Raw genomic sequence first — 72089 nt, 5'->3', positions numbered from 1 at the left:
ACTCCTTCACAATCATGCTCTCCTGCTTGAGGTTCACAAATTCCTCAACTTTTGCTTTCCGTAGCTCTTGGGGAAAGAAGTGGTCAAGGAAAACGCTTTCAAACTCATCCCAAACTGTAGGTCCATCATCCTCGCCGCGACTCTGCTCCCACTAGTCATACCATATGTTCGCCACATACTTGAGTTGGTAGGAAACCAACTCAAACACCCTGAACCTCGGTAGTATGCATCTCTTTCAAGATCTTCCGCATCTCATCAATGAAATTTTGAGGATCCTCCTCAACCTTAGACCCTGTGAATACTAACGGGTTCATCTTTAGAAAATCTCTAATTTTTATATTGGAAGATGACTCTTGAGAGCTAATACTAGGAGTTGGTGAACTATGGTTACCCATTTGGGTAGCTACCAGTAGAGTGAGCATGGCAATAGCTCCTCTGAATTCCACCTCTAAAGTAGGAGTGGTCTGAATAGTAGGAATTTAAGGTACCTTAGTAGAACTTGTAGGTCAGCCCCTAGTTTTTGGTGGAGGCATCTCTGACTGTGGAACCTCAGTGTTGGCAGCGTTCCTCTAACTGGTTGTACATTTAGGAGGCATGGTCTATAATGTGTTAACGCACGAATTATAAAAGAGGTTTTATAGAGTTAAACTCTATCGTACGAACTCAGATTATGAAAGAAGTTATATAATTCTTAATGTCCTATAGCCTCCTAATTATACGTGTGGTGCACGACACACCCAAAGCAAGAATCTACTAGACACAACTTCATAGACACCCTAGGACTCTTGAACTCTGTGATCTGATATCAAGTTTGTCACGCCTCGAGAGGGTACCCTAGACGTGACCGACATTTAAAAATTATCTCTGGCCTCTGAGAGAACCACTTGGTCTCATCACTCATTCGTTCATCAACAGAAGACTTAAGTGAAAATAAGAATACTTATGTGGGCTCGCCATCATCAACATCAAATGAATGAAATAATCCTTAGAAGAAGTAGTTTCAAATGAGAACTACTCCAATTACACAATCAAACTCTGTCTACGAAGCCTCTAATACTATCAGACGGTGTCAATGACATGTCCATAGCTATCTCAAAAGAAACATAATACTCTATAATAATAAAAGGATAAAGAGTTTCTCCGAATATAAAAAGGCCTCACTAAATAGTTGGAAAATAATGATGTTCAACGATGCACCTGTTGAGGATTTCTAACATCTATATCTGTATCATAAAATGATACAGTTTGAATAAAGTTAGTACATGGAATGTACGAGTGTGTAAAATGATAGAAAAGTAGATATCAAGAAACTCCTTTCAGAAAGGCTCAGCTTAGAACTCAACATCATCTCAACATCAATACGTAATATAAGTTTAAAAATAATAATAACCAATACTTACTCAGTTGGGAGTTTTTCTAACCGATAACCATCACTTATGAGCTAGTGATGATACAACGAAGCGATGTCGTTGCCACATCCATCCAATACCTTGCTAGGGTTATTAAGGTAGATATTTATAGGTGTGGAGGAGAGACCTAACAATAAATAAAAATAATTACAAAGGATGATCTTGAAATTTTAATGGATGATGTTAAATGGAGGATTATTGATGTCATAGGTGATGTCAAATGGATTTAAATCTTTTCATGATTGGTTAGATGAACCTTCGTTTAATGGAATACCCTTTTTCGTAGCTACGTTTGAGCAAGATAACTTCCTCATTAGGATTTGGTGTCTCCATATGAATTGTAGCTCTAGTAATCTATTTTCATGTCGTTCAAGAATCAGCTGATTTGGAGCAACCTACAGTGAGATATGATTTTTCTTCTACAAATACTCCATTTTGTCACAACACCATGTCTTGCAAAATTTAATATATTTGACCTACTTAGCCTTCGAATCTTAAGATATTGTCTTCATTAAAGTTGTAGGTAATGATGTTGGAGTTATTCAAAATTTGAATCACCTAATTTGGAACAGCCTTTGAAAAGTTATGCCTAAAATACATAAATAGTATCATTTTCGTCGAGAATTAAAATACCACATACAATATTTTAGAGGTGTTACATGATATACAAATCATCCAAATGAGATGATGCAATTTGTTACATTTGTTTTTAAATAAAAATTTAGAATCAAATATAGAAACGTCCAAATTACAAGACGTAAAGCCAAGACACTTGAAGACATTATCATCATCCATTTCTTTTTTCTCTACTTTCATCACACATTTTGTCCCCCTTTTTTCTGCAAAATCAAGAAAAGAAATTAGAATACTCGATCTCTAATATTTTTCATATTCAATCATGAACTTTGGTAGATTTTAAAAGTAAAATTTATAAGTTTTAAATAAAATTATCCAAGGGGATCCAGACCTTCATTGAAAAGGGCAACAAAATTTAACCATTTTTCCCCCACAATCGGATCAAAAGCTTGCTTTGTTACTAGATTTTCAATAAATAGTTTTTATATATTTAATCAATTCCTCTGTATAAATACAAGATTTACGCAATAATTAATAATTCTAAAAACTCGCGCCCAATATTCTAAATTTACCCCTAATTTAAAGTAAATTATTCATATATATTAATTAATTCTTTAAATACAAATGCATAATTTCAGCAAAAAAATACTGGATACATAATTTAAATACAAATACTACAAGATTTTAACCTTAATATTTGGCATACAAAAGACATATAATTTCTTCTGATCCGTCTAATTTTTATGAATAAAAATACTTGATAAGCGTGTACTAATCGAAGGTAATTGATACAATATGAAGTAAAATATACACAAAATGGTCCGACCACATCAATCATGAAAAAAAAAAGCAATTTACAACAAAAAACTAACTTAATGAAAAAGTAAAATGAAAACCAAGGAAAACATTGGAACAATAATAGTGATCATGATGATCATCATGTTTCTTGATTCTTGAATTGAGTTTGATGAAGAGAATTGATCAGGACGATTTCTATAACGATATGGCCACCAAGGCAATATTGGATCGGGGGGTGGTGGCACTAATCCATTTACAAAGCCATTATTAGGTGGAGGATTATATGGGTAATTATTATAACTACCACCACCACCACTTGATGGTGGTGGAAAATTATTATAATTAGACCCTTGTGGTGGAGATGGTGGAGTTATGGCCAAAGGAGGGTTGTTTACGGGGCCGGTCGGAGGGGGGTAACATGGATATGGACACACTTGGCCGGATGTTGGTGCCATGAAGTTGAGAAACAGTGAGAAGAATAGTAGTAGGAGTGGGAGATGTTTAGTGAACATTTTTTTTTTTTGATGTAGAAAGAAGAAAGAATGAGGAGAAAAAAGGTAGTGAGGAAATAGTGTTAGGTAGTTGGGGGTAGGGGAGGGGGAGGAGGAGGGGGGGGGGGGGCTCTTAAGGATGTGAACTATTGAGGGTGTTTGTGTCAGGATGGAAAAAAGAAGGGTAGAGATGTAGAAAAGTATGCAGCAAATGCAAGTGCAATGTCTTAGGTGATTTTTGTATGTTAGGTAACTTAGGTGAAAGAGTTGTGTCTACCATGAACTCATTTTATTCAGTTTCAATTTATACTTTCTTTGTAGTCTCTTTAAAATAACAACATATACTTTTAAATTTAGAGAATCAAATTTACACTTTCAATTTAGCCCTAATTTTATCAATATTAATTGTATTACTCAAGTCTAACATTTTCGCTTTCGCTTTATCCATCTCTGCTTGCGCGAATGTTTCTCTCTAAGGCAAAACACACCTCTATTAATATATTTTACATCCCATAGCTTTGATCGATCGCTTAGCTTCCTTTATATTCTGCATAAGAACACCAGTAAGTTATTATACACATGTTTAAAGTTATATATTTCTGTTAAAATTGACAAGATTCTACGTGAAAGTTAAGTGAAAGTTTGGTAAATTTTGACATCTTAACACATTGTGCTGTCATGGATGACATTAAGAACAAGAATGTAATGTCATGGATGACATCAAGAAAAAGAATGTGATATCATGTCATCAAAATCAAGAATTTATTTCTATAAATAGGTAACTCTTAATTCATTTGAAACACACCTCTCATCACATCTCTCACTTGTCTTCTCATATTCTAAGACATTTGTAAAATACATTAGAAGAGTAGAGAATTGATAGAACAATTCTATTAGATATATTTAAGATCTCCCCCCTTTCTTTGTTAATATAAAGACAATTGTTCTCTGGTGGACGTAGGATCATTCTGATCCGAACCACATTAAATATTGTTCTTCTTCTTTGTTCTTTATATTTTCACATTTCCGCTAACAATTTCAAAAATATTATAACCCAAATAGATGTCATGACATGTTTTAATCCATAAATTTTCAAAAATTTCTTTTAAGTGTTTGTGTTTAGAAATAGCAATAGAGCAGAGGGGGGCGAGTTAATTTTTCTACCGCTAAAGTTTTATCATGTCCTTTAGGGGTGTACATGGACCGGGTTGGTTCGGATTTTTTACAAACCAAACCAAATCATTTGTGTCGGGTTATTAAATCTATAAACCAAACCAAACCAAACCAATAAAGTCGGGTTTTTCGATATCAATTTTTCTTGGGTTTTTCGGATTTTTCTCGGGTTTTTTGGGTTTTTTCGGGTTTTTCGGTTTTTTCATAGTATCTAATAAAAAGCACAAAGCAGTGCTTATTAAAAAGAGTTCTAGTACAAAATATCAACGTATAAGATGGAGGCAGAACATTGTTTGAAGTTTTAACTTTATAATATAACTTTATAAGATGGGTTTTTTTGTATATTATTTAGATGAGCTTCTCAAGTCCAAATCTAAATGTAAGAAAGAAAATAAAAATTATGAAAATTTTTTAAAAAATATTTATAAATTATATTTTAATAAATATTTTTATGTATAACATAATTTAAAAGTAGTATATCTATAATCGGGTCGGTTTGGGTTCAGTTTGATTTTTTTTAGTTAAAACCAAACCAACCCTATAATGGTCGGGTTTTTTTTCCAAACACTAAATCACTAGTCGGATTTTTTTTCCGGTTTGATTCGGTTTGTCGATTTGGTACGGTTTATCGGTTTGCCCTTAACAACCCTAATGTCCTTTCCTACCTAATTTCATATATTATATTCTTTTCTTTTCTCATTGAGTCCTTAAAATTTTCAAATATTGCATTGACCAAGAGGCCATAACCCTTATTATTACCTAACTATTGTAAAGAAGATTTTCCACTACTTATTGTAGTACACATTTTAGCTTCATCGTGACATTTAAATGGCTAATTAAAAATATCATTGCTTCACTTGAAATTTAAAATTAATACCAGTGTTTAAACTACAGATAATCAATAATTATATCATATTCCTAGTTATAATTGTAACTCTCATAACTCTTTTAAAAAATAAGGCTTTTATCTTACTTATGATGTACTCCATCTCATAATTTGCACTAATTTCAAGTTAAGAATTTAAGGTACTACTCAATTTGCACTGATTTTTGTCTTAACTAATTTGCACTATTTTTGTCTAACTAATAGTATCATTTCTTGCTTTTGAAAACTACAACCTTTTTGTTTGCTTTGTCTATGTGCAAAATCATTAGATAAATAAAAAAAAAATTGTTTCTTTCTTTATGAGATAGAGGACTCAAATTTCTGAATCTACTACTAGAAAATATGGAATTAGCTACATAATTTATTGGTAATTTCTAAATAATTCAACACTAAAAGATTCCTAGCTAATTGAATTTTCTCTAATCCATGCTAAATAGAATTAGCTTTAGATTTTTGTTGTTTAGCTATAATATTTTAATCATAGCTAATTTCAACTGAATATGTCATCAGATCATACTATAATAATTTTTTTGGGTATAATAGAAAATATCAAAATACTAAAAAAGATACTATATTCTTTTATAAGTTACACTACTTAAATCCACAAAGAGCATGACTTCCATCTCTTTAAGTGCATCTTACCTTTCTTGATCAATCCCTTTGCCAAGATAACCTTTGAGGTACCTCAAGATCCTTTTCAAGTTTGAATTTGTTCATTTGGAATCTGGCATCGCTAGTTGACTCTTCCTCGTCGACAGCCAGCAGCAACTAGAGCATAGTGAGGGTTACTCTCTTGTGTGGTTTGCGAGCTATTACATAGGAATGGAGAATTTCTACTGTGCTCATCCAAAAAATAACGATTGCGAATTTTTCTTGTCGTCAATTTTGTTTTATAATCACTTAAATATTAAATAAGTATTCTTGTTACTCAATCAAATTACATTTTCTCTTCAATTTTATTCACCACCGCTTTTGCAAATATTTCTCTCTAAGGCGGAATGAGCTCCTATCGATGTACTTTTATATCCCACAATTTTGACAAAGCACTTAGTTTCATTCATATTCGGTATAAGAATAGTCGATCTATAAGGCTATTATACACATGTTAAAAGCTATAAATCTCAAAAGTTTTACAATCAAACAAATGTTATATATCGACTTATTTATTTCATAAATATTTAAAAAGAAAAATAACTTTCTTATAATTCGTGTTAATTTAAATTATGTCAGATAAATTTTTAAAAATAACAAATAATATGATTATTTATATTTTATTGGGCAAGACATCAACTGCCTAGAAATAAATACAAAAGGATTTGTCAAAAAAAGATGATGGGTTTCATTTTCATATTAACTCAATTTTTTTGAGTTTTTTTCATAGTTTAAAGTTCATGGTAAATGTTTAAATTTTTTATTTTTTATTTATATTTTTTATTTACATTTTTTAGGTGATAAATTCAAGAGAGTTAATTGCTCATTTTTATAATTTTACTTTGAATTATTTCTATTTTCAAGAATAGTTAGACAATTACTAAAAGGATAAAAGTAAAAAAATAATATTTAATTTATGTCCTAAATTTTTTCTTAATAAGTGTACATTGCCTCACAAATTAAGTTAATATAGAATAGAGGGAGTAGTATGCTACATAAATACTATATAATTTTTTTAGATCACAAATTTCTAAAATATTTCTTTTTCTCTTTAACTTTATACCTAGTTAAATAATATCATATAAATTAAAATAGAAAAATACTATTTAAATCGTAGCATTACGAGTTTAAATTTTAGATACCATTCGTAAAATGCAGTGACAAATCCATAATATTTGAGATTTGAACTTGAAACCTCAAAGTGAATTTTGAAAATTCACTCGACCATCTGAGTCAGTCAACCTCTAACCTTATGTTTAGGAGATTCAAATTCTCTCTCTACACTTGTGTAGTTATGGAGGTTCGGTTGAAAATGATTCGGTGTCATGACCCAAATCCGGGTGTGATGGCACCTGTCCTTTCCCCACCCGATAAGTCAGCCTAAAACCTAATATTTGTGGAAAATAAAGAGAAAATAGTTTAAATAGGTACATAAATAAATAAAAGCGGAAGTCTTTCAAGGTTACATAACCCCCAATGACTGGTTGTCATATGTACAAGCCACTAAAATTGAAGTGAAATGAAAATACAAGTCTCAAGTATGTTTTTGACTCTCAAGTAGAGTAAAGCATAAAATACAAGAATAAGAGATTCCGCCAAATGTCAATAGCTACCTCTCTCAATCTCTTGGAAGCTTGTAATGATCAGAAAAGTGAATACTCACTGTCCGGGCTCAGAACCTACACAAGTGTAGAAGCAAGGAGTGAGTACCGAACAACAAGGTACCTAGCAAGCCAAATCTAATAGGATACATAAACTCCTTTCCAACCCAACCTCCATAACTACAACTTGCACAGAAAAGCAGTCCAACCTAATAATTCATACAAAATAGCTCAAATAGTGTCCACAATCGATATCAAAACGTGAAATACCAGATGAATAGCGGCTAACTTAGAAGGTAACTCCACTTCATAAGTGACACTCCCAATCCTCCTCACAATATGGTAAGAAACAATATATTAGGGACTAAGATTTCTCTTCTTTCTAAACCTCATGACCCCCTTCATGGGTGACACTTACAAGCATACCAGTCTTTCACCTCAAACTCTAAGTCTCTCCTTCTCACATCAATATAAGATTTTTGGCTGTTTTTTGCTATCTTCAGCCTCTCTTGAATAATTGTCACGCCCCGGGAGGGTACCCTAGACGTGGCCGGCACTCAGAAACCATTACTGGCTCCCAAGCGAACCACTTGACCTGATTACACATCCGTTCATTCATTCAATCAACGGAAGACTTAAAATAAAGAGGTAATTAAGTGGGAAATTCCAATCAACAATCTAGCTCAAAGAAGAAAGATCATGGGCCAACAAATCGAACTCCAATCTATGTCGTTAAATAGTCTGACAAGAACAATTCAAGAAAGTAAAATACCCAATTGACCCATCACTCTCTAGTCTATGAAGCCTCTATCACTACTATCTAATTGGTGCCAATGACAAATTCAAGGCTACCTCAAATCAGAATGAAAAGACTAAACTCAACGCAAGAATAACATAAGTGGTATCCTCCGAATGTAGTGGAGGTCTCACCAATAAGCTGAGTGTGAACAGATCCTCAACGGTGCGCCTATTAAAGATCTCTTAAACGTGTCTCTACATCATGAAATGATGCAGGTCCAAATGGACGTCAGTATGTGGTGAGTATATAATATGGCAGAATGATACATACATCAAGGTAGAATAATATAAGTCCAAATATCTCAAATAAGAAAGATAAGAGAAACTTAATCAAGGTGTCATAAGTCTAAAGTAAGAATGCGGTTTAGACAGAATACTTATGTGGGCTCGCCATTATCAACATCAAATGATAGAAATAATTCTTAGAAGAAGTAGTTTCAAAGGAGAACTACTCCAATTACATCATCAAACTCCAATTACAGCATCACACTCTCATCGAAAATGATCTCGATATGACAATCTCCCATCAGAAATGACCTCGACATTCCAATCTCCCACCGGAAATCACCTCGGCCTCACAATCATATCCATCTCATCACATTGTTCCAGAATAAAATGCAATCAACATGCTCACACATGTAATGAGGAAAATGACAAGTTCAAACATTCTACAATCACAATGAGGCTATCAAAGTATTCCAACAAGTACACATATGTATTAAGATCACAACATGTCATAGATTGAATCACAACATTAGCACATAATACATTTTATTAATCCCGTTGATCAATTAAGATTTGTTTACAAAATAATTCAACCTATAACCTCATCCTCATTACTCTCCAACACATACAAGAAATGAAATTCAGGATTCTATAAGATTCACGGAATTTTAGAAGTTCACTTGCCTTAGTCAAAATCACGATCAATCAACAATGTGAATATACTCTGAAATACCACAATATAATCAAATAATGATTCACAATCATAAATTGAGACACTAAAAACACGAAATTCAGAAAAAGTAGTCAAAATGGCTCAAAAATCCAATTCCAAAGTAGGGTCTAAATCTGGAAATTTTTGGATTAAAATGTTCCTCATAGCATTAGGAGACTACTGGTGAAAACTGTTTCAAAAAAAGAGTTAAAATCATATCATAATCATCATTTAAATAATTTTTTCAATGTTCTTGAAAAACTCCAATTTCAACAATTCAAAATCACCAATTTTTATGTCAAAATCCATAATTAATTAATGGGTTATGAAGATTATGGGTTAAAATCACTTACCCAATAGGTTTGCCTCAAAAATTTCTCTTGAAATTTGCCTACCCAAGCTTCAAAATCTAAACCCCTCTCAGATGTCGCTTCCGCAAACTACAGGTCGCTTTCGCGGGCATCGCGATCGCGATCCAGTGTCGCTTAAGCGAACATCTATAAAATTCCAGCCATCACTAAAAAGGTAGGTCCTTCGCAAACATGACCATCATGAAGCGATGGGACATCGCAAATGCAATCGTCGTGCAAGCAATCCACCCCCTCGTGATCGCGAGGTCTGAGAGACACCAGAAATACATCAATTTCAAATAAGCATCAAAGTCACGGAATCGACCCTTGGGATTCGTTCTAAATTCTGTGCACACAAACCTTATATGCTACCATATTAATTTCGATGTCCCGGACTCAATGAAACCTCCGAAATTTGAATTCGAGGTTTCCTTGACCCAGAACCTGATAAGTCGTAATGAAATTAACTTTAGGCCTCAAAACACCAAATCAAGCTCAGGATCTCTAAAAATTCAACTCAGACCACTCCTAGGGCTAAAATCATCCTTTGAATCCAACAGAGTTGTCGAAATTCAATTCCAAGTATCTGATCGGCGAATGTTGACCATAGTCAACTCTATGGTAAAAAAACTCAAAGATTTTCAACTCGGCGCCTCAAATCCACGATATAACCTCGAATCTGATTCTGTTAACTCTCCTAGATCAAATTCAACATTTCGGACTTGATAGAATCAACGGAATCTCATTCCGAGATCCGAAACTCCGGATGACCTCAAATACTACTTTAAGCAACTTAAGCCTCTAAAACTCAAAGCTTACCAAAAATTTCAACTTTTCAAGGAACTTCACGAAACCGACTTCGGATACAAATCAAATATGACTCGGACAACTACCGGAAGGGGTAAAATGACCATTTTTATGAAAATTATCAAAAATAACCTTTGCGATAATTGTCATTGACGTAATAACTTAATAGTTTGGTAATTTCAGTAGTAATTAGTTAAATGAGTCGCAATTTTAGAAACTAAGTGGGTATTTAAATGCTCATTTCCAAGAGTATATAACATAAAACATTTCAATGGAAAGTGGAAATTATATAAATTATGATCTTACACTATGATGATAGCTAAGTGCAGAAAGTAATTAACTACCAATATGTCTTTCAGAAAGTGATAGAAGAGTATAATATAATTCAGTAACACTAACAACTAACAAACAATCTGTCACATCCTCAAATTGGGTGGAGTGTGATTGACACTCAAGCTATACTTTCTATTGAGTGATCCTATTAATCCAACCGTGTAAAAGTGATTAATAAACTTAGCATAATAATAAAGGTTAAATCACTACTTGAAATAGGTCAAAAATTGAGGGTCAAATCAATAGACGTTTGTCTGTCATGACCTAAAAACCAAGTAAAATTCGATAAGCACGACTACCAAGAGAAAATGGTTGATTGGTTTTCTTAATTTATAAACAACGATTTTTACTGAAAAATCGATATGAAACAACGATTAGAATATGATTGCGTTATATGGATCGCAATTGCGATGATACTTGCACTAGAAAAAATTGCAAGTTTACAGAATTTCAAAATGGTGTACAAACGTACCTGAGCCCCTTGATTTCCAACTCAAACCCATATTAACAAGATCTCAAAATATAATTTATTGTTTTAAGGGAAAAAGGGTTTGATATGCATCTTTAACTTTGTCATTTAGAGTTAATATATTTTTTATTATAAAATTGACTCATATTTTTTATTTTTAAATTTAGTTTTTAAAAATTTTTTATTAAAAAAAATTCATGTAGGGGTATATTTTTTACTTCTCACATCATTTTTTTTGACTTTTTTTATTATTAAACGGTTAGTTTGAATTTATTATTTTGATGGTCAAATTTATCTTTTTACTAACTTTCTTGTAAAATTTATCATATATGCCCCAATTATTTTTATAGATACAAAAAATATATTATAGTATATCCGAATAATAATTAGTTGTAAAGATTTTTCTTACTTTTTTTCCCTCATATTCTTACACGAAAAAATGAAAGAAAAAAATAAAGTAAGAATAAGAAACTCAAATAATGATAATTAAAGAAGTAAAAAAAAATTATGTGTGAAAAGAATCATATATATCCTAACATGAATTTATTTAAAATTAAAAATCAAAAAAATTATTATTTTTTTTTACTTCTGTTAGATAAAAGGGTATATGTGAGCCACTTGTATAATAGTAGAGTTATAAGTGAGCCATTTTTATAATAGTAAGAATATATGTAAGCCAATTTTATAACAAGAGATATATCAATTCTAAATAATAAAGTTGAAGATATATCAGACCATTTTCAATTGTTTTAAAGTAAAGAATGCGGGTTGCCTTACTATAACAAAATGTATAATATCTTATATATTTTGGCCACTGAAATTGCCTCCATAATAGGAGATTGACATATATAATATATTCTTCAATCACTTTCCATTTGATTAATTTTTTGTGAGGATCAATGGCTTCAATTACTTGCTTCACAATCTTTTTGTGTCCATCAGTAATTATTAAAATAAAAAAAATGCAAGAAATGTTACTCCTACTTCAGCCGTCTCATTCCTCATGAAATAAGATTTAAACAATTAAAATTAATATCTTTATTTTATTTTTTTTTCTTCTCATTTTTCACTTTCTCCCAAAAATATTTAATGCGCATAAATATTAAATTGTCTACGTTTCCTGAATAGAGTTATATTTAAAATTTCAAAAGAGTAGATGGCATCGTGAAGAACATGAAAATTAGGAAGGAAAACTATCACTTTGTTTATACGGTAAAGCGTCAAATATATCTTGTACTATTAGAAATAGTTTAAATATATTCTTCGTTATATTTTTGGTTCAAATATATTGTTTTTATTATACTTTTGATTTAAATATATCCCTTCCATTATATTTTATCCTTAATATTAATGGAAAAACACGTAAAAAGCTTTAAAATAAATAACTCATTACCAAATTTAAATATATCCTAGATCTTCATTTGTTTTTATTTTTTCTCAAAAGTTATTTATTTTTTAAAATTGAAAAAGGTGATAAATTGTTGAAGACTTTTCCTGATACTTTAAATTTATCCTAGATATTTTCTTTATATATTTTTTTATCTCTGCCTTTTTTTCTTTTCAATACTATTAAAAAAATGTTGATATTAAAATTGTGGAGCAAAATTAGATACCATCTTTAAATAAAATATACATATATTTCTTTTAAAAGTCTCTAAGTAACACGTGCACTTGTTTATAAATGAAATTATTGTAAAAATTAAGGGGAAAAAATTATAGCACAGATGTGAAACCAATAAAAAAAATTGGAGTCCTCAACCCCCCCCCCCCCTCCTCCCCTTTTGGTTTCATTGTTTCGATTATTATAGTCTAGTAGGAAAAAAATATAAATTGTTGAACATTTTTTTTTGGCATATTTCACTTTTTAAAAATTTTTAAAAATAAATAATTTTTGATAAAAAATAAAAAGAAATGAATATCTAAGATATATTTAAAATTGAGAATTACATATCTTTCTATTAAAATTAAGGATAAATTTATGTTATAGTGAGAGGATATATTTGAATCGAAAGTGTAACAAAAAGGATATATTGGACCAATAGTATAACGAGGAGTATATTTAAACTATTTCTAATAGTATAGGGGTATATTTGACTCTTTTCTGTTGTTTATATTATGTTTGGTATGACATAAGTAATTTTTCATGGGAAATTTTTTCTTCTGTAAAATATTTTTCAGTATTTAAATGGTGGGCGAAAGATATACCTAAAGCAAACACATTAAAGATTAATAATAATATTTTTAAAAAATAGAACATTTGATCAACCAATTGCGTACTAAATATTACTCCAAGTAATGTCCAACTATTAGTTGGAGCAAATAAAATAAATTTAAAAATTAAGATAATTTTAATTAAGAAGTTACTTTTGCCCACAAGAAAGAAGTGATTTTCCTTTCCCGAAGCAAAAGGCTTCACTTGGACTATATTTATGATAATAAAACACCATTAAATAGCTTTTCCATGAAGATCATTTTCTTGAAAATAACTTTTTTACTATAAATATATTTAAATATAAAAAATTGATGCAAGTAAAATCATATTGAAAGAGAGCATGGAAATGTATGTTACCTTCATTATAATTTCAGCTAACAACTGAATCAATCTTTACAATTTCACCCTCATGAATTTCAAAATGGTTGACAATACTAGGGCTTATATTGGATACATGATGAGTATTAGTGTGATAAATATCAAAAATCGAGTGTCCTCCACACTTCATCTCCAGTGAAACATATAGTCTTTATATAGATATTAATTAGCTATAAGAAAACTAGCAAGTAGAAAGTATTATCCGGTCTAGCTCTGAACCTACGTGCCTATGACTTCGTTTCTCAGGAAATTCTACGAATTCGCCAATTATGAGTTGGGCGCTATTATTGATATATATGTATCACATGTTATAATTAGTGGGGGATCAAAGATTAGTGTTATTTCTTTTCTTTTTTGGGTTTCTATTTGGTGTCTGAAATTCGTGCAGTCCCGACTAAATTCGATCGTACACTGTAGAACCCATTCGGGGGTGACGTTCCCAACAAGATTTTTTCCATTCCCAAGACTCAAACCCGAGACCTCTAATTAAGGGTGAAGTAGTCTCACCACTGCACCACAACCTATGTTAGTGTTTTGTTTAGTTGGAAATTTGACTTTCACAATAAAATTTACATATCCATGCTAATTAAACGATGATGAAAGTCCGTTCAGAACTAATTAAGTAAATTCAGTTTATAAATACATTGAGTTTTATAAATACACATTTTTTTCAATTCAAGGATAACAAAATTATGAACATTTAATTTTACTATCATATAAAAGCACAAAGAGAATTGCAATTTTATTATTCTTGCATAAATCATCTTTATCAAACAAGTGAAAAATGTAAGTATATAACAAAAAAAATAATGTACATCCTCGAATATTGTACCTTTTGCAATTTTGTCCGTTACATAATATTTTTCTCAAAGAAGATTTTATTTTATCTGCTGCATAATTCTTTTTATTTTTTATTTTTGTTTGATCAAGATAACATGAACAATTTAATTTATTTTGGTGTCATGCACTATATCTTGTGCTAATCTAATTAAGATTTTTTTTAGACAATTTTACAAAATTAATGTGGCTTTTCAAAATAATAGAAATATGATAATTATTTCGTTATATGTATTATATCATGTGCTAAGCTAATTAACAATTCCTTTAGATAAATTTTAAAAATAATTGAACTTTTTCAATTGGAATATAAATGCTGGACGAAAGAGCGTTTTATGCAATATGTTATTAGTAGGTATTAAGTATGGTCACTAATCTAGCTCAAGAATGGTCACTAAACTAGCTCAATTAGGTTAGTGACTTTTTTTTCACCATCATGGTGTGGATTAGGCTAAGGGCTAATTTATCTATATTATTTTAAAAGCATGAAAGCTTCCTAGAAATATAGATTGTAATTTTTTTCCCCTTCATTAGCAGATTCTATAATACACAAAATTGTCATCATGTAGTATTTTTTTCATATTATTATTTAATTATCTTTATAATATTTAAAATTAAGAAGTCCTAAAATATATGATAAAAGAAAAATATAATTTAAAAATTAAGAAGTTCTAAAATATGTGGTAAGAGATTTTAAGAAAATTAATAATTAAGGAGTCCTAAAATATATAGGAAGAGTTCTAAGGTTTTCTTTCATCAACATTTATCTATTTTTTAAAAATATTATTTAGTTAGAATGCAACATATACAACTTGTTTTTCCTACTTCTATCAAAAAAATCATTTTTCTCATTTTTTTAAGAAACTTATTTTCCTAAAAAAGTTATTTTCCAAATATAAGAAAATTGGAAACATTTTTCTGATAATGTTTTCCTCAATATTATCAAACCCACCCTTAATCTATTACACATTTTAGCTTCATATTTAGTACTAACATTTAAATGGCTAACTAAAAATTATCCTTAATTCACTTAAAATGAAAATTAATATCATGTTGTAAAATAAACTAATTTAGTAACATAAGAAAAGGAGACAATAAAAGAGAGAGAAATCGTTGAGAATATATCAATGTCTATATCTTTTTCATTCTTTGGCATGGCTATTTATAGCCAAATTTGCAAAGCTAAAAGATGAATAATTGGGTTGGGTAAAAGATGATTAATTGGGTTGGAAAAGAAAGATTAATGGGATTAGGAGAAAAGGGTGAATGGACATCCACAATTTTATTTCATAACACTCCCCCTTGGATGTTCATGTGTAATGTGCCTCATTAAAAGTTTTACAAGAAACAATATACCTAGTAGTTATTTTGAACCCCCATAGATGTTGTGCCTCGTTAAAACCTTATTAGGAAAAACCCAGTGGGAAAAAGCCTAATGAAGGAAAAAGAGTACACACATCTGATAATACGCCTTGAGTGTTGCCTCATTAAAAACCTGATCAGGAAAACCTAGTGGGACAAAACATTGGCTAAGGAAAAAAGAGTACAGCGCGTATTTTGCTCCCTCTGATGAAAACATCACTTAATATCTCGAAGACGACGCATTTCAATTTTGTATCTCATTTTCTCAAAGGTTGAAGTTGGCAATGCTTTGGTGAACATATCTGCCAAATTGTCACTTGAACGAACTTGTTGGGCATCTATTTCACCTTTCTTTTGAAGATCATGAGTGAAAATTTTTTTTGGTGAAATATGTTTTGTTCTGTCTTCTTTGATGTATCCTCCCTTCAGTTGAGCTATACATGCAGCATTGTCTTCATACAATATTGTTGGAACGTCTCTTTTCAAAGAAATACTATATGTTTCTTGAATGTGTTGAGTTATAGATCTTAATCAAACACATTCTCGACTTGCTTTATGAATGACTATTATCTCTGCATGATTTAAAGAAGTGGCAACCATAGTTTGCTTTGTTGAACGTCATGATATAGTCGTACCACCATATGTAAATAAATAGCCTGTTTGCGATTGATCTTTATGGGGATCAAACAAATATCCCGCATATGTATAACCAATCAATTGTGATGTGGATTCATTTGAATAAAACAATCTCATATCAATGGTCCCTCGAACGTATCTGAATATATGCTTAATTTTATTCCAGTGTCTGCGCGTTAGGGAAGAACTAAATCTTGCTAACAAGTTTACTGAGAAAGCTATATCTGGTCTAGAATTGTTGGCAAGATACATTAATGCACCAATTGCACTAAGGTATGGTATTTCAACACCAACAAACTCTTCATCATTTTTATGAGGCCGAAATGGATCCTTATTAATATCAAGAGATCTCACAACCATTGGGGTACTCAATGGATGTGTTTTATCCATATAAAACCTCCTTAAAATATTTTTAGTATATGTTGACTGATGGATAAATATCTCATTTGTAAAATGTTCAATTTGTAAACCAAGACAAAATTTTGTCTTTCCAATGTCTTTCATTTCAAACTCCTTTTTTAGACATTTTACTGCCTTTGAAAGTTCTTTCGAAATTCCAATAATATTCAAATCATCAACATATACTGTTATTATGACAAATTTAGATCCAGACCTTCTCATAAAGACATATGGGCAAATTGGATCATTTTTGTATCCTTTTTTTAGCAAATATTCGCTAAGACGATTGTACCACATGCCCTGATTATTTCAACCCGTACAAGGATTTCTGAAGCTTTATTGAGCAATTTTCTCGAGAATACTTGTATGCTTCAGGCACTTTGAACCCTTCGGGATTTTTATAAAAATATCGTGGTCCAATGAGCCATATAAATATGCAGTGACCACGTTCATTAAGTGCATTTCAAGCTTTTCATGAACTGCCAAATTTATTAGATACCTGAAGGTAATTGCATCCATCACAGGAGAATATGTTTCCATATAGTCAATGTCAGGTCTTTGCAAAAAATCTTGGGCTACAAGTTGTTATGTCGAAAAATGGACAAAGTCCAAAATTAATTTCATCTTTATAAGAAAAAATCAATTTTAGTAAAAGAGGAGTCGCCACTTAATTTTTTAAAGAAATTAAGAAAACTTAATTTAAAAGACTCTAACAGATTTAAGTCTTAAAAATTTAGAATGTACGCGGTTCATATTACTATTTTAAGAAGGTTTTAGCACTTAAAATAGCCGCTAACATGCGGTTATCTAACGATTTGAAATTTATTTGACTAACTTTGGGAAATATTAATTTAAAAGGAAACGAAGACTTTGGAATTATTTTTTAGAAAAAATGATTAAACTTAAACATTGAAAATAATATAGATGTATATAAAAAAAAGTAAAAGTTTATCAAATAACTAAGTAAAGGTAGAAAATCATTTAAAGAGTAAAATTAACATGAATTGGTTTATCTTTAGGGGAATCTAATTAGGTTAAAACAAATTAAAATTAATATCTAAGAAAGCATCACTGACATAAGTAACTAAATTATTACAACTCGAATCAATATAAATACAATAAATAATACATGAACAACAATAATAAGAACAACAATAAATAATAAGAGCAACAATAATAATAATAAGAACAACAATAATAAGAATAACAATAATAATAACAAGAAGAACAACAACAATAATAAGAACAACAATAATAAGAATAACAATAATAATAACAAGAACAACAACAACAATAATAAGAACAACGATAATAACAACAACAACAACAACAACAATACTACTACTACTACTACTACTACTAATAATAATAATAATAATAATAATAAGAACAACAACAACAACAACAATAATAATAATAATAATAGTAATCAACAACAACAATAATAAGAACAACAACAACAACAACAACAATAATAATAATAATAATAATAATAATAATAATAATAATAGTAGTAGTAGTAGTAGTAATCAACAACAACAATAATAAGAACAACAACAACAACAACAACAACAACAACAACAACAATAATAATAATAATAATAATAATAATAATAATAATAATAGTGTCAAACTACTTGGAAAAATAATGAATAAAACTAAGTGCTTTCATGAAATAATCCTAACATATTCTAGCTAATTAATCCTAACACATGCTAACTATAACAAATTTATATCATTTATCTAATTATTCTTATATACATACTAACTAAAAAAAACAAGACTACGAATCAACTAAATATAAAACATGAAATAATTAAATAGAATAAAGCTGAGAAATATTTTACCTCTTTCCGGGCAACAAGACGGAAGACGATGAGCGGAAGACAACTTCACCACCACCCAAGAGCTTGATGAAACTCCAATCTACAAAAAAATAAAATAAAAGATTAAAAATTTAGACTCGAACCTTCGTGGGTTCGACGTTATAAGAACACTGTTCTTAGCCTAAATTTTGACTTCAATCTCCTATTTTCCTTGAAGAAAAATATAGATTGAAAGCTAAAAATTTTCATAACTTTTAGGCTGTGGACAAGAGTCCAAAATCCTAGCCAAGTTAAGAAAATTTCTAACTTTGGGGTGACTAAAAAAACCTCCCACTTCTTCCCTTCCTAATGAGAATATGAGCCTTTATATAGGCTCCAAAACCCCCAAATTTTCCATGTATTTTTGATGTGGGAGAAGTGCATTTTTTTATATTATTTTTTTAGAAAAAACTAAAAATTTCAAAAATACAAACCATAATTAAACTAACCTAACTAACATTGTATTTAGTAAAAAAATAAATCTTTTGAGATAATTTTCGAATAATCACATAAATAGTAATCAAAGATATAGTTATATAGAAATATGTATATTATACTAAAATTTATATAAAGATAAAAATAGTTAAGAATAATATGAATATATATATATATATATATATAAGCTAATTATTTCAAAATGTTCGAATTCAAAGAAACTCGATAGATAATTTGCATTGTGGATGATCAAAATTGGGTGTCAACACAAGTCGTGTTTTATATCTTATGACTTCACACTTTTCATTTCGTTTACGCACAAAAATCTATTTGTGCCCTACTGGCTTGACACCTTCAGGTGTTCGAATTATTGATCCAAAAACTTCACATTTTTCAAATGAAGTTAACTCTGCTTGAATTGCATCCTTCCATTTTGGCCAATCATTTTTCTGTTTGCATTCATCGACAGATTTTGGTCAAGATCCTTATCTTGTTGCATTATTTCAATGGCAACATTATAAGCTAAAATATTATCGACCACAATATCATTTCGATTCCACCGTTTTCCTGTCGAAACATAACTTATTGAGATTTCTTCACTCTCATTATTTTCAAGTACTTGGACCTCCTTGGTGGTACCACCATTTGTTGTGTCTCTGGGCTCTTCTTGAGCATTTGCCTCCAAATTATGATCATCCTGATCATTTATTCCTTTCTTTTTTCGAGGATTTTTATCTTTCAAACCAATTGGTCTTCCACGTTTTAAGTGTGGCCTAGACTCATTTGCCTGAACAAGTTGTCCTATCGAGACATCAACTCGAACTTGAGCATTAGCAGCTGGGATATGCAATTTAGTAATCCGTGGAAGGTTAGTAAATGCATCCGTCAGTTGATTTGCAATATTCTGCAAATAAATCATCTTTTGAACTTCTTGCTCACATTGATTTGTTCGAGGATATAAATGAGATAGTGACAATGAATTCCAATCTATCCTCATTTTTCAACTGCTTATGTTCTCCCCCTAATGTTGGATACACTGATTCATCAAAATGACAATCAGCGAATCTTGCCATAAATAAATTTCTAGTAATAAGTTTCAAATATTTTATAATAGAAGGAGATTCATACCCAACATATATTTCCAACCTTCTTTGGGGACCCATCTTTGTGAGGTGCGGTGGAGCAATTGGGATATATACCGCACACCCAAATATTCTAAGATGGGATATATTTGGCTCCCTTCCAAAAGCCAACTGTAATGGGGAAAATTCATGAAACTTTATTGGCCTTATGCGCACAAGTGCTGCTGCATGCAAAATAGCATGCCCCCATATTGAAATAGGGAGTTTTGTCTTCATTAGCAATGGTCTATCTATCAATTAAAAGCGTTTAATCAATGATTCTGCTAGACCATTTTGAGTATGAACATGAGCGACCGGATGCTCAATTTTTATTCCAACCGATATACAATAATCATTAAATGATTGAGATGTAAATTTACCAGCATTATCAAGACGAATTGTCTTTATTGCATAATCTGGAAATTGTGCTCTTAACCTTATAATTTGAGCTAACAATCTCGCAAAACCATATTGCGAGTTGATAATAAGCATACATGTGACCATCTTATAGATGCATCTATCAAGACCATATAATATTTAAATGGTCCACATGAAGGGTGAATTGACCCACATATATCACACTGTATACGTTTCAGAAATGCAGCGGATTCAATCCCAACCTTAGTTGTTGATGGTTTAATAATCAGTTTTTCTTGGGAACAAGCAACACAAGAGAAAAGCTCTTATCTTAGGAGGAAAAGCTAAGTATGCCCGAGTATGACCAGCAACGAGAAAAAGAAATGCTACGAAAAGTCAGAAATTCCGCATATTTTGACCAATTCAAGGTGAAAAATACAAGGTTTGCTTGTTACTAATATAGTCTAGCCTCTCTTCTTCTTTAGATCCCTTGTTTTACTCCGATAGTAGTATTGATCGTGTCAATGCAGAGGAAATGAATAAGTATAAAGTCAGTAGCTTGTCCTTCTCGTGCTCTTCCAATCGCATGAGATGCAGCAACCCATTACGTTCAATCAGCCCCTGGCTTCTGTTGAATGAATAGAGTATGTGTCCAGGTCGATTAGAGGTTCGGCTTCCTTCTCACCCACCTTTTAGCCTTCTGGACCCCTGAAAAAAAGCACTTGCAAGAGACTGGATGAATGACAGGAACGAAGGCACACTGAACCTCCAAAGAGATAGATAAACGATATATATATATATTTCTCACAAAGGGAAAACGTCAACGACTGCTAGCTTATTTGGCACGATCTGATCTATGGGGTGTTAACCCTCGTAGCACCGTAAGGCAACGAAGTTGTTGCATTGCATAGAGGTCGCTAAGATTGCTGGTAAGAATCTCTTAGAGTTAGATCTTGATGGGGATATCACAACTATTCTACCTGGTGGGGGTGCCCTTCTGGCCTATTCAAGTGCGACTTCTCATTCCAAAAAAGAGAAAGTGCTTGAGCCTTTGACTTATTTGGTCCTATTTTCATTCTGCGACAAACTCCTATCTTTCTTTCATTACGGTATTTCTGAACAAGTTCTTGGATAAGAAGCATAAAAGTTTTCTTCTTGATGAGATCTACTGGCCTAATTTCACTCAATTAAATAAACTATACCCTTACCCACTACCTATGAGTCGCCGGCTCATTCTTCAACAGGCACGCGGTCAGAGACCTGTCTAAAGAGAATAGACGTATAACAGCTCTCTCTTATAACAGTTAATTCTTAATCAATGAGGTAGGCTAAAATAGATATTCTACGACTAGCAATTCATTTATTTTCAAACCGACCCATTTACTCTCCCAAAAGTAAGTAGGAGTGCTCTTCCTTTCAGGAATCTTTTTCATTTTATTTCGTCAATTTTGGCAAAGAACTCAGAAGTCATCCTCGCTCAGAGGCTAAAATTCTTTTTATCATTTTCCAAAAAGTTGATAAACTTGGCGGGTACTAATTCATTAGCTAAGATATTCCCGAAAAGTCGAAAACTCAATTGAAAAGGTCTTATCAATAAAATTTCCATTTATCCGTGATCGAAGAGGCTAGAGTGACAAAGGCTATAATTAGCACAATACGGTCAAAAAATACCGCCTGAAACTGAGATTTCAGGATTTTTGCCGACTCAAGTGGGTAGTCCAATTTTCGATATTCCTTTTTCAAATTCGATAAATATTGGTTGATCGTATATTTCATTATAGTTCTATGATTCAGAATATCCTTTCCTATTTGATCCCTTTGAATTCCATATTCGAAGTTGCGATCGGATCTATTCATTAAAAAGAATCGATTCAATACATTTCTTATTTACCCATAGGTACTATATTGGATTTGAATCAGATTTCGGATCAATCTATATTGAGTGACTGCCTCCATTATGTTGTTGCTAGCAAATACCACTATTTTTGGTTTTGGATCTTCCAAATCATTCCCGCAGGAGATCCGGACCCATTTTTTTCTGATCCTTCGAGAAAAAGATTCATTCTCTTCATAAAAAATAGGAGGTAGAACCAATAAAGATTTCTTTTCCTTAGATTGAAGAATTTTTTGATTCTTCAAATTGTGTCCATGTGAATTCTCAATAATTATGCGCATCATATTATAATCGAAATGGCCCAACCGGTCATGCCAAATGATAAAATTATTACAATCAGTAAACCTTTTATTTACTATGGCATGTGATTCAACAGTACCAATATTTGTGTCACGACCCAAAAATCGAGGTCATGATGGCACATATCTCAAAACCCAATCTGATGTGCAACCCTAAAAATAAAACTCAAACCAGACTCCCAATAGAGAAAGTGATGCCACAATTTAAATAAAAAGAAAAACAATAAAGAGAAAATTATCCCAAAACCTGGTGTCATAAGTATAAAGAGCATCTAATACAAGGTTCGAATTTGAAGATACAACATAAGTCTCTGAATGATACAAAAGACTGAAAAATAAGGATAGACTAGTGACGATCCGAATTGTGGGACCTCACCACTAATCTGAGAATACACAATCCGCTAGAATATCAACTGCCATGTGAGGTACCCCGACTAGTATCTGCATCAAAAAGGGATACAGAAGTATGAGTGAGTATAATTCACATGTACTTAGTAGGTTTTAGCTGACTGAGTATAAGGAATTAATCAAACCTATGAAATAAACTAAGGAACACTTCCACCTGCATACAGAAAAGTCCCACTTCGGCATCGGTGCCGCCAGTTTATATATATAGTGGCGCAAGTAAAGTAGACCCGTAATAACAACTCATAATCACAATTAATCAGATAATTTAAGCAGCACAGTTATTAATCCAATGCAATGCAATATGATGATGCAATGATGTGGTGGTATGGTGGAATCAAGACTGTCGCACAGCCTGTCGTATACACCTGTCGAGCTGTGCTACCAAGCAGAACCCATGGGTTGTTGACACCCAATTTTGACCGACCTATAATTATTTTTTGAATCACTATCTTAATAGATAGGCATTTTTTTTTTAAAAAAAATAAATTATTTTTTCTTGTATTATATATATATGTATAAATTTATATTTTTTTAGTTTTTATCAAAAAAAATAATAATAATAAAAAATCATATATTTTGAATTTCATAGCTTATAATATCATATTTCTTTTGTTAATATTATTAACATAATTTTTTTATCGTTTATGAAAATGACAAGCTTTGTACATTCAAATATTTTTTCACATTATTTAGTATATATTATATGTGGGTGTGTGTTTTCTTTGTATAAATTAATTAAGTTTATTGTGAATTTTAGTTAATACGTATGTCATATCTATTCTAGTATGCATACGATGCATCATATATATATATATGAGTATTTTCTTTATATAAAAAATATATTACTTACTAAGTCTATTTTGTTATTTACTCATTCATATTAATATATACGTATTACATCTATTTTAATAGATCTTATGTACATATGTATATAAAAGGGTTATTATTTAAGTTTATTATATATTTTAATTTGTTTATGTTAACATACCTATTAAACATCTATTTTTAGTACGTATTATATACATGTGTGTATTTATATGTATATACGCAAATATTTATATTGTATGAACATGCATATTTACTTTATATATAATATTATAATTTTATAAATTTATGATTTTACTTATTCAACATGTATTTGACAATTAGTTAGATGACATTTTATTTTTACAATTAATTATAATTATTTCCTAATCAAATTTTAATGTAGTCTATTTTAATCTCAATTTCAATCTCAACCGTAGATTGCATTTTTGATCAGACGGCTCCCATTCGTTCTTATTTTTTCCACACCCCAAAAATCCTAAACTATCTTATTCTCTCTCTACCTCTTTCACCTAACTCTCTCTCTACCTCTTTCACCTAACTCTCTCTTTCTATTCATCATCTTCTCAAAAGGAGAAGAAGACAACAACAAGAGTTGTCTTCTCCACCACATAGCCGCCACCGACGGCTTTCCCTCTCTCTCTCTCCATCGCCGCCTCTCCCTCTCTCTCTCCGTCACTCTCTTCTCCGCCACCAACGATGGCGAAACGCAGCAGCTCCACCAACGCCGCCAACAGCTTTTCCGCGACACCGACAACTCCGACGACAACAAGATATTGGTATATTTTCATTTAATCTTATTTATATTATATATATAAATACGTATATTGTGTTTCATGAACAGATCTAAAATTTTATAGTCCTTTTATGATTGTTGTGTATATGATATGTAAATTTATGTTATTGTTGAATTGTTTAATATTGATGAATGTGTGATTATTATTATGATTGATGTTATAGTTAATATTTATATGAGAATAATATGTGTATAGTAAATATGATTCATAAGATTATAGTTGCCAAAGATTTTGATTGAGTGGTATATTGATGATTATATATTATACGGTGTAAAATTTTTTATTTTTAAATGAAATGTGTATAATAAGTTCTTTATTTGAAAGATTTAGATCTTCTTATATTAGACTCCGTTTATAGATTTTGTTTTCAAAAAAAAAATGTGTTGGGTTGGTTGTCTACTTCAAATGATTTGTTAAATTTGAGATTCAAAGTTGTTTGTTTAGTTCCTAATCGATTAGTATTACAAAGCATATATCTATTTTTGTTCATGTTCATGTTCATGTTCATTTTAGTGTTCATATTCATGTTCTTACATTTTAATTATGCACAAAAATATAGTTCATTTTTAGATGTTTACTTGCTTATTAATCGATTAATATTATTATATATGTTTGTGTTGTTTGTTTTTCTGTCCATGTTTACATTCTTGTATTTAATTATATACAAGTATAGTTGAGAATTTTTTACAATAAAATTGTTATTATTCACCATTGTATAAAATACATATCTTTTAATCCGGATGTCTATCGGATTAGTTAATTGATAAATGACATCTTGTTTTCCCATTTGAATTTAGGAAGAAGGTTAAGTTTGTTTTACTTAATATGACAATTTTTGTCGATTGAAGTTTTTAGTGTTAAAAATAATTATAGTAATTGCTAATATGATATAATCATTTTGTATTGTGTCATAATTAATTTTGTCCCTTTATGAAAGTTTAAAGTAAAGTTACTATCAACTTTAAATATTTTAATGTCCTACCACTTTAAGATTAATGCTCCACTATTTTGAAATGAAACATATTTTGAGTAATTTGAGGAGTAAATCTTGGAAAGTTGATAGAATTTGATTGATTGTCCACTTATTTGAATTTTTTTTTAAATTAAAGTTTTTGACCATTTGTCTTTATGGACTTAATGATATTTTTACCCATAGATTGATCAATATAAGTAGACACAAAGACACACACGAGAAAAGAGGGAGAACAAAACAGAAAAACAAAAAAAAAAGAAAAAGGGAGAAGAACTCCAAAACAAAAAGAAAAAGAAAACTTGATAGTTGCTTTTAAGTTTCTTCCTTTGCCTCTTTGCTACTTCGACTTGTTTGGATCTCGCATATTGCTACCGCTTTTCATTGACATAAAACTCATATTAACCGGTTAGTACTTTCTTTTCCTATTTTATTGTACTGTCTTTACTTTAGGTTCTTACATATTATATCTTGTCAAAATAAATACATGAAGTATCCAGGTTAGTTCCCATTTTCTTTGATATATTGGTTTATTATTTTGAAATGTGTTCTTGTTCTATTTGCTTGCTTTGTTGTAGCAAAATTATATAATCATGATATACCTCTATATATATTTGTATAGTGGTTGTGTTTTCTTTATGATTTAGCAGGGCTTGAACTTCAAAGTTCAAGACACGAGGAGTGCGAAAGTTTAAAATGTCATTATTTCGTTTACATTTTGTATTATTTATTCATTTACCTTTTGTTTTAATTTTGTAATAATCTTGTAAACTCTACTCTTCATAATAATAATAATGAAATTGGGGATAGTCTAAAGGGAGGGGAAATCTACGTGCTACTTGCAATTTTTTTACTTTGACACAAATTTTATGTGGTTGCGTGCGCTAAACAAATATACCAAAAGAAATTAGTTATTTTAATTATTTTTGTTGACTTTCAGATTTTAATTTTAAATGAAATACGTTTACCACACAAATAAATATTGATAAACCCTATACTTTAATTAGTTTATCAATTTTAATATTTTCATATATTTATATATATTAAACAACATGCCCAACTCTTGTATATTTTATTCAAACTATCAATCATTCTATTATTACATATCATGTACATACGCTTTCGATAGATAATTTCTAGCATGTTAATTAAATCATGTCACGGTTTAAGCTTAATATTTTCAGCATATTAATTGAAACTATACCTACATGACTTTAGCATGTTAATTTTTATAGAAATCATGTTTAAGATTTAATAAGTTTAATAGGCTACTTTAATAGATACAATACCTATATATTTGCTAATAAATATTTTTATAATATTATGTCATATAGAACTATGTTTATAGAATTGAATAATATTGCAAGCATATAAAACCAAGATTTTCACCGTAAGAAATATACATAAATCACGTCTTTAGTACTTAATGAATATTTTTAGTATTTTATAAGAGTTAATTTACGCTTACAAGATTACAAATATTTTTATCATATTGACTCATATAGAAACTACATCTATAGAATTTAATTAATGTTCCAATACATACTTTATTTGGAAACCATGGCCAATGAAAAAATCTCTCCGTCGATTTTTGAGGCCTCTCCATTTAAAAGACGGAAATTTTAGTTAGCACTATTGTTGTTGTTGTTTTTAAGTTGCTGTGATATCTTATTTCCAAAAATCACGTTTCACTCATTTTTCTATCTCCATTTGGATTGCTGATTATTATTTTGGCATTGTTATCTTATCAATTTTTTTTATACATTTATTACATTGATAACATCACTTTATATATCTCTACTTTTTGTCTCTTTATTTCATTTGTCTATTTGCTTAGGTGCGGTTTCTTCACTCTCTTTGTTACTTTAGTACTAATCTATTTGATGTGTGAAATATTTTATTAGATTTCATATTGTTATTTATTTTGTTGTTGATAATAGATCTAATGTCACTATTTTACGGTTCATCATTTTGTGCTAGGTTTGGAAAATGTAATCCTTCCCACATTTTTTTGATTATACAGTTAAAAAAGGTCGATGAAGAAATTACCGTCGATTTCCAAGGCCTTCCATGTTTATAAGACGGATTTTATTTTTATTTATTATTATTATTATTATTATTATCATCATCATCATATTTATTCCTTACTAACACTTCTATTAAGTCTTTTACAGGTATTCAGAATTGCTTCCTGAGAAAGCTATTCGAATTAAGTTCGAATAATATATTTAATTCATTATTGTGTATATTATTGACGTTAGGCAAACATTAGGCCGTTCCTTATATTATTGTTTTAATTTATTCTTTATGTATATTTCATTACATATTTGCGCAATATTTTCATCTCCTCAATTTAAAAGCTGAGTTTAGCTGGGACCTGCAGTTGTGGATTTCGAAGGATGCTGATACCTTCCCTTTGAAATAACTTGAACCCCTTACTTAGGATCCATTGAATTTGTAGACATTTTTAAATAATTGATTGGTTTCTAATTATCCTAAAATTATGGTGACTCCTTAAATTAAACTATTTTCTTTTAAAATCTCTTTTGAACAATTGAATTGATTTTTTTTTACGAATCACCATGACGTTCTAATAGGAATGTAACACTTATTACAGTTACGCCTCTGAGCTTCTATTTTTTGTAGTATATATACAAACATATTTTAAAATTATTTTGATAATAATTTATTCATTATTAATATTTTACCAAGTGTCTGTACATGTATTCGGAGATATTTTCTGCAAATGATATTCAAAATTATTTTTCTTTTCATATGATAAAAGAGTTCTTTGTTCATATGAATAAAGGGCTATTCTTTTAATATTGCATAAAAACTACCTTTTTTATATACATATACCTTTCTCATATTTTTCTACACATAGTTGGTGATAATATACTTTACTTACTTAGTACATACTTTTTTTTATACATATATTCTTATACAATTTTAGTGTATATATTTTTATATTATGTTTGTTATACTTGCAAATAATAATTTTATCTCCTCCCGTTTTGATGAATTAAGTCTAGCTGGGTACCACATTTTGTGGATTTCGAAGGATGCCTAACACCTTCCCTTTGGAATAATGTAAACCCTTACCTAGAATCTAAACTGGTTTTTCGCAGATTAAAACGTGAGTCATACAGGTCATGCATCAAATAGGTTTTCCTTATTTTCCTAAATAAATTAGGTGGCGACTCCATACAATAATTAATCTTTTTTAGAGTCCATATGTTGTGTTTTATCTAACCTCGGTTAAAAATAGGGCATAACAGGGGTCTCGCAGACCATATACCTCAATCACAATATCTCATTATCCTTGCCACCTCCTAGTGGTCAAGGGATCACAATGCATCCACTACCCTGCCGTAATACTGCCTCAGACAGGGACTCAAGATACAAAGGTTTAAAGGTGTTTCATTTTCTTTCTCAAAAAGAATGTGCATATTTCTCAACTTCTATGATGAATGAGGATGAATGCATCAAAACACATATGACATGGAAGTAATATTCAATTCACATGTGGTAGAAGGTTCAAAGTTCTCAAAACTTAACCTACACATGATATTCACCCTCAATAAATAGTAATAGGAATATTCATCCCTTTCTCAACAATATTTCAATACTCAAGCATTCTCAAAACCCCCAACTTAACCTCTCAAGCGAGCATCACAAGTCAAATAATATACTCAAGCCTCTCTCTTAGGCAAATCACGAATCACATGCTCTCAAAGCAAATAAGATAACAAATAAGGCCTCCACACGGGCTATGTAATACAAATAAACCCTCACATGGCAATATATTAATAAATAAGCCCCCACACGGGCATCACAATATATATATAACATTCTCAACTCATACTACAACCTCATTCCAAAGTCTATAACATATGAATGACTAATTACCCCTTCTCAATCTCAAAGAAGGATAGTCAAACCTACCTCAATTGCCGAAACCGCACTCGAACACCTCCACGGAACAAGCAACTCTCGAATTCAATGCCCGGACTGATAATCCACTATCAACAATAAAACATACACATCACAAGGAGTCCAATGACACCCATATTGATAGGTTTCGGAATCGGGGGTAAAATGGTCCAAAAATTAATTATTTCTGAAAAAGGTCAAATCTGGAAATTTATTGGATAATCACATTCTACTTGTAATAAGAAACTCATGATTGAAAAAACCATAAAAATAGAGCTCAAAACGAGTTAGAAATCACCATTTTCCTTAAATTCGAATTAGGGAAGAAACAAAGATTTTTGGGGTTTGAAACTAAACTTTAGGGGTTAAAATCTTCAAAAACTTAATGAAAAAGGAAGGTTTTAGGTCAAAAATCACTTACCCAATACTTTGCCTTAAAAATCTATCACCTCAAGGAGTTCAAAAACTCAAACAAATGATGAAAAATATTAAAATGGAAAGAAAGGGGCATTTTCTGCCAAAAAGCTATTGTTCACGCGTGTTTTATATAAATTTTTGAAAATCACCCTCAAGGTCATTACAATTTGTATGGTACAATCCAGAAGAAAGTGCAGGTAATATTTCGTGCACAGTTTTCTTCTCTATATTTATTGTAGTAATATAAAGGTATTCAACCTTTTCTTCATTTGCAGTCTCAATATGATAGTAATTTTGGCGAATACCCTTGAAACTTAACAAGTTTCTTTGAGACTTACTACAACACAATGCATTATCAATTATCAATATCGTTCCTCCAGGTAGTAATAAGACCTCTTTTCCAGAGCCTTCAATCAATTTTGTACTACCAGATATTGTATTGACATAGGTCTTTTTCATAATTAAATGACAAAAATATTTCTTTTCTTTTAATATTGTATGAGTTGTGGCACTATCCAAAAGGCACATATCTCCATTATTCATCTTGAATCCAATTGAAAACTGAGAAATTTATTTATCTTCATAAATAAAAATGCATTATAAGAAATAAAATAAATAACAATATTGCTATAAAAACATAAGTCTCCCCTTTTTTTTCTTTTAAATACATAAACGTAAAAACACGATAATTCAAAGTACATAAAAATGACAACATATTGAAAAATATGAAATTAAACATCAATTAAGATCCTTGAAAAAATCTTCAACCTCCAAATGAGTAATATAATTGAGGTCATTAAAGTCATCATCTCTCAAAGCCAGATTTACTTCAATATTATCATTATGCAAAGGTCTTGCCTCAACATTATTTTCGAACTCCAAGTGTGACTCTATCCGAGCATTAGAAGAAGAGGCACCACCTCTATTTGCCTTTCTTTTGAAAGAATTTTGATAAAGCCTTACAAAATGCTCAAACGTTCGACATTCATTTTTTCAGTGGTCTTTCATGCCACAACGATGACGGTTACACTTTGAAGGGCCATTTTGAGAACTGATATTGTTCTCCCTTTTATGTTGACCACCACCACGATGATTATTATATCGTCTTCTTCCATTGCCACGCCCACGCATATTATTGTGGCCTTGATTTTTATTTTGTCTTCTTTCAGACTTGCCATGTGCTTCTACCATATTTGCTTCCGATAATGGAGCAGTTCCAGTGGGACGGACTTCATGATTTTTCATTAAAAGAGCATTATGTTGGTCAGCCACCAGAAGGCATGAGATCAATTCAGAGTATTTTTGAAAACCCTTTTCACGGTATTGCTGCTGTAATATTACATTAGAGGCATGAAAAGTAGTTAGTGTCTTTTCTAACATGTCCTCATCATTTATAGTTTCCCCACATAATTTTAATTGGAAAGTTATTCTAAATACAGCAGAATTATATTCAATTACACTTTTAAAGTCTTGAAATCGTAAGTGCATCCACTCATAACGAGCCTTTGGCAATATCGTTGCCCTGAGGTGGTCATACCTCCCTTTTAAATCACTATATAAATAATTTTTCTTTCTTTATAAGATAGAGGACTCAAATTTGTTTAAATACTCCATCTCTTTAAGCGCATCTTCCCACATTAGTAAATTTGTTTCAAGCATGTGACCTTCATTTTATGAATTGAAAGATCTGAATTTCTATTAGCAATGAAGTATTTCACTGGAACTAATTTGAAGAATCATACTCGATGTGTATAAATGGAATCAAGCAACTATTGTAAACACTATTAGATATAAAGGTTTTTTCCGCTAATCAGTGAGAAATTTATGTTATTGAACATGATTTTCTCATTCATTTCCCACCGAACCGGCTCATTGGAATATATATGATGGAAAATAGATTTTTATTGAAATAATGAAAAGCTTTCTAATTTTTCCGTATTATTTTTTTTCTTTATGTTTTCAATAATTCAACCAAAAAAATCTATGAAAACAGCCACTAAATATTTTTTTAGTGAAAAAATAGTGATTTTTTAGTGTCTGAAAGCTCAGTTATAAAACATTTGTATGAAGAAATACACCTTATGGGTGAAGTGAATTCAGTCATACTATTTTTAAGGAAAAGCAGTATGTGGGACACAAATTACTCAAACTTCCTGGGCGGTCAGAAAATATTTAAGGCGAAGTTGTTTTTTGTTGAGTGCTCTTATGCACCACCGCAAGGAGTCGTGGAGCAGTGGTGGGATTGATTCATCCTCAAGCAGAGGTTTTGGGTTTGAGTCTTGGGTATGGAAAAAGTCATACTGGGAGATCCACCCTTGAATAAACCTTATAGTGCGCGATTCGAATTTAATCGGAGCTCTACAGACTCCGAACACCGGGGGAAAAATCAAAAAAAAAAGTGCTCTTATGCTTAAATAGATTTGGGAGAGGCTCGCTCTTATTATAACTTTGGACTGCTATTGATGGGTCGAGATTGAAAAAAAAAACCTGTATAAAAAATGTATATAGATGTATACACATTTCTGATATATAATTTATACATTAGATATATATGATATACATTATTTATACAATATCTATAAATTACATATACATATGGCCATTTTCGTTGAAACTTTTTGTTGTTGCTTGTACATATTGGTAAGTATTACATTTCTTTTTCCCCTTGTTGAAACTTTTGAGTTAGAAAAAAAAAATTAGTGAAAAAATGACATTCAAAATAGAAAAATCTTAATAATTCAGTTGATTGACTATATAAACTTTCAATTTTATTGGTGAATACGATTATCCACCTTATAATCCCTCTCCATTTTCCTTTTCCCTATTTTTTAATTTTTTTTTGACATTGTTACTTGTAGTTATCCCTATTTTTCCATCATTCAAGATACAAAAGGGACAAGTGAGGCTTGTTCAGTTGGTTAAGCACCTCTACCCACGACCGGTAGGTCCTGGGTTCGAGTCACATTGGAGGGGAAGTGTGGAAACACTATAAATCCTCCAAAATGGGGGTAAAAAAAAAAAAGATACAAAAGGATAAATTTAACTTTCCAATGATATGAGCACATGTTATGAGCCAATAGTGTGAAAAGAAGTAGCCAAACAACTTGACATTTTCCACACTCCTAACCTAACCACCTAACCAAGTTGTTGCAAAACTAGTAGCCAAAATAAAGGCCTAACTACTGCACGTTCCCCGATTGAAATATCAAAAAGATGAGAAAATGACAAAAGCAAACGCTTTAAAATTGTCATAGCGATCGCTTTTAATCTCCATCAAATATTTATAGAAATAATGAATTATGTTAATCAAAAACATCAAGAAAGTCTCGTAAATATTAAAAATTACAACATGAAAATATTACACTAGAAAAAAAAAATTAGACGTCAAAAAGTTGCACAAGAAATGCACTTCCAAATATGAGTTCTCATTGATTTTTTTTTTTTTTACAATTGTATATGTTATCTTCCATCAACAAAAATGTTCATATATTAACCAAGGTTGATCTCATTACCCCCACCATCTTAAATGATACTCCCTCTGTTTCGTTTCAATTTATGTGATAACTTTTTAATTGTGAATTTAAATAAGTCTTTTTTTAATCGTAACTTTTTGCACAGATTTTTTAATTGATACGATATTTATGTAGTTCTTAATATACTCCCCAATTAAAATGAAATATGAGAGGAAGAGAAACAGTATATGATTAGATCAAATATGAGAAGGAAAAAAAATACTGACGACAAATTTTACAAAAAGAAACAAGATGGAAGGCTAATTAAAAGGCCTTATTGGAACTATGAGACAGGTAGATATCAAGAGAAGATAATAATTCTAATTAGCACAAACCTATGAAGATTAAAATATTCTTAGGCACTAAATTTCTTGTCTTTGAAATCTGCAGCTAGCTAATTGTTTTCTTCTTCATGTTCATAAAATTTGATTAATATTCATCTCAAAGCAAGCAATGCCAAGAAAAATCCACCAATCAAAAGTGAAAATCCACTAGTAAAGTCCCTTTTGGCACCATTAAAATATTGATCAACGGGGTACAAATTCCCTGGTGGACCATTCATATATATGAATTGCGAATTACTTGGTGGATTTGGACTATAACCACCACCACCACCGCCCTCGGAAGGAGGAAGAGGAGGAGGAGGACAATATCCACTTGGTGGTGGTGGTTTCTTTGGCGGTGGTGGCGGCGATGGAACGGGTGGTGGTGGTGGTGGTGGAGATGGTGTATTACATGGATTGTTACAAGGACAACCACCACATTTGTTCTCAATATTACCTTCATCAAGTTTTCTTGGATTATTCAATAATCCATTGGTTATTTGTGTAGAAGCCACAAGAATGAGAAAAAGAATTGGGAGTTTTGACATAATTCCCATCATGAGAAATTTGGGTTCTTGATGAATAATTTTGGGAACTTTTTTTTTTTCTTGCTTAAGAGAATGGCTAACTAGGTAGCTATATGAGTATGTGTAATGAAGAAATGGTATGTTAGGTATGGTGACTTTTAGTGAAAAAAAAGTCACTAAAATCAAATGAAAAGAAAGGGAAATCTTTATTTACAAGAAATGTGAGAGGTTTGTTTACGCTACTTATAAGTGCATGGAAGTTGCAAAAAGGGACGTGCGATGACAATTTGGTGGGTTACCAGCAAATGTCAAAGTTTATAAATTTTTAAAATATAAAATTTAAACTAAAGTTATTAAATTCGATCGAATTCGTACTTTAATTTCTCACTTTGTCTCTAGATAAGAGTTTAAGTTTTATGTATAAAATACTTGAACAAAATTGTAAATAATCACTTTTATAGGCGGCGGTATAATTTAGAATAAAAATAGTAATTAATTTTGAGGTGTTCAAATTAATTTGATCATAGTTTTGTATATATCTTATAAATATTTTAAATTATTAATTAATGTGATTTATTATATTCTTTTACGTAATTTTCAAATATGTAAATTTTATTTATAAAAAACTTAAAAATTTTATGTCCAAAAATACAGTCAAAATTAAAAAGTTAAACTCTCAATATCCAAACAATAACACTTAGATTTTAATCAAGAGGGAGTGTAACAACTTAACTAAATCACGTTTATAGGATAAGAATTTCTACATTAGCCATATGTATAAATTAAGGAATTGATAAGTTATATACATCCACGATATAATTATTTTGTATACAATTAATATAACTCAACACAATTTGTTATTGCTAATAGTAGTGTGATTATGAGCTGTCTCTTGAATGACTTAATCTTCAAGTCAATCAAAATGCATGTGGTCGGTGCATTTCGGTGTCCCACCATTTAACTCTTTTACATATTTTTATGTTCTTTTTTTAAAATAAAATAAAAATGTTCTGTAAACACTTAATTATTCATGATGAATTAATACATTTGATGTTATAGCATGATTGATGATCAACTCTCTTTCACGTGTTACTTCCAATAATTGTATTCTTTTTATTAAAAAAAAAATTATTATTGCTTTGGTCTAATATCTTGTAATAATTGATGAGAAAACTGAGACAACTACATTATATACTCCCTCCGCTCCTTTTTATTTGTCAAAAAATTTCTAATTTGATTTTCTTTTTTACTTGTCAAATTTGACAAATTAAGAAAGTACAATTTCTTTTCCTATTATATCCTCAATTTATTAGAAAGTTAATATCTTTGGAATATGTAGAATTTTTTGAAATCTTAAATGATCAGTCCATCTATAGACTTAAGAGTACCAAAATGTTTTGGAATTTGGATTATTATGGCTTTAGTGATTAATAAGGATAAAATGGTAAACTCACTATATTAATTATTGATTTCTTAATATGTGTGACAAGTCAAAATTTGACAAGTAAAAGAGAACAAATGGAGTATATAATACTTGGACTACTTAAAAAGAATTAGCGAATGACAAATTCTTCAAAAAAATTATAGCTTTTTCTATTTAGAGAAGAATTAGTGATAGATTACCAAAAACTCTACGAGTATTAGCTACTAAGTATATCTACATATAGGGATTGATTAAATACAAAGTTTATAGCCAATTTTAGTAGTAAAAAAGGATTAGTATTTAGATTAGTTTTATTTTTATTTTCTGCTTCAAATTGGAGGTAGGAGAAGCTAATGGAAAGGGGAAAATGAGGAGAGGGTACCAATACAGAGAATCGAACCTTACCAAAACATAAAAAATTAGATAATCAATCAATTGAGCTACTAAAATTTCTCATTTTTTAATTTCTAGCAAAGCGTAAACATTATTGTTTAGTACTCTTTATAACATATTATAAGAAGATAATAGTAATTATTTAGGGAATCATTCACCTCTTTTTATAAAGATTAGTTTGGACAGCCTATTATTGGTATGAAACTTTTAAGTTAGTTCCACTCTACATTCGAGCATTATATATTAGCCTATTATTATTATTATGAACCTTTCAACTTTACACTATATGTTCTTTTATATAACCATCACATTCAAATAAAATTTGTGTGTATTTTGACTAATTTCATATGATATATTGATCAATACTACAAAAGAATTCTCAATTTAACTATGATCTTCGTTGCTAATTCAACCGTAGATAACAGAATTTCGTCACTAATTCGTTATTAAATAGGATTAGTGATGGAATTTAATGTTTATCTATAGAATTTATTCATCACTAAATTTTGCATTGCAAACATTACGGAAAACTTTATCTACTAAATTCTGCATTGCAAATATGCATATTTGTCATAGTAACGTATTCACATCTAGGGGTGGACCCAAGTGATACCAACAAGTGGAGTCAGTTGAACTCGCTTCATTGAAAAATTATATCGTGTATGTTTTCTCATGCTCAACCGACAAAATGAGTGCTTCTAAGAAATTCATTAACGTTTGTAAATGTCCACTTCTTTTGTTGACTTGTTTTTTCAAAAGACCAAACGAGTTCATATATATGTCAAACGAGGTTGTGTCAAGTCAATCTCTAATTTACCCTTTCAAACACTTTTGTTTCGATAAAACTGTATTTCATTTATAGATGTAAGGCCTTTTAATGTCACATAATTAATTTGATCAGTATATTAAAGTTTACTAAAACGGACATACACTACGATATCAAATTTAGATAATTAAGATGATTTTAAATACATAAATCCAACAAAATAAAAAAAAAAATTGTCGGTAAAAGAATTATTTAGTGGCTAATGTTTTATGCGGGCTAATATTTTAGCTTAAAGAATAAATTGAGAAAATCGCTTAATTCATGTTAAGTGACCCCTAAATGCTAAAAAAATGACGTGGATCATGTCGAGGCTATACGTACTGTTTTTCCAGGTCATTATGGAGGGTCCTCTAAATATTTTGCAAAAAATAGCCAAAAGTCATATCACCAAAAACACACAAAAAAAATTGAGAAAATTGCATAATTCATGTTGAGTGACCCCTAAATATTAAGAAAATAGCATGGATCATGTCGAGGCTACACATAATGTTCCCCAGGTCATCATGGAAGGTCCTAATAATGGTTTTGCAAAACATTTGATCAAAAGTCATATCATCAAAAAATTCATGGGCTAATACACACGACAAAACTGAAAAAATCGCCTAATTCATGTTGAGTGTGTAACGACCCGAACTGTTATTTAATTAAGAAGAGAAATATCATGAGGGAATTATGTCAATTGGCCCCACTATCCTGCCAGAGCGGGATAGTCCAGCCACGGCGGCGCCGCTCCAATGAAATTCCTACCGCCAGAGTGAGAGATCGTGGGCCAGAACTTAAGTTGCGAATTTCTTATTTCTCCTCTTTTTCAAAAGTGCAAATTAGAGGTGAGAGTTACCCTAAAAACTCTCAAAAGGCTGCTCTAGACTTGGGAAGGAAGGAGGAAGGAATCTCAGCGCTGAAAGGGTTTCAATCGGCAGAATTCAAGCCTACCTTGCCCGTCCGACATCTGAAATCTAGGATTGGAGCTGCAATATTTCTCCACAACTGCTTGGCACCCAAATAGGCTAGATTTTCTCATCTAAGTAGTTTAATCTATACCAATTGCTTAGTGTAAAGGAAATTAGCGGAAGGTTTTATGGCTAGGCTCTCGGACACAGGCTATGGAAAGGAAACGGATACCTTGACTAAATTGATGTGACCTAGGTAAGGAAGAATGATAAATGAACTAATGGTAAGCAGTAATTTAGTCTTTGCATATTTATTAAATGTGCTCGTAGATGCCTCAATCGAGTGTATATGGGTAGTAAAAGGAGAAAGCATAAAGTAAACCATATGGATTGACGGTTTGATATAATTATATGCAAGGAACCTGTACATATGTATATCTATTGTTCATGTCTTCTTATTGTAACTGTGATTGCATGTTGATTGTGTTTGATGGGATCGGTTGTCATGTTCCGACACACTACCGGATCGGGTGTCATACTCCGACACATAATTGAATCGGGTGTCACGTTCCGACATGCCATTAGTTTGAATTTAAATCTCATGAAAGGGTCAAATGTATGTGTGTATGGATAGTCCCATGAAAGGACCAGTAGATATTTGTCATTCTGCTAATATTGAGATTGATTATATAAGTACTGAAGGGTAAGACTTTTAAAAATAACCCCACCGATTCGGCAATTGGTACTAGTTGAGGTCTAGGAGTAAGTATAGGCTTATTCAAGGGTAGGAATGGGTGATCGTTATGTGACTTGATTGTAGTGTCCATGATATGCGATAGAGTGTGGGCTCATAACCCACAGGTTGGGTGTCTAGGTTGGAATTTGGTTTCTAGGGTATTAACCAAGGACTAGTAGTGATCAAATTCTGTCCAGGGACTTTTTTGGCTTACTATTGTTTTCTGTTTAGACTTCTGCATGTCTTTTCATGTTAAGGGGTTAAAGGTTCTCCCACTTAGGTGTTGGAGTGGGTGCCCACACAGTTTGGTAGGTTGGATCGTGACAAAGTGGCCCATAAATGATAAGAAAATGGTGTGGATCATGTTGAGGCTATACTTAATGTTCTCCCAGGTCATTACGGAGGGTTCGGTGAAGGTTTTGAAAAAAATATATTTACTATAAGCCATACCATAAAAAGATTTATGGGCTAACAAATACAAAAAACTATGAAAATTGCCTAATTCTTATAAAATGACCCTTAAATGCTAAGAAAAAGGTGAGGATCATGCCGAGTCTATATGTATTATTCCCCTAATTCATTATAAAGGGTCTTGTAAAGATTTTATAAAAAAATTGGTCAAATGTCATATCATTAAAATATTCATAGTTTTAACACATACGAAAAATTGAGAAATCGACTAATTTCTATTGAATATCCCCTAAATTCTAAGAAAATGACATGGATCATGTCAAGGCTACACGTACTGCTCCCCCAAGATATTACAGAGGGTTCTATAAATATTTTGTAAAAAAATTGACCGAAAATCATATCACCAAAAAATTCATGGCTAACACACACACAAAAAACCTGAGAAATTTTTTTAGTTCTTGTTGAGTGGCTCTTAAATGCTAAGAAAATGACTTAGATAATGTCGAGGATACACATATTATTCTCCCATTTCATTATAGAGGGTCTTGTAAAAGCTTACAAAAAAATTGACCGAAAGTTATATCACCTGTAAATTCATGGGCTAACACATATTAAAAACTGAAAAAATCACCTAATGTTTGTTGAGTTGTCCCTAAATGCTAAAAAATGAGTGTGGATCATACGGATGCTACACATACTATTACTCCCGGTCATTACGGAAGGTCTTATAAAGATTTTACAAAAAAATGACCACAAATAATATTACTTAAAAATTTATGGACTAACACATACTAAAAACTGATAAAAATCCTCTAATTCCTTTTGAGTGGCTTCAAAATGCTTCTAAAATGGTATGGATCTTATCAATGCTACTTGTACTATTTTCCCAAGACATTATGGAAGATCCTTTAATGGTTTTAAAAAAAATGACCGAAAGGTATATCACCAAAAAATTCATGTGATAACATATATGAAAAATTGAGAAAATCATCTGATTTCTGTTGAGTGACCCTAAATGATAAGAAAATAATGTGGATCATGCCGAGGCTACATGTACTGTTTCCTCAGGTTATTACAAAAGTTCTGTAAAGGTTTTGTAAAAAAATTGACCGAAATCCATATTAAAAAAAATTCATTAGATAACACACTCGAAAAATTAAGAAAATCGTCTAATTCCTCTTGAATAGCCCCTAAACGCTAAGAAAATGATGTGGATCATGCCTAGGCAACAAATACTATTCTCCTAGGTGATTACAGATGGTCCTATAAAAAAATTATAAAAAAATTGACCGAAAGTAATAGCACTAAAAAATTAATGGGCTAACACACACGAAAAATTGAGAAAATCGTCTAACTCCTGTTAAATGACCCATAAATGCTAAGTAAACGGCATGAATCATGACGAAGCTACACGTTCTCCAAAGTCATTACAAAGGGTCCTGTAAATATTTTGTAAAAAACTTGCTCGAAAGTTATATCCTCAAAAAAATCATGGATAATACATCAAAAATTGAGAAAATCACCTTAATTTCTGGTGAGTGACCCATAAATGCTATGAAAATGGCGTTAATAATATTGATGATACACGCACTGTTCTCCCAAGTTATTATGGAGAGTCCTTTAAATATTTTATAAAAAAATTGACCGAAAGTCATATTACTAAACTATTTATAGGCTAACACACAAGAAAAATTGACAAAATGACCTAATTCTTGTTGAGTAGCTCCTACATACTAATAAAATGGCGTGAATAATGTCGAGGCTTCAGGTAATATTCTCTAAAATCATTACGGAGGATACTGTTAAGATTTTGTAAAAAATTGACCAAAAGGCATGTCACTGAAAAATTTATGCTCTAACAAACACGAAAAATTAAAAAAAATCATTAAATTATTGTTGAGTTGCACCTTAAAGCTAAGAAAATGACGTGAAATATGCTGAGGCTACATGTACTGTTCCTCCGGGTCATTACGAAAGGTCTTGTAAAGGTTTTACCAAAAAAAATGACCAAAAGTAATATCAACAAAAAATTCATAGACTAACACACACGAAAAATTGAAAATATCGCCTAATTCCTTTTGAGTATGGGTGAGCATGGTACGGTATGGTATGGTATTTGAAACATTGGTACGCTAATTTTTGTATTCGATTTTTAAAACTATTATACCATTATCATAACAATTTAATTCGGTATGGTTCAATATTTTGAAGTTCGATTTTAATATTTTGTGGTATGGTAAATCAGTAATCATATTTTGTTCAATTTTGACTAATATATACTCGTATACTAGAATATTAAGATTTCGACAATTCAAAAAGAGATATTAATTGTATCATACTAATACATTACACATAGAGAGTAGTACAAACAACTTCTTTTCTTAATCAATTATATTTAATATACATTTCAACAAAATAGAGTAGTCAAAGTTTTAACTTTTAAACACATAGTTTATACGAATATGAGGTTGCATATTTATTAGTATTTTACTTATATATATATATATATATATATATATATATATATATATATATATATATATATATATATTATTTATATAACTATATACTTCGGTATGGTATTCGATATTTCGATATATTATATCTAAATACCAAATACCGTATCGAATACCAACAAAATTTAAAAAGTATATCATATACCATACCAAATATCATAATACCAAAATCACGGTATCAAAAATTTCAATATGGTATGGTAATTCAGTATATACCATACTATGCCCACCCCTACTTTTAAGTTGCCCTAACTGTTAAGAAAATGACGTGGATTATGTCAAGACTTCACGTACTGTTCCTTTATGTCATTATTGAGGATCCTATAAAGGTTTTTATCTAAACAATTGACTGAAAGTCATATCACCAAAAAATTCATTGGCTAACACATACGAAAAACTAAGAAAATCGCTTCATTCATATTAAGTGGCCCCAAATAGTAAAAAAAATGATGTGGATCATGTCGAGACTACACGTAATGTTCCTTTTGTAATTACGAAGAATCCTGTAAAGGTTTTGCAAACAATTGAACGAAAGTCATATTACTAAACATTATGGGTTAATACACACAAAAATGTGAGAAAATCGTCTAATGTCTACTGATTGACCCTTAAATTATAAGAAAATAGCGTGGATCATGTCGAGGCTACATGTACTATTCACCTAAGTCATTACAGAAGGTCCTTTAAATGTTTTGCGAAAAATATTGACCGAAAGTCATATCACAAGAATTCATGGGCTAACACACACGAAAATTAAAAAATTGTGTAATTCGTATTGAGTGGCCTAAATGCTAAGAAAATAACGTGGATCATGTCAAGGTTGTATTAGTGTTCCCTAGGTCATTACCTAGAGTCTTGTAAGTGTTTTGCAAAAAAAATGATCAAAAATCATATTATCAAAAAATTTGTAAACTATCACACACGAAAAAAATTAAAAAAATCGCTAAATTCTTGTTGAGTGACCCCTGAATGATAAGAAAATGGCGTGGATCATAAAGAGGCTACATGTACTGCACTTAGGTCATTACGGAGTGCCTTGTAAAGATTTTTCAATAAAATTGATCAAAAGTCATATTATCAAAAGAATCATGAGATAACACATACGAAAAACTAAAAAAATTATCTAATTACTATTTAATGGCCCTTAAATTCTAAGAAAATAACGTGAATCATGTCGAATCTACGCGTACTGTTCCCCTCGATCATTACGGAGGATTGACATTTGCCATAAGACTTTTACGACAGTCAAAGCTGTCATGGATGGCCATTCAAGGTGATTTAACAAAGACGTCAAACTTTAACAATGGATATCCATAGCTTCAATAAAATATCAATATTACTTCATATTAATTCCAACAATAAAGATAAACTAATGATTTAATACGTAAATTTCTCGTAAATCAAGGGTCATTGGCTCATTGCTAATTACTTAGGGGTCGTTTGGTCGGAAACAAGTTATTCTAAGATTAATTATTTTGAGATTAGTTATTTTGAAATAAGATGGAATAACTTATCCGACCATGTATATGAGATAACTAATTTCACCATGTATATGAAATAACTTATCACATAACGATGGTATAATTGGTGGGATAAGTTATTCCAAACCTAAGAATTAAACAAGACACCAAAATTTTATCGCAAAAATATTTTTTTATCCTAAAATTATTTATGTTTATCCCTTATACGAAACGATCCCTTAGTTATAAATAAATACATATAAATCATTCATTTCACTCTAAACAATCAAATCAAATAAATTAATTAATTAACGTCACTATCATCGCTAAATAACTACCTTTATCAGAGAAACCGTCGCAACTCAGCTGTTAGTGAATTCCAATAAATAATAAAATCACATCTCAAAATCTCAAATATGAACAGAGAATGAAATGTACGAGGAGGGAAAATATATGTTTTATGTGTGTAGGAAAGAAATAGAAAAGAAAAATATCAATATGTTAGTGTAAATTCAAAGTTCAAAAACTTGAGCCCATGAATTGTACTTATAAATAATTATCTTTAAAATATATCTAAAAATTAAAACAAAAACTATCACCAAAAAAATTTAAAAAATTGACGTCTTAAATAATGTTATTAATTAGTAATTACTACTACTATCATACACCTACAAGGAATCAAAATCAAAGCTTTCCCTATGCCTAATATTCATCGAATTGCTGGCCAAGTTTTAGTTTGAATGGGAAAAGAAAAAATCTTTTCATATGATTTTATAAATTATGTTCCGTTGAGAAAAACTTACCAAAGCTTTACAATGAAATCAAGTTTCGCCTTCATCGCCCTTTTAATCTCCGTCAGTTTCATCATCGCCTCAGCTGCTAAAATCGGACACGTCATCACTTTCCGATCATCGAATCTCTACCCGGAGTCATTCACTTGGGATCCAAAATCTCACAAATTCATCGTCGGCGGTACTCGTCATCAGAAACTCCTCTCTATTTCAGAATCCGGTGTAGCTGAAACCCTAATCTTCGATACGGATTTACCGGAAAATTCCTCCTTCCTCGGCCTCACAATCGACCGTCGTAAGAATCGCCTCCTTGCTTGCATTCACCGTTCCCCGTTCAACGCGCTCGCCGCCTACGACCTCCAATCCCGCCGCCGCATTTTCCTCACCCCGCTCCTTGACAAAAACGACCAAAATCCGATCGCTGCCGTAACGGAGATAATCCACCCAGCCGCCGCAAACGACGTCGCAGTTGATTCCTCCGGGAATGCTTACGTCACCAATTCCGATGGGGACTTCATCTGGAAAGTGAACCCCGACGGCGACGCTTCGATTTTCTCGAGATCGGAGGTCTTCAAATCTCATCCCGTGGACGTCACCGTAAACTACCACAGATGCGGACTAAACGGCATCGTTTTCATCTCCGATGGATATTTACTCGTCGTCCAATCAAATACCGGCAAAATGTACAAAGTCAACGTTAACGATGGAACGGCCAAGACCGTTAAATTAAACAAGGATTTAACGGCGGCTGATGGAATAGCCGTTAAAAGGGACGGCGTAATTGTAGTAGTGAGTCAGCACAAGCTTTATTATTTAAAGAGCGAGAATAATTGGGATGAGGGAGTAGTATTTGACGAAACTGCCCTTGATGTAGAAGGGTTTGCTACGGCGGTTATAGTGGGGAATAGGAAGAGGGTGCATGTGTTATATGGGCATGTAATGGAGGGTATAATGGGAAATGAAAATAGAGAAGAATTTAGTATAGTGGAAATAGAGGAAGATGAAGATAAAGAAGATAATATATGGTTGTTTGTGTTAATTGGATTTGGGTTAACTTATTTTTTGTTTTGGAGATTTCAGATGCGTAGACTTGTTCAAAATATGGATAAGAGAGTAGCTTAGGTTTTTATTATTTTACTTTCATTTTTATCTTCTTTTTTTTTCCTTGTTTCATGTACTACTTGTTTTGGTAATTTTATTTTCATAAATGACAAGTTTTTTCCTAGTGGATCAATATGTTATGAGATCTTATTTTGCCACTATAGAAAAGCTAAATTAATTCTACGACCCTTCTTGTGCATATGAAAGCCAATGAACTCATTCAAATGAGATGAGAGTATTGAGTTTCCAATGTGAATCGGTAAGAAATTTATATTATAAAATATAATTTATTTATTTATTTTTCATCAAATATTTCACTGAAAAGCAAGGACTTTTATTAATGGAATTCAAAATATAAATTAATAAACAGAAGAAAAAATCGAAGGCCGGAAGTCCTTATCATAAGCTTTAGACCCATTCAATTTTAATAGGAATATTACTGTTGAATATTAGATTAAGATCGCTCCTCGTTGATGCTCGACTTGTGCCTTTTCGACCAAGCTTTAGAACTTTGACCTAGTCAAACTTGTATTTTTTTCGATAATTATCATTTGTTGAGGGAAAAGATGTCGAACAATTATACTAATATTATATAGGTTTTTGGTAAATATCCAACGTATTTACGATAAAAATGAATTAAAAATTATAAGTTGGCTAGTCCAAACTTATGATATTCCAACTTATAAAATTCTTTTGATTTGATAAAAAAAAAAGTACTATTTAATTTTATGCTTAGTATTTTTTCAAATTGTCAAAATACATTTCTCTAACAAAATGTCTTAAACTTTTTTTTACATTCCATATCCTTCTTCCTTCTCTTCCTTACAAAATACTTTTAGATTTTAATTTTTTTGTAAGGGTGGTTTAATCATTTTATCAAAATTACAATTAATTATGAGTATTATTTCACCAAATAAAGCAACTTGTTATAAATAGTTTCAGCATTTCTATCTTAAAGTAAGTGCAAATTTTTAAAATTAGTTTCAACACTTGATATTTATTAGCTATGTACAATTAATTAACCTAAATGAACTTTAAGTAACTCAACATATAGTATTGGTCAGTGTTCAAAATAGCTAAGTAGACTGTATAACAGAAAGTCAGAAATACTTTAAGACGAAAGGAAAATATCCAATAACTGAGATAAAGAGTTCAGCAACGTCTACTTATTTATTTTCAGTAAATTTCCGTATGCAAGAGAACGTGTTGCAAACCTAAATGAATAAATAAAAATGTTTCATCTCTAATAAATTACACTTTTAACTTAGATAGAGAGTTCATTCAATCCATCAAAATTAGCTGTAGAAAATGAATGAAAAAGTCAAATAAAATTAGTTAAAATTTGCTTTCTTTTAAGATATATTTTGAAAGTGAAAGGATCAATGAATAGAAAGTATAAAGACCTCAATCTTACAATTTCCATCAATCAACTGGTCAAGGAATGCCTTTGTTTTACTTGTACATATTAAAGAGTTAGTTTATTTGTATGATTATTCAACTATTGAAAATGATGTGACAAAGTTATTTTTTTGAATTTATTTTGTAACAGAAAAATCACTTTACTAATTGCTATATCATATCAAGTATACTCTTAGTCGTTAGAGTATATTTTCAGTAACAATTTAATACTTGAAATCAAAAGACAAAAGGCACTCAACCAATTGATCATATATTAATCTGGTGATATGTGGTCTATTATTAATGACTTTTCTTGAAAACTCTATGGTGAAAATACAAGTATTTGAGTATTGGTTCTAAAGATGATCTTGAATGACAAGTGAGGCTTGCTCAGTTGGTTAAGCACCTCCACCCACGACCGGTAGGTCCTGGGTTCGAGTCACATTGGAGGGGAAGTGTTGAAACACTATAAATCCTCCAAAATGGGGGGTAAAAAAAAAAAAAAAAAAGATGATCTTGAATTTAACGAGCATGTTAAGTTCTATGAGAAATTTGACTGAAAGGACAACTAAGTTTAAAATTTATAAGTCTAATGGAGATATATAGAGGAGGATTGATAAAGACAGTCTGGTGCACTAAACTTCAATTATGTGTGGGATCTAGGAAAATATATCGAACTACTAGGGTTTATGTACAGTACCTTATTTTCTAATTTTACAAAAGACTATTTTCACTGTCCAAATCGAAATAACCTCTTGATCACATGACAATTATTTTACGTCAAAGCTCTCCTTCAAATATCATAATGTTTAATTTGCACGCTCCAAATATTGTCTTTAAGTCTTGACAGATCAAGTTTTTTGATTATGTATTTTAGTTAGATAAAAGAAAGTACAGGTTGATAGTCGTACATTTATTTATTTGTTTGTTTTTTCCTTCTTTTTTTTTTGGGGGGTTGGGGGGGGGGGGGCGGAGTGGGTGAAGGGACTGGGGGTGATAGTAATTTATTTATTTTTGTTTTTTTGACTTCAAACATCATGTGCTAATTCATCGAATTAATTGTTACCTAAAATACACTTTCGGACTAAGATATATTTGATTTGATTTAATTTATTCAAAAGAGAAAGAAAAATTACTTTGCGTGACTTTTTTATTACAAAAATAAGAAGAAAACAAACTTTATTACGTCATTTACAATAGTTGAATGATCATATAAACGACCAAACTCTACCTGAAATAACCAAAATATAGAATTTAGAAATAAATATGAATGTATGATCAATATGATGTAACATTATGGACACATAACATAATCTAGATGAAATGAAAATTTGTTTTGATTGAAAGGATCAAGCTTATTATGGCATGGAGATGGACCAGAAGGTGGAGCTGGTCCTCTTGGAAGTTGGTTTTGAAGCAAATAACTCTGATAATTCTTCTCTTTGATATCTCTTATGCTTTCAACTCTTGAAACAATTGTTGTAAGTAGAACAAGAAGAAAAAGCAAACCCCTAAGATCAAATCTCTCACAAACTAACATTTTCCCTTTGCTCTTTTTATAATCTTCTTGTTTGTTGCCCTTCTATTTGTTTTTGAATGGGAAAAGAAAAGTTTCGAATGTATTGAAGTTTATATTATTCAATAGGAGGAAAGGGTATACATCATGGGGCTAGCTTGTGCAGCCAAAGAGGAAAAGATTTCGCTGCCGTCCCTTTTAGACTTATTTGTAACACCCTCAAAGTATTAAGGGTGTGTTTGTCATGGAGGAAAAATATTTTCCATGGAAAATATTTTCAGAAAATAAATATATATAGTTTTTTTACTTGGCTTAATTTTTGGTATGTTGGGTTTAATTGATAGGTTGAATGAAAAATGGAGGGAAAAATGAGTTGTTCCCTCTTGCTTTATGAAATAAGTATTTGTCCCACATAGGTGGTGGAAAGAAAAGGTCACCTACTTAAAAGTAGAAGCACTCCTTCATATTGCTAAAGGGTCGAGGGGCTCCCCTTACGTCGTCGTCGTCACTCGGCTCAGCTTCAAATTTGGATTCGGTCAAATGATCTGATTGACCTTCCGAAAGTTTGCAACCTTTTCTGAAAAGTTGCAAATCTTTTTCCAACAGGTGGAATTTTTCCGAAAGGTTGCAACCTTTTCTGAAAAGTCGCAACCTTTTCCCAAATAGGCTATATATTTTTGTTGATCCTCAGAATTGACTACAAAAAAAATATTCTGATAATCATCTTCTTCTTCCTTTCTGCACTTCTTAAAAAAATCCGTGTGATATACTACCTTCGAGTGGTTAGCAGTCACCTTAATTTGCTGTACCGCTATTTTGGTGAGTAAATCATTCTATCCTGGAAGGAAAGATTCTAAAAACCTCGAGTACATTGATGGGGATAATTTCCCTAAGGACACACTGTGCATTCAGTGGGCTCGATTTTTGTTCTTACATAATTTTTTCAGATATTGTTCTTATTTTACTTCTTAAAAAAACCTGTGTGATATACTGCCTTCGAGTGGTTAACAGTCACCTTAATTTGCTGTACCACTATTTTGGTGAATAAATCGTTCTATCCTGGAAGGAAAGATTCCAAAATCCTCGAGTACATTGAGGGGGATAATTTTCTTAAGGACACACTGTGCATTTAGTGGGCTCGATTTTTATTCTTACATAATTTTTTCAGATATTGTTCTTATTTTAAGTTTCTGTCTTTTATTTCCAGAAATTATGTTACCGTTTCAACGTTTTACAATACAGATTACTAACAATCTTAAGAAAATTACTTTAGTTTATTTTTCTTTTATATTAAACTATATTCTGTTTTGGAGACTAAAACCTGTGTGGTTTTCTAATCCGTATGAAATGAATATTCTGACTTGAATAGTATAAAAACTTCATTGGAATATTAAAGTTCATACTCGTACAACGATTTGAAGAATATAAAAACTTCATTGTTGTTGTTGTAAAGAGTTCGATATTCTGAAGTATTGAGACAGTTTTTTTATTTTGACAGTGAAAAGAAATGGCAAGTGAAACTGCTACTACTTCTACGACTGTTGCGGCAACAAGCCGGACTGCTGTGCCACCGACGGAAAAACCAGAGAAATTTTCTGGAGCCAACTTCAAAGATTGGCAGCAAGAGGTGTTCTTTGGCTTACCACTCTTGGTATGCAGAAGTTCACCAACGAAGACCCTCCTGTGCCTGCTGCTGATATGCCGGTCAATGAAAAATTTATAATTTCTGAGGCATGGACACAGGTTGATTTTCTATGCAAGGTCTTTATTATAAGTATTTTCGATGATGATTTGTACAATGTCTATAGTGCTATGAAAACTTCTAAAGAACTCTGGGATGCACTTGAGAAGAAGTATAAGACTGAAGACGCATGCTTGAAAAAATTTGTGGTTGCTAAGTTTTTAGACTATAAAATGATAGATAGCAGAACCATTGGAACCCAAGTTCAAGAACTTCAACTTATTTTCCATAAACTTATTGCTGAAGGCATGGTAGTTAATGAAGCATTTCAAGTGGCTGCAATAATAGAAAAAATGCCTCATTCGTGGAGAGATTTTAAAAATTATCTAAAGCACAAGCGCAAGGAAATGAAGTTGGAAGATCTTGTGATTCGTCTCAAGATTGAGAAAGATAACAAAACAGCTGAAAAGAAGTCGCGTGAAAATTCAACGATTATGGGAGTGAACATCGTTGAAGATGCTACTCCAAAGAATAAGAAACGGATGAAACCTTTTGGAAAGAATAAGGAGCAGAACAAGAAAAAATTCAAGGGCAATTGCTATAATTGTGGGAAAAATGGCCACAAAGCCCCAAATTATCGTCTCCCGAAAAAGGATAAGGGAAAAGGACAAGTCAATATGGTGGAGAATAAAGATGGCATGGATGATTTGTGTGCAATGCTATCGGAATGCAACCTAGTAGGAAATCCCAAAAAATGGTAGCTTGATTCAGTAGCTACGTCACATGTTTGTGTGGTCCGAGAAGCATTCGCTACTTATTTTCCTGCCGCACCTGATGCGACTATCTATATGGAAAATTCTGTCACGACTAAGGTTGAAGGATATGGTAGAGTATTTCTGAAAATGACATCCGGTAAGGTGGTGATGCTGAAAAAAGTTTGTCATGTTCCATAAATGAGAAAAAACTTGATTTCTGTCGGTCTTCTTATCAAAAATAGATTCAAGTGTGTTCTAGTTTCAGACAAAGTAGTTGTCAATAAGAATGAAATATATTTAGGAAAAGGCTACCTCACTGAGGGTCTTTTCAAACTAAATGTAATGGTTGTTGATGATAATAAAGTTCAAGCTTCTTCTTATTTACTTGAGTCAAATAATTTATGGCATTCACGTTTAGGACATGTCAATCATAAAACCTTACAAAAACTGATTAACTTAAATGTATTGCCTAACTTTGAGTGCAATAAATCAAAATGTCAAGTATGTGTTGAATCTAAGTATGTTAAACATCCTTATAAATCTATTGAAAGGAATTCAGTCTCTTAGAATTGATTCACACAGACATTTGTGATATGAAGTCAACACCAACTCGTGGTGGGAAAAAATATTTTATAACTTTTATTGACGATTGCACTCGATATTGTTATAAGTATTTGCTTAATAGTAAGGAAGAAGCAATTGATGCATTTAAGCAATACAAGAACGAAGTGGAAAATCAATTGAACAAAAAGATAAAAATGATTAGAAGTGATAGGGGTGGAGAGTCCGAATCTTCTTTTGCAGAAATATGTTTAGAATATGGAATTATTCATCAAACTACTGCCCCCTACACACCACAATCAAATGAAATTGCGGAAAGAAAAAACCGAACATTAAAATAAATGATGAATGTTTTATTAATAAGTTCCGATTTACCGTAGAACTTGTGGGGGAAAGCTATCCTTACAGCTAATCAAATACTCAACAGGGTGCCCCACAGCAAAACACAATCTATTCCATATGAACTATGAAAAGGAAGTAAACTCAAATTGAAATATTTCAAAGTGTGGGGATGTTTAGCAAAGGTCCAAGTCCCTTTGCCCAAAAGGGTAAAAATCGAACCAAAAATTGTGGATTGTGTCTTTATTAGCCATGCTACAAACAATAAAGTTTGTCAGTTTTTGGTTCACTAATCAGACAATCCCAAAATTTATGTTAATACGGTAATTGAATCAGATAATATTGAATTCTTTGAAAACATTTATCCGTATAAAACAGAATGTAAGTCGTCAAGTGAAAGATCTAAACGACCGCGAGAAGAACCAAAGAAAAGTAAACCAACCGAAGAGAATCCAAGGCGTAGCAAACGTCGAAGGATATCTACTTCCTTTGGACCGGAGTTTTTGATATTCTTGCTTGAAAATGAGCCTCAAACATTTAATGCAGCAATGTCTTCTTCTGATTCAGCATTTTGAAAAGAGGCAGTCAATAGTGAGATTCAATCAATTTTGAACAACCATACATGGGAATTGATTGATCTTCCTCCTGGAAATAAACCTTTAGGATTAAAATGGATTTTTAAAATAAAAATGAAAGCTGATGGCGCTATTGAAAAATATAAGGCAAGACTTGTGCCCAAAGGATATAGACAGAAAGAAGGCCTTGATTACTTTGGCACATATTCGCCGGTAACAAGAATAACATCTATTCAGATGTTAGTGGCACAGACAGTCGTATATGGTCTTGAAATCCACCAAATGGATGTCAAGACGACTTTCTTAAATGAAGAATTGGAGGAAGAAATTTACATAGAACAACCTGAGGGTTTCATAGTTCCTGATAACGAAAGGAAAGTATGTAAACTTGTTAAGTCACTTTATGGACTTAAACAAGCACCTAAACAATGACATGCGAAATTTGACCAAACAATGTTGGCAAATGGATTTAAGATTAATGAGTGTGACAAATGTGTTTACATTTAAAAATACTTCAAATTATGAAGTCATTATTTGTTTATATGTTGATGACACGTTGACAATGAGTAAAGATATTGCCGATGTGAATGTTACGAAGCGTATGCTTGCTAGCAAATTTGACATGAAAGACTTAGGGGTTGCTGATTTGATCTTAGGAATTAGGATCCATAAAACTCCACAAGGTCTAGCATTATCACAGTCTCATTATATTGAAACCATTCTTGGTAAGTTTAAGTATTTAAATTTCAATGTTGCAAAGACTCCAATTGATGTAAGTTTTGCACTTCAAAAGAATGAAGGTGAAAGTGACTCACAATTAGACTATACACGAGTTTTGGAAAGTTTGATATATATTATGAATTGTATACGATCAGATATAGCATGTGCTATTAGCAAGCTGAGTCGATTCACGAGTAATCTCAATCAAACATATTGGATGGCAATGAAATGAGTCTTGGGGTATTTGAAACACACCCAAAACTATGCTTTGCATTATAATAAATATCCCACAGTAATTGAGGTATATAGTGATGCAAACTGTATCACCGGATCATCTGAAGTTAAATCCACGAGTGGATATATTTTCACCATTAGTAGAGGAGCAGTATCTTGGAAATCATCAAAATAGACATGCATTGTCCGCTCTACAATGGAATCTGAATTTATATTTTTAGACATGGCCGGTGAAGAAGCTGAATGGCTCCGAAATTTCTTGGAAGATATTCCATTTTGGCCCAAACCTTTGGCACCTATATGTATACATTATGATAGCCAAGCGGCAATATATAGGGCAGGAAGCATTATGTTTAACGGAAAATCGTGTCACATTCGACGACGACACAATACTGTTAGACAACTACTCGCTAGTGGTATTATCACTATTGACTACGTAAATTCAAAATATAACGTATCGGATTCACTAACAAAAGGCCTATCTAGAGAGGCTGTTGAAAGAGCATCGAGGGGAATAGGGTTAAGGCCTAGGACAAGTCATCATGGCGGTAACTATACCTAGTAGACTGGAGATCCCAAGAACTAGGTTCAAAGAGATCAAACAAAGTTATGAATGATGGTTCAACATTGTCAAATAACTCAACCCATTCTCATGATGATGACAATGTTCAGAAACAAGGATAAAACATTAAGGTTTTTTAATGAGTTAATAAAGCATTAAAGTTTTTTAATGATTATCAAGTCTGGCAAAAAATGACTAGATAGTGTGTCTATAGGACTACACGTTTAGAAATCACCTATGTGAGTGAGAAGTATAAGCCCCTTTAAGGTGAAAGACGATAAAGGCCCATTCTCTATGCATTCACGAAATCAGGCGACGTTCATGGCTGAAACGATCACAACCGTGAGAACTATAGATGGTTGAGGGTTAATTGTGTGACTCATGTTGTCTAGTTATACAATAAATTTCGACGGTTCAAAGATATCGCATCTACCGATTGATCGAGTATATCCTATATAAGTTCACTATGAAAAGTTCAAAGAGAAACCTACTTATCGAGATGCAATAATCTTCATTTGTATATCACACACTTATCCGTGCATTCCTTTATCTTATAGCCATTCTCCATTCATGTGGGGAATTGTTGGATTTAATTGATAGGTTCAATGGGAAATGGAGGAAAAAAGAAGTGGAGGGGAAAATGAGTTATTCCATCTTACTTTATGAAATAAGCATTTGTTCCAAATAGGTGGTGGAAAGAAAAAGATTTCCTACTTAAAAGTAGAAGCCCTCCTTCATGTTGCTAAAGGGTTAAGAAGAGGGTCTCCCCTCGCGCCGTCTTCGTCGTCGCTCGGCTCGGCTTCAGATTTGGATTTGGATTTGGATTTGGATTTGGTAAAATGACCTGATTGATTGATAATATTTTTGGATCAAATTTCCTTTAATTTTAATTAATTATTATTTAATTAATTAAAAATCCTGACCTGTAACCCGAATTCTTTCTTTCTCGGATTAATTTAAAACATTTCCTTTCGAAAGATTACAACCTTTTCTGAAAAGTTGCAAACCTTTTCCCAACATGCGGAATTTTTCCGAAAGGTTGCAACCTTTTCCCAAATAGGCTATATATTTTTGTTGATCCTCAGAATTGACTACAAAAAAAATATTCTGATAATCATCTTCTTCTTCCTTTCTGCACTTCTTAAAAAAATCCGTGTGATATACTACCTTCGAGTGGTTCGCAGTCACCTTAATTTGCTGTACCGCTATTTTGGTGAGTAAATTATTCTATCATGGGAGGAAAGATTCCAAAAATCTTGGGTTCATTGAAGGGGATAATTTCCTTATGGACACACTGTGCATTCAGTGGGCTCAATTTTTGTTCTTACATAATTTTTTCAGATATTGTTCTTATTTTAAGTTTCTGTCCAGTTTCTGTCTTTTATTTCTAGAAATTATGTTACTGTTTCAACGTTTTATAATACAGATTACTAACATGGTATTTATCTGAGGATCTAATTTCTGAAACAACCTCTCTACTTGCATGAGGTAAGAATAAGTCATGTGTATACTTTATCTTTCTCAGACCGCATTTATAAAATTATACTGGATATGTTATTGCAGTTAGAAATCAAACATGAGAAAATCGAACAATTGTTTCTGAAAAATATTTTACTCCATACCATACACACTCCAAGGGGTCATTTGGTATGCTAGAAAAGCATAGATAGTCTTGAGATAAAAATTTCATCTCTCGTGTTTGGTTGCTAATTGTGAAATAAGATATTCCAGGACTAGTAATTAGTATCATGATTAGTTATCTCATGATAAAAATAATAAATGACAGAATTACCCATTCTCTCAAACTCTTTTTCTACTAAATAAGGTAGAATGTATTTTTGTAAACAAACAACTTCTACTTAGAAATTACGTTATGTATGTTACTTTAATATAACAAATCAAACAGTCATAAAAAATAATATCAAAATAACTAATCACAATATAACTTGTCTTCAAAATAAGAAGTCATTTGAAAGATTATATAACAATATTAGTGAATATGGTGTATTAATAATGTTGGGATCAATAATAATAAAATTAGTTATGCTGGAACGAATTATACTAAAACTACTTCTTATCCACTATTTAATTTGATACTATATATAGTTCTATTTTTACCCAGAATTATCTATGTATTAATAATAGCCCATATATTATTAATATCATAGTTTACTCTGTATTACATACTATGTAATATTCAATAAGATGTATAATTAATACATATATTAATTATACATAAACTTATAATTCTATTAAATAAAAAATTAAATAATAATATAATTAATATATATATATATATATATATATATATATATATATATATATATATATTAAATTTTCTAATATATCCTACAAATGATTATGTGCCAATTTAAGGGGTTTTGGACAACTTTGAAATTGTCATTAAAAATTGCACATTGAATGATATGAAGTGGCGGCCATTTTGAGAAGTCTACGAGTAGTCTATTCTTAGGTTAGGTTGTAGCCGTCCATTTCTATTTACTCGTCATATTAGTCAAAAAAAGAACTATTCTCTATGTTTCATTTAGTAATTTAAATTTACTTGGACACATGATTTATAAAAATAAAGATTTTTTTTTCAATTTTATGATCTTAAAATAAAGGATTTTTTTTCAATTTTATGATCTTAAAATAAAAATATGTATAATATATGAAAATGTTATTTTAATTTTATAATTTTAAATATATTATATAAAATTTTAAAATAGATTTGACTAAACAGATAAATAAGACACAGAACTTAAAATTGAGAAATCATTTTAAAATAAAAATACAAATCTATCATCATCATTATAGAGTGGTCGATCATTTATTAGAAAGAAATTAATGTGGTGATCAAAGATAAAAACAAATAAATAAGAATAAATTAACTATTCAACTCTCTTTAGTATTGTTTAAAGAAGCTTCAACATATTAACATGTCAAATAGAATGAGAGGGAGTATATTTATTCATTAATAATATTCTCTAAGAAATTGAGACTATTACAAAGGTTGTTTTGTTGTGAATCAGTGAGAAATTTGTGATATAAAACATAATTTATTGAGCTAATTCATATAAAAAATACTTGGTAAAAAATAGATTTTCATTGAAATGGTAGAAAACACTTTCTATTTTTTTCTATATGAAAATATTACTATTTTTCTTTTTCTCATAGACTCAATTTAAATATCGATAGAGATAGCCTTTGAATATTTTTCACTGGGAATATAGTGTCTTTTTAGGGAAAAATTACATAAAATAGATCAATTATAAAATTATTTACCCTTAATGAACCCATGACCCAATTTATATACTCTCTTGAAATGGTAGAAAACACTTTCTATTTTTTTCTATATGAAAATATTACTGTTTTTCTTTTTCTCATAGACTCAATTTAAATATCGATAGAGATAGCCTTTGAATATTTTTCACTGGGAATATAGTGTCTTTTTAGGGAAAAATTACATAAAATAGATCAATTATGAAACTATTTACCCTTAATGAACCCATGACCCAATTTATATACTCTCTTACCCTATTTTTTCCCTTTTTATTTCGCGCATGACGTCAACATCACTTTATGAATTAAACCAATGTGATACTCCACCGATATATTGATACCATATTTGTATCATATAGGACTAAGTTTAATTCTCTGTGATACTCCATCGGTATATTGATATCCTATCGATATCATATAGGATTTGACTCTTTTTTCAAGAAATAAAAATTAAACAATTAAGAAAAAATAATTAAAGTCACAATCTTATTTATTAAACTCTAAATTAGTAGAAAATATATTCTTTGTGATACTCCATAGGTATATTGATTCCATATCGGTATCATGTAGGACTGAATTTAATTCTCTGTGATACTTTGTCTATATATTGATACCCCATCAGTATCATATAGGATGGGCGCTGATGTTAACTCGCGAATTTTAAAATAAATCTATGTAATTTTAAAATAAAAGAGATATGAAAGTAATGAGGCATTTAAAGATAGATATTATTTCTTTTCGTAGTATAAGTGTTCTTTCCCCTTTTTTCAATAGTGAGCGGAGGATTCACTGTGTTAGCTAGGAATTTAAGGAAACTCAATACCTTTTGTTTATATATTTTTTTATGTATTTATAATATTTATTAAAAAATTAAATTCGAAAGAAATAACCTAACCTCTGAACATTTTTGATAGAAAAATAGTGTCTAATAGTGAGCGGAGAATTCAATGTGTTAGCTAGGAATTTAATAAAGAAACTCAATAACTTTTGTTTATATTTTATAATATTTATAAAAAATAAAATTATTATATATTAATTTAAAATTATTATAGAATTTCTTAAATTTTTAAATTTTAAATTCTTTTTAATTTTTTTTAAAACGGCAAACAACACAAACCCCACTAGTTTAGGAGTAAATTACTTTCCTTTACACGAGTTTCTAATATTACAGATCTAATTCGAACTTCGGATACATGTATTTGACGTGCCCAGATACATGTATCTAGGATATATGTATACATGTGATCAAAATTAGGTGTAATTTATATCAGATACCCTATATCAGAGTAGATTCACATAACTCTCTCGCTCGCATCTCTCCTATCTCTCTCACCTCTCTCCCTCTCTCGTTCGCCTCTCTTCCTTTGTATCTGATTTCAGAATGTATCTAGTATCTCAAATATATGTATCTAATGTGATTTGCATGTATCTGAGATACACAGACTCTCTCGCTCGCTTTCCTCTCCATGAATTTGTATTTCAAAATATATCTAATAGCAAAAATGCATGTATCTAAGTATATCCGGCTTGAAATCTGGTATGAAATTATTAATTAGTGAGATAATGTATAATTTTTTAAAACTATAGAGATGATTAGTTTATACGATAAGAATGTTTGTATAATTACTTAGTGTTTCCTTTTTAAAAACGTGACATTTGAAATTGATAAGCTTTGTATACAATATAATATTAAATGCAATAGCTGGCCGACGGCTGATGCAGCTAAATTGATTGTACACTCTCAAAGTCTGCTCCTAATTTTTGGTTTTTAGCCTAATTATCTTTAATACATATTTAGGGTTAATTTTCTTTCTAATTTTCTCATTTTCTGTACATAAACTTATATACTTTTCCATTCTATCAAACAAAGGTTCAACACGACTTAACCAAACACGTAAACTCTCTCAAGAGAAAACAATCAATATTCATAAATAAATAAAAAACGTCTAAAATGAGGTAAACAGTGATGAACTTTTAGGTCGAATGTGACCTCTTGCTAGGGGCGTTCAGGGATCGATTTGAGTCGGCTATTCATAAAAAAAAACATTACGTCTAAAATGAGGCATCATAGTATGTTCAAACATGATACTGGGAAGACAATACCCTTGTTGAATTATCTTCTTTTTTTTATAACTTTATTCCATGAAGTTAGCCACTTGAAGATAATTTTGATTGTGAAATATATGTCTAGGTCTCCTTTTGACACTCCCAATCTTTGGAAATGTTATATTAAAATTGGGAAGGATTACACAAATCACATAGTGTTATGAGCTAATTACATTCTATCCCTACTCTTTTTCAAATTACAAAATCTCTTAAATTTGGTGGAATCTGGATACATCCTGATACATTACGTAAAGTGATGTATCCGACCGTTACATCGCGTAAAGTGATGTATCCGACCAATATATCGCTTAAAGTGATATATCCGAGAATAGGAGAGAATATGGATTGTTGTAATTTTTTCAAATAGTAAGAAATTTTAAAGAATATTGTAAACTAAATTGTGTATTTAGATAATTTTTCTTAAAATTGTGATTTAGGGTTCCAAACCCGCGCTTCTTCAAATATCCCATAAATCTAAATAATGTACGGACTTCAAAACTTGACTAAGACAGGAGAAAGTTGACTTGTCTTATCTCGCTCTCATGGTATTTTTGATTTATACAATATTCTGGGTTATCATAAATTATTTACATTTGATGCAAAAGTGAACTAACTTAAATGTTTGGGGTATATAGGTAGAAGTTCCTTGGCTGAATCACATTATCATATAAATTAAAGCTCCATATTAGCATAGTTTATGTACATAATTAGTTAATATTTAGTTGAAGTAGTATGTTTCTATATATTTTGGCCATACTGCAAGATTAAGAAATACTCACAATCGAATTGGATCGCTTGTTATTTGTTACGCCATTTTTGTCGACAGTAATTGGACAGAGTAGAGCTCGACGAGTGACCAAACCAACTAGCTATTAATGTTTTTGTGTATGGTACCAGAGTCAAAAATTAAGCCGTCGATTAAAAATCACATCTAAATTACAAAAAAAATTACGAGTTTCATACCTCAATATTTGTTGTTCCCTTTTGCCTATCAGTCTATCACTCTCATTGTATTAAATCAAACCTCGATACTGAGTTGACAAATATTTGTTCCTAATCGATAACAGCGCGTGAAGGCAACTCAACATCAAGATATGCTTTAATACAAAGAAAGTGATAATTTAAGAAGGTAATTAAAACAATAAATGGTTAATATGAAACTTACAAAAAAAAAAAGATAGCTCAAATGTGCTTTTATACATTAATTAACTCCAAAACATTTAACAAGAAGATATAAAAAATTTATTGGTAACGTGTGCTTGGTTCATCAAATGGCATAAAAGACGCTTTCCTCTTATTGGCCAATCGGCAATAGACCTGTGTAAATTGACTCAATTTTGAAGTGTGTTTTAATACAAAGAAAGTGAAAAAGAGATTTGGTAGTGTGTGGTTGGTTCATTAAATGGCATAAAATAGACTGCTTCCTTTTATTTGATCTATCGACAATAGGCGTGTGTAAGACGATTCAGTATTGAAGTGTATTTTAATATAAAAGAAGTAATAGTATAGATAGATAAATGGAATAATGGATAGTTAATTATGAAACTAAGATAAACGATAATTTAAATATGTTTTTAATCATTCAACTCCAGAAATTTTAACAAGAAAATATAAAAAAGAGTGAAGTGTTGTAACGACCCATTAGGTCATTTTGAGTACTAGATTATTTTTTAATTTCATAAAAGACTCATCCAGTAAATTTTTAATGAGTATTTTGGACTATTCGATAACTATGGTTATTTTAATTGAGGGGTGAATTTAGATAATTTATTTAATTAATGGACTAAAGTGGTAAATATTTAATACCCTATACCACTTATTTCATATTTATTAAAATAGTTAGTAGGGCTATCACTTTTAGTACTTAATCAATTAGAAAAGAGAACAAAAAGGAGAAGGAACTACCTATTGCGAAGTGCGGAGACCAGAAGCAACGACGGGTGAGGGTTTTACTTCTAATTCCTCCATTAAATTGTAAGCATTAAATTATAGCTTGTGTATGTGATAAAGCATAGTAGTATATTAATATAAATCAGGGAGGGGAGAATTAATGGTTTGTGAAGTGAATTAATGGTTTGGGAAGTGACCGTGTGTGTATTTGGGATTGAGGACAAGTTAGTGATGTCCTAAAAGTAGAGTAACCTAAATTAGTATTATTATTTTATTATTGGAGGGAGAAAGTGAAGTAGCATGAATTGCATTGTTTGAGTTTTCATATGTTGTGCATTGGTCTATTAACCTAGGGCCTAGGGGTACAAGTTTTAATGTCAATCATTGGGCAAGAACAATTATTGTAGTATATATATTGAATAGATTTGGGATGTGGTTAAGCTTCAATTGTGTTTGCGGTGCAGTGATTGATTGCATAAATTAGAGGATTGATTTTTATTTATTTGGTTATCAAATTATGATTCAAGTTTTGATATATTGAGATAGATAATTAAATAATAGATGTTTATATTATATAAACACAATTAGAGTTATGCTACTTGGAGGAATTAAGACTTAACCATACGCTTGATATTTAGAAATTGATTATAGATTTGGGTAAGCTTTTGGGTCTAGGCTAGATGTATAGTAATATGGGTGTCTACATACTCATTTACTTATGAATATTGCATACTTGATAGATTGGGAACGTTCTAAGGCATCGAAGAAAGGGAAATCACCATTGAATTAGCTTGCTTGACTTTGGTTCTTCGGTGGAGGTATGTTATGGTTTTATTCTATATCATAGATAGACTCTTAATAGCGATTGATAGTCATTGAGTAATGTGTGAAGTTTACCATGCATTTAATTATTGTGGTTTGGATGGTTGGTATGTTGTTGTAATTGGTCTGAAATCCCAAGACCGTGAAATACATAATCTTGAACTTGCCCCATCAAAAGTGATACCTTGAATAAAGAAAGTTTGATGAAATATTGTTAATAAAGTGGAAAGTAATAATAAAAAATGATAAATTAATTATATTTGGATTGGGTGTCACGTTCCGACACAGTATATTTGGATCGGGTGTCACGAGCCAACATGATATTATTGGATCGAGTGTCACATTCTGGCATGGTAATATTAAAGGAAAATAAATTAAAATGACTTAATGCTACCTAATCTCAAATAACTCATTTCCCAAAAGAGCGTGATGTGGAGGCCTGAGTCCTCGTGTGCGATTTTGATATTGTTGATTGATTATGTAATTGTTCATTATGTTGTCACTTGATCTTGATCTTGTTGGTTGTCACCTGTTAAGTGTTATGTTTGATTTCCTGCTATTACTTTATGTATATTGATTTCTATTTTGAGTCGGCCGATGATACCTACTCAGTACATGTTGTCCTGTACTGACCCCTACTTGTATTTTTTCTTTTTCTTTTTTATTTTGTGGAGTATAGCGAGTGTTCATCGACTTCGACTCAACCTTAGCTCTATTTAGTCTCCAGTACATCAGATTGCAGAGTGAGCTATCCTTCTAGCTTGGGTTGGATTCTCTCGGTCATAGCATGGTGTCCTTGGTGTTCAGACACATTATGTTATTTATTTATTCTAGTGTATGATAATTTCAGACATAGTTTTAGAATCTAGATGTCCTTTATGTGATGACTTTCAGGTTTTGAGAAAACGTATATAATAGACTTAAGTGGTTATATTATTTCTTACTCTCATAAATTGAGCTTCCGCATTATTGTCATATTTTATAAGTTGGAGTTGTATCGTTGGTTCTTTCATCGAGGAGGATAAGGGTGGATGTCACTCATGGCCCATTTTGGATCGGACAAACATGGTATCAGAGCTTTAGGTTCGATGATCTCATCACACAAGGACAGGTCTAGTAGAGTCTTGCGGAAAGGTACGGGGACGCCTTTACTTTTCTTTGAGAGGCTACGAGACTTTAGGAAAACTCTATTCCTTGTTTCTTTTATGCTATTACTTGAATCCAATTGGTATCTAGGTGATATAAATTGGTATCTGACCTTCTTTACTTTATTTTTGCAGATGGTTAGAACTAGAGCAACAACAACACCTGAGCCAGTCGTTGGGGTTGTAGTTAGAGGAGGAGTAGAAATGAGAGGTCGTGGTAGAGGTCACGGGAGAAAGCCCACTAGGGGTAGGGGCCAGGTAGCTAGGACAGCCAGAGAAAGAGTAGCGACCCCTCCACCGGCTGATGAGGTAGCTAAAAAGGACGTTGAGGTGGAGGATGAGCAGGTTCATGAGAGAGAAGCACCGCCCCAGCCTACTCCATAGCTGATCCACCAGGTTCTCACCTATCTCAATGGGTTATCCGATCAGGGATAAGCTCCCCCAGCACCTCATATCCCAAGAGTACAACATGCAGTTGTTGTGGCTCCCCGCATGACTTCACCCTCGGGAACAAACATGTTTCCTCGATTGACTACAGGTCCAGTAATGACTAGTGACCAGCATGATCTCTTTGTTAAGTTTTTAAAGTTGAAACCCCCAATCTTCAGGGGTACTGAATTTGAGGATGCTTATGATTTCCTTGTTGATTGTCATGAGCTGCTTCATAAAATGGATATAGTAGAGCGATTTGGTGTTGAGTTTGTGACATACCAGTTTCAGGGAGACGCCAAAATATGGTGGCGGTCTCATGTTGAGTGTCGACCAGCAGAGGCACCACCTATGACTTGGGCAACCTTTTCTAACTTTTTTATGGAGAAGTATATTTCTCGGACCTTGAGGGACAGAAGTAGAGATGAGTTCCTGAATATAGAGCAAGGGAGGATGTCTGTTACCGCCTATGAGTCCAAGTTTCATGTAGCCAGATATGCTACTCACCTTTGCTTCAGTCTAGAAGAGCGGATTCGCCACTTTGTGAAGGGATTGAGGTCAGATTTATAGATTCCAGCTTTACAGGTGGCTGCTTCAGCAAAATCTTTTCAGGAAGTGGTTGATTTTGTGATAGAGGTGGAGGGGGTGAAGCCAGATAACTTTGCTAAAGAGACAACGTTCAAGAAGTTTTGTAAGGGAGGTGAGTTTAGTGGTTCTTACTCCAGAGGACAGAGTTTTGGAGATTATTCGACCCGTTCTATTCAGTCTTCATTGCAGGTTTCAGATAGAGGTTCGTTAAAGACTAGTCAGCCCTTTTCTAATTTTGGAGGTTATCTTCAGTCTTCTTCATCTTCACAAAGACTCACTCTTTACCCTAAGACTTGTTACGGATGTGGTGAGCCTGGAAATATCAGAAAATATTGTCCAAGGCAGAGTCAGGCTTGGTATGTTTAAGGTTATAGAGCCCTAGTAGTTAGAGGTGAAGGCAATGGATATGGTAGGGGCCGTCATTCTGGAGGATGTGGTGGCCAAGGTCGTGGTGGTCGCCAGTCTATCCGAGGTAGTAAGAAGGTTGGAACTACTGGAGTACATCCCAGCAAAGGAAATGTTCAGACAGGCGACAGAACCCATTGTTATGCTTTTCCTGGGAGGTCAGAGGTAGAGGCATCCGATGCTGTTATCACAGGTACTCTTCTGGTCTGCGATAGCTTATCTTTCGTATTGTTTGATCCTGGATCCATATTTTTTATGTATCTTACACATTTGCTGATGGAATCGATTTACATTGTGACTTACTTGACATGCTTATTCGTGTTTCTACTCATATGGGTGAGTCTGTGCTAGTTGAGAAAGTGTATAGGTCTTGCCTTGTGATTTTTGTGGGAAGCAGACTTATGTAGATTTGATTATTCTGGAGATGGTTCACTTTGATGTAATCTTGGATATGACTTGGATTTCTCCAAATTTTGCTATCTTAGATTGCAATGTTAAGACTGTGACATTAGCCAAGCCTGGGATGGATCAGTTGGTGTAGGAGGTGACTATCTTTCCACCCCAGTTTGGATTATCTCTTTGCTTCGTGCTAAGAGCTTAGTGAGTAATAGTTGTTTAGCCTTCCTAGCATATCTCAGGAATGATAGTTCTGAAGTACCATCGATTGAGTCTATTTCGATAGTGCGTGAGTTTATTGATATTTTCCCCGCAGACTTACCTTGTATGCCACCTGATAGGGATATAGATTTTTATATCAACTTGGAGTCCGGCATTTGCCCTATATCCATTTCACCTTATAGAATGGCCCCGGCTGTGTTGAGGGAGTTGAAGGCCCAACTTCAGGAGTTGTTGGGTAAAGGTTTTATTAGACCGACTATCTCTCCTTGGGGTGCTCCAATTTTATTTATAAAGAAAAAAGATGTTAGTCTTCGTAAGTGCATAGACTACAGGCAGCTGAACAAGGTGACTATTAAAAATAGTATCCCCTTCCTCGCATTGATGACTTATTCGATCAGTTAGAGGGTACTTGTGCTTTCTCAAAAATTGATTTAAGGTCCATTTACCATCAGCTGAAAATACAGAAAGTAGATGTACTGAAGACTCATTTCGAACCAAGTATGGACACTATGAATACTTGGTAATGTCTTTGGGGCTTCAAATGCGCCTGCTGCTTTCATGAGTCTGATGAATGGAATATTTAAGCCATATTTGGATATCTTTATTATTATTTTTATTGATGATATATTGATCTACTCAAAAAGCAGAAAAGAACATTAAGAGCATCTGATGATTGTTCTGGGATTGTTAAGGGAGAAAAGGCTATATGCCAAATTCTCCAAGTGTGAGTTCTGGCTTGATTCAGTGTCTTTCTTAGGGCACGTAGTTTCTAAGGATGGAGTGATGGTGGATCCCCAGAAGATTGAAGCAGTGAAGAGTTGGCCAAGACCCACTAATGTCTCAGAGGTGAGGAGCTTTGTTGGGTTGGCTAGCTACTACTGCCGGTTCATCAAGGGATTCGCTTCTATTGCTTTCCAACTGACCAATCTGACCAAGCATAAAGTTCCATTTATGTGGTCGGACGGGTGTAAAGGGAGTTTTCTGAAACTCAAGACCTTATTGACTACTGCACCGATTCTTGCCTTGCCAATAAAAGGAAAGAATTTCATTGCTTATTGTGATGCATCATATTCTAGTTTAGGCGCAGTGCTAATGCAGGAGAAGAATGTAATTGTCTATTCTTCAAGGCAATTGAAGGTGCATGAACATAATTATCCTACTCATAATTTGGAGTTGGCTGTGGTTGTATTTGCATTGAATAAATGGAGACATTATCTATATGGGGTAAAATGTGAAGTGTATACAGATTATCGTAGTTTACAACATGTGTTCACTCAGAGAGACCTGAATTTGAGGCAGAGGAGGTGGATGGAATTACTAAAGGACTATGATATCACTGTTCTTTATCACCTAGGAAAAGCTAATGTAGTGGCCGATGCCTTAAGCAGAAAAGTAGAAAGCATGGGAAATTTAGCTCATTTGCAGGTTTCTAGACGTCCATTAGCTAGAGAAGTTCAAACTCTGGCTAATGACTTTATGAGGTTGGAAGTAATTGAGAAAGGAGGATTCTTGGCCTGTGTAGAGGTAAGATCTTCTTTCCTTGACAAGATTAAAGAAAAGCAGTTTGATGATGAGAAGCTGAGCCGCATTCGTGATATGGTTTTACAGGGAGAGGCCAAAGAGGCTGTGATCGATAAGGAAGGCGTCTTGAGGATTAAGGGGAGGGTATGTGTGCCCTGTATTGATAATTTGATTCAGACTATTCTTGTAGAGGCTCACAGTTCAAGGTACTCTATACATCCTGGTGCAACCAGGATGTATCGCGATTTGAGACAACATTATCAGTGGAGCAGAATGAAGCTTGGCATTGTTGATTTTATTGCCCATTGTCCAAATTGTCAGCAGGTAAAATATGAGCACCAAAGGCCTAGAAGGACACTTCAAAGAATGCCCATTTCTGAATGGAAGTGGAAAAGGATTGCAATGGATTTTGTGGTCGGCCTTCCAAAGACATTGGGTAAGTTTGATTCGATATGGGTGATTGTTGACAGGTTAACTAAGTATTCTCACTTCATTCCAGTCAAGGTGACTTATGATGTAGAGAAGTTAGTCAAACTCTATATCCGCGAGATTGTTCGATTACATGGAGTTTCGATTTCTATCATATCAGATAAAGTACGCAATTTACTTCTAACTTTTGGAGGACCTTGCATGCTGAGTTAGGTACTAGATTGGATCTTAGTATAATATTTCACCCTCAGATCAATAGGTAGTCTGAGAGGATAATTCAAGTGCTGGAGGATATATTTCGCGTGTGCGTAATATATTCTGGTGGTCATTGGGATTAGTTCTTACACTTGGCAGAGTTTTTGTATAATAATAGCTATCACTCGAGTATTGATATGCCTCCATTTGAGGCATTGTATGGGAGAAAATATAGGTCTCTTATTGATTGGTTTGATGCATTTGAGGTGAGACCTTGGAATTTGATCTTTTGAGGGAATCACTAGAGAAGGTGAAATATATTCAGGAAAAGCTTCTAGCGGCTCAGAGCAGGTAGAAGAAGTATGCAGACCGAAAGGTCAGGGATATGGAGTTTATGGATGAAGAGCAAGTGTTGTTAAAGGTTTCGTCCATGAAGGGTGTGGTGAGATTCGGTAAGCGAGGTAAGCTCAGTCCGAGGTATATTGGGTCGTTTGAAGTTCTTAAGTGTATTGGAGAGGTGACCTATGAATTGGCCTTACCTCCAGGTTTATCTGGAGTGCACCCAGTGTTTCATGTTTCTATGCTAAAGAAATATCATGATGATAGAAACTATATTATTCGCAGGGATTCGGTCTTGCTTGATGAGAATTTGTCTTATGAGGAGGAGCCTGTAGCTATTCATGATAGGTAGGTCCACAAGTTGAGGTAAAGGGAGATTGCGTCTGTGAAGTTTCAATGGAAGAATCGTCTGATTGAGGAGTCCATATGGAAGATTGAGGTGGATATGCGTGGAAAATATCCACATTTGTTCGTCAAGTCAGGTATCCTTTTCAACCCTCGCTCTTCTTTTGACCATTCGGGGATGAACGGTGGATAAATTGTTATCTATTGTAACGGAACCATTAGATCATTTTGAGTACTAGGTTTTTTTTTTAATTTCATAAAAGACTAATCCTGTAAATTTTTAATAAGTATTGTGGACTATTCAATAACAATGGTTATTTTAATTGAAGGGTGAATTTAGATAACTTATTTAATTAATAGGCGAAAGTGGTAATATTTTTAATACCTTGTATCAATTATTCCATATTTATTAAAATAGTTAGTAGGGCTATCACTTTTAGTAATTAATTAATTAGAAAAGAGAACAAAAAGGAGAAGGAACTACCTATTGCGAAGTGCGGCGACCAGAAGCAATGACAGGTGAGGGTTTTACTTCTAATTCCTCCATTAAATTGTTAGCATTAAATTATAGCTTGTGTATGTGATAAAACATAGTAGTATATTAATATAAATCGGGGAGGGGAGAATTAATGGTTTGTGAAGTGAATTAATGGTTTGGAAAGTGACCGTGTGTGTATTTGGGATTGGGGACAAGTTAGTGATATCCTAAAAGTAGAGTAACCTAAATTAGTATTATTATTTTATTGTTGGAGGGAGAAAGTGAAGTAGCACGAATTGCATTATTTGAGTTTTAATATGTTGTGCATTGGTCTGTTAAGCTAGGGGTACAAGTTTTAATGTCAATCATTGGGTAAGAATAATTATTATAGTATATATATTGAATAGATTTGGGAAGTGATTAATCTTCAATTGTGTTTGCAGTGCAGTGATTGATTGCATAAATTAGAGTTATGGTTGATTTCCCGCTATTACTTTATATATATTGATTTCTATTTTGAGTCGGTCAATGATGCCTACTTAAATCATGTTGTCCTGTACTAACCCCAGTTGTACTTTTCTTTGTTTTATTTTGTGGAGTGCAGCGAGTGTTCATCGACATCGACTCGACCTTAGTTCTATTTAGTCTCCAGTACATCAGATTGCAGGGTGATCTATCCTTCTAGCTCGCGTTGGATTCTCTCGATCATGGCATGGTGTCCTTGGTTTTGGGATACATTATGTTATTTATTTATTCTACTATGTGATAATTCCAAACATAGTTTTAGAATCTAGATGTTCTTTATGTGATGATTTTCAGGTTTCGGAAAAACGTATATAATGGACTTAAGTGGTTTTATTATTTCTTACTCTCATAAATTGAGCTTCCTCATTATTGTCATATTTTATAAATTAGAGTTGTATCGTTGGTTCTTCCACCGAGGATGTTAAGTGTGGGGTTCCACTCATGGCCCATTTTGGGTCGTGACAAATGCCAAAAATACACCTAAATTATTTCTTTTTTTGAGTTTCTATGGCAACATTAGGTTTTGATGATTCCTACAAAAGAAAGGATTACATATGCACACATCATTGAAAAGAAGACTTAAGTGTAAAATCGAATCCAAGAGCAACAAGAAAACTTTGTCTAATAAAGTCCACAAACAGAGATATAAAATAAGTCCTTCTCCAAGAAGGACTCGAATGAGAAAGCCCAGACAAAAGGGAAGAAGGGTATTTTGCAAGTCTATAAAAAGAGATATTCTTTACAGAACAAAGCCAACTTTTGACAATAATCTGAGATCAACAATTTACATATCAAGGAAGAGAAGAACTCTACTTAAGCAAGCTAAGGCAAACTGCGTGTGGAAACTATTAGGTTAAGGAGAGTTCTTACTTTTGAAATTGTTACTAAGTTGTAATAGTTTCTAGGGATCAATTTAGAGTTTAGAGATTGTTGAGAGTTTGTGTGAAGAAGCGAGTTTGAATTTTTGGAGAGTAGATACTATTGAGGTGAGGTACAAGACTTAGTCCCTTAGATTGCTAAGTTGTAATCAGAAACTTTGCTCTTTTTATAAAGTTGAAGCTGAAAAAGCCTACGACTTGTAGGGCGTGAGATTTTCTTCCCTTGAGTAAGGAGATTCTTACACGATAAATACTTATTTCTGTGGTTATAGTCTTACTGTGTTATTACCATCTAAGAACCAGGTTCTTAGATTCTTTCAATTAGTATCATAGCCGGGCTTTTTCAAGCAATGGATAATCACCTGACTCGATCTCCTCTCTTCAGTGGCCATTACTACGGATGGTGGAAGAATAAAATGATGGATTTCATCATTCGTAAAGATCACAACCTATGGAACATTGTACTTGATGGACCAAATATACCTATGAAACTGGACATAGATGGAAAGACACAAATCCCTAAAAGTCATTTAAAACTGACTCTTAAGGACAAGATCACAGTCCAAAATAGCTACGAAGCAAAGAAGATACTGATATGCGGAATTGACCCTAATGAATATAATTGTATTTCAGCTTGCTCAACAGTCAAAGAAATTTGGGATACTCTTCAGACCACACATGAAGGAACTAGCTAAGTCAAGAAGTTGAAAATAGACATAATGAATCGACAGTATGAGCTCTTCAAGATAAAGGATGGTGAAACTATTCAAGACATGCATACTAGGTTTACATCACTTATAAATGAAATGCACTCACTTGGTGAAGAAATTCCTAAAGGAAAAGCAATTCGTGAACTTTTAAGTATGCTGCCAAGTTCATGGAAAAGTAAAGTCAAAGCAATTGCTGAAGCCAGACATTTAGATACTTTAACCATGGATGACCTGATTGGCAACCTGCTTACATATGAGCTTGAAAAGAAGACAGAGCGTGAAGAGAATGGCGAAAGAAAAGAAAGGAACTTGGTAATCAAAGCAATTGAAAAGACTGATTTTGAGGAAGAAAACTTGGCACTCATAACCAAGAGATTTCAGAACTATTTAGAAGAGGCAGCAACCCTCAGAAGAGACGCCATTTCCCCAGAACTCCTGAGAAAACCCTGTGCGAACAATAAGTATGTTATAAGTGCGGAAGTACAGACCACTTTATCAAATATTTCCCCTTGTGGGAACTGGAATACAAGAAGAAAAATCAAGAAAAAATTAGGAAAACTAAAAGGGACTTCAACCTCCCTTCATATAGAAGGATGACAACTTAAGAAGCAGATCTGACAGTCAAAAAGGCATTGTCAGCAATGTCTGGTGCTTTAAGTGGGGAGTCTGGAAATGAAAAGTATGATAATCAATCGCTACTGGCAATAGAAAGTGATAATAATGAAGACATATTAGCTCTCATGGCATTCACAGAAGAAGAAGTTACTACTGGACAAGAGGGAAGCTCTCTAGAATTAATGGTTGGCACTGACATAGATGATGAAGATGAATCAAAACACTCTGAGGTAAACTTTTTTGATGTTAAATCTAAAATTCATACATATTCTAGAGATGAGCTTGAGTCTCTATCACTCCTACTTATCAATGCATATCACTCCTTGAATTCTGAAAAGAATCAACTTCTGGAGGATTACGTTTTGTTGAGAATGGACTACCAACACATTGAATACAGAAACAAAATTCTTGAGAAAAACTGTGAAGATCTTGAAAACAATATTAAAAAACTCAAGAGTGAATTCAAAGGAAAGGGTGAAATAACCACTTTTCAAATAACTTTAGAAAACAATGTTAAGAACTTAACAACAAAACACCAAGCATCCAATGAAAGAAATAAAGTGTTGCAACAAAATCTAAACAAAACCAAACTTGACTTAGAAAAACACACTAATTAGACCAGGTTTTCACAAATGCGTGTCAAAATTCACGAAAGCCAAAGAAGCAAAATATTTGGCATAGGTTTTAAAAATAATAAAAGAGAAAATTTCTCAACTCAAGAAACTCTCTGTACTCACTATGGAAAGACAGGACATACTAGAAATAATTGTAGATCTGAAGTTCATGCCATCCTGAAAAATGAAAAGTTAATAAAAAATAAGAAAAACACGGGCAGGAACTAGACTCAAAAACCTAGACTTCCTTCTTGGACTAGAAAAAATTTAATATATTCTTTCTGTTACAAAAAGGGACCCAAGTGAATCTGGGTGCCCAATTCTAACCTCTATTTTTTTAGGTGAACGTAATAAGAGAAGACAAACCATGGTATCTAGACATTGCTTGTTCCAGACAAATGACAGAAACTCGTAAAAACTTTCTCTTACTCATAAAATTTAGAGGTGGAAAAATAACTTTTGGAAACGGAAAAACTGGAAA

At 32.0% G+C, this 72089-nt stretch overlaps 2 protein-coding genes and 1 pseudogene across 2 annotated transcripts; 2 read left to right on the top strand and 1 right to left on the bottom strand.

Moving 5' to 3' along the window:
• Positions 1-34372: 34372 nt before the first annotated feature.
• LOC129869891 (chitin-binding lectin 1-like) lies at positions 34373-34807 on the bottom strand. Its single transcript, XM_055944467.1, has one exon. It carries the CDS (start codon positions 34805-34807, stop codon positions 34373-34375), a length of 435 nt encoding a protein of 144 aa, XP_055800442.1.
• A 9299-nt stretch (positions 34808-44106) lies between these two features.
• On the top strand, positions 44107-45460 carry LOC129871582 (uncharacterized). Its single transcript, XM_055946537.1, has one exon. The coding sequence runs from the start codon at positions 44182-44184 to the stop codon at positions 45352-45354; it is 1173 nt and encodes a 390-aa protein (XP_055802512.1). The 5' UTR covers positions 44107-44181; the 3' UTR covers positions 45355-45460.
• Positions 45461-49754: 4294 nt separating this feature from the next.
• On the top strand, positions 49755-51656 carry LOC129869890 (uncharacterized; annotated as a pseudogene).
• The last annotated feature ends 20433 nt before the right edge of the window (positions 51657-72089 follow it).

Source organism: Solanum dulcamara, chromosome 10 (assembly GCF_947179165.1).
Source record: "Solanum dulcamara chromosome 10, daSolDulc1.2, whole genome shotgun sequence".
Classification (NCBI taxonomy): domain Eukaryota; kingdom Viridiplantae; phylum Streptophyta; class Magnoliopsida; order Solanales; family Solanaceae; genus Solanum; species Solanum dulcamara.
The sequence above is the reverse complement of the archived record's forward strand: the minus strand, read 5'-3'. Positions and strand labels throughout refer to the sequence as shown.

Excerpts from the sequence above, each read along its gene's own strand:
- LOC129869891 (XM_055944467.1), bottom strand. The coding sequence starts at position 34,807 with ATGTCAAAACTCCCAATTCTTTTTCTCATTCTTGTGGCTTCTACACAA.
- LOC129871582 (XM_055946537.1), top strand. The coding sequence starts at position 44,182 with ATGGGAAAAGAAAAAATCTTTTCATATGATTTTATAAATTATGTTCCG.